Source organism: Crassostrea angulata, chromosome 2 (genome assembly GCF_025612915.1).
Source record: "Crassostrea angulata isolate pt1a10 chromosome 2, ASM2561291v2, whole genome shotgun sequence".
NCBI lineage: Eukaryota > Metazoa > Mollusca > Bivalvia > Ostreida > Ostreidae > Magallana > Magallana angulata.
Genome location: NC_069112.1, coordinates 62922534 through 62981213, shown reverse-complemented (window position 1 = coordinate 62981213; position 58680 = coordinate 62922534). Strand labels below are relative to the sequence as shown.

The window sequence follows — 58680 nt, the reverse complement described above, 5'->3', positions numbered from 1 at the left end:
AATTAATCATGTATTCATTTCTTAAAATTGTTAAATTACAGATCACAACAAATACATAAATATCTTATTTAAATAGTCCATTGTTTAATTTTTCTTTTGTCTATCGTCTTAAAGACTCTCCGTCTGTTACCATTTTGGCATAGATGCAGTTTTTCGACTATCGTAAGTGCTCGTTGTAGGCACTGTCTAAAAGCTCCCAGTTTTTCAGGGTCATGCCACAGGAAAGACAGGTGACTTTATCTCCAATTCGGGTGTAGATAAAACCCGCTCGAGCCAACTCTTGTGTCGACGGTCCTTTCAAAATCTGGGCCACTCGCTAAAAGTTGCATATCTTTCCTTAAAGTTTACGTATTCCGGATATTTCCAAGAACAGGGATTGCTCAGCGTTGGAGGGGGGGATGTTTTTTACAGGTAGGGTGACATGTCTCGTCTTCAATTTTTCTTCTTTTCGCCCTTGGTACCAGTCCGAACAATTCCACGAGAAATTCGCATTATAATCCATTTCCCATGATGCTGAAGGTAAGCAGTCTAAGGAACTTGCATCGACAGTACTCCGGGAAAAATTAGGACAACCATCCGTTTCCACCAGGTTCACTCCAGAGTCTATGGTCGACATCGTGATTCTTTAGAGATCAAAGAATGCAATGAGCTTATTCTCAAAGTTCATCTAACTAATGGTTACCAATTAATTCATTTGAAAACATGACACAAATTGTTTGTTTTGCTTCAATGATTACCAATCAAATGATAAAACTTTAACTGACCAATCTCGTTTCACTATTTCATAAGAAGGCGTAACCTCATTATTAACGTAACATATGATAGAACATATTCATTTTGTTTGACTTAAGGATCACTCTGCAATAAACATTTGCAAAATCATCATGTCGTCCTTTCCAGACCCATCCGATGAACACCAAATGTGGTTATTAAGATTTCTGCAACGGGGAACTTGTGTCAAGAAATATTTTGACAACAACATCCTTTGTCATCCCAGCCAAAATTCGTGTCTGTTTTGTAAAAAACAGTATGCTTTACGCAATACTTGCGTTCACGAAACCGATTGCCTCGTTCGACTAGCCTTGGAATCTAAACAAGATGATAGAAAATTACGTCGTTTCGTGTTAAAGGCCCAAGATTTTTTCTTTGACCAAGACATGAGAAAAGGTGAGGCACCATCTGTAGACGAAGTCTTGCAAATCACGAGATTCGGGCTCATTTCGGAAGATGATTGGACAAGTACTTATCATGACCATTTGTGGTACGAGTGGAATAGAGCCATGCATTTTGATCTCGACGAGAAGCCATACACTGAATATCCAGACACGACTGAGGGATTCATTAATCCTCTTGCCTAAGAGCTGTCTTAAGAAGAACTAAAACGGCTGACATTATTTCTTATTTTTCGCGGGAAAAATATAGTTTAATAGGTTACTTGACATGGAAATATTCTACCAGAACTTGTTTTTTAAGCTTCATTGGTTTTCAATAACTTTATTAAATTGTTCAGTAACCAATCAGCTTATTTTTTAAAAACATTTTTCTGTGACGTTGATTACGGTTCTATGCGTGAACCACATTAACAATCTCGTCACTGTAACCCTTACATTCGACGAAAGAAGAACGATGGCTGAACGACTTTTCAAACCTCTGTCAAACGGACGATATGTTAAGGTCTCGGAATGGCAAAAGGAACCTCGAGTCGATCTTAGACAACATGAAGTCTGCAACGATAAGGAAATACCAACAAAAAAAGGCATTAGTCTAAAGCTGGTACAATTCAAGACTTTGCTTGCTGCAATGGACTCCGTTCAAGACGTCATCCGACAGAATAAAGAGCAAAGTTGCCACCTGGGATACAACGTCTACATCCACGTAAAAGAAAACAACCCTTGCGTGGATATTCGTCAGTACTGGAAACCAGACAAAGAATCGGACATTGTGCCTACCAGAAAAGGACTCTGTTTAAGACCGTTTGAATTTTCCGCTTTCGAAGCCTTACTAGTTGACGAAAATTGCATTCCGGAACTGAAGGACGTGCAGTGCTGCTCTGAGCGTGATGACCACCAGAATCAAATGGGGATTTTGCAGTGTAACATTTGCAATCCTAACGAAAGTAATAACTGGTGAAAAAACAGTTCTGAACTTTAATGCTTAAATTTTTTCTCTGACTTTAAAACATTAATGTTTTGCATTTGACATTTATTTTATGTTCACTCGAGTACCATTTGTTTTCAAATATATATATATATATATATATATATATATATATATATATATATATATATATATAATTGTGTGAACTGCTGTGTTAATAAATTGTTGAAACTTCAAAAAATATCTTTTTTTCCCTAGATATTTAGTTTTATCGAAAAAGGTAAAATATGTCAGCATAACAAGGAGCGAACTTTATACAGCAATCTTAGAGCAACTGTTTGTCAACATTTAAAAAGGTATACTTTAAACGCCAAACTTTAAACGCAAATCTTATATGACCTTTTAAAAATCCGTCGTTAAAACTAAAACTAAAAAAATGTCTTCAAAACACAGTCAAAGCGATTTATCTAAACACAAAAGGATTAAATAAAACCACATTTTAAAATAAAAAGAATTCTAAACTAAATCGAAAAAATTTAACGTCGCTATAGACTAGATTTCGTCTATGAGATTGTACCCTTCATTTTGTGTTTACATTTTACGTATGAGTAACTCTACACTTTATTTCGTCTACGAAATTGTACCCTTCATTTTGTATTTACATTTTACGTATGAGTAACCTCCTTGGGACACCCAGGTTACCTTTAAACTTTTCAAAACACATCTCCCCTTCCGTATTGTTACTACGCTTAGGTATAATTTTTAAACGTCAGTGATTGCTGACGTATGTCTCCATTGTATTATTTAGACGAAAGGGGGGGGGGGAGTCTTTTCTCGGTCGGGGCCCCGTCATGTTACCACACTCGTGTACTATTTTTATACAGGGTAACCCCTTATCAAAGGTCATCAACCCCATTGTCCCCCCCATTTCAATACCCTATTGTTTGTCTTTTGTCTTCCCCAAACAATAGGCTCCCCATTGTTTTTACCCCCCATACGTACGTATATACTACTTATAGTCAATAAACAAAGTGATTTACAGATCACTGGAATTTACTATGTTTCCACATTTCATTCATATTCATGGTGTTTTACCATCATTGGTTGAGTTTGGGGTGTGAAAGGTCACAGTTGTTTTGGTCATATGACAGTTGTATGATTGGTTGATATTTAAGAAATAGTGAATAAGTGGTTTTACAAGCTTTACATTTAAGTGCGCATGCTTGGCGCCAAATCCTAAATCTAACACACTTCACCCCAAGACAGCAGAGAGAATGGAAGAGTTTATCTCCTTCCCCGTATTATATTACGTATTTCATAATAGGATGCCTCCCCTAATGGCAGCCGTGAACATTGTATTTTTCCGACATTTACAGTTACCTGAGCATTTTTTTCCCTAGCATAGTTCACGCGGTGGATGAAATGTGCAAGGTTAGTGAAATTGACATGGTAGAACTGCCAAGGCTTGACCGCGGAAGTTTCGGTAGAGAATGAAACGCGGAATGTGAAATTTACGCTACCGTGTGATGAATTCTGCAATATTTTGGTTACAATGCCTGAGCAGTATTTAAAGTGAAAGGATATTTATTCCCTTTGGCTCTTTTAACATAATTTCTTCGGCGACATTGAAGTGGAAAAAAAAGGGGGGGGGGGGGTTAGTCATGCCAGGCATGCGCTAACTTAAACTGCAGAAATAAAGAGTAATTGAAAAAAATGAATAAAAAAAGAACACCAGCACATTCAATACCATGAAATAGAATAAATTGAACACTTACACAAAATGAAATAAGAAAAAATTAACTAATACAAGTTTCAACTGACTTTAATGAGTAAAATAATCAGGGATGCTGAAATCATTCCTTTAGTTTCAACTATAGTCTGTATAACCCAATATTCATAAGGGAAATTCAAGTTAGTTGTCTAAGTTAGTCTAACTAAGGGCAATCTTCTTGAAAGCCCCAATTCCAAGAATTAAAATAATTCCAAATTCAAAAAATACTCTGTTTTAATAACTTTATTTGTTTTATTTAATTTTTTATTACTAAAATAAACGCTCAAAGTTTTAAATTTGCAATCTTTCAATAACTATATTTAGTGTTAATTAAAGATTCAATGCTGAAATATTGTTTATCAGACAGTAGTGTTTAAAAGGACGAGTCAATAATCGGGAAGTTATTATATACATTTAAAGTTGATTGTAATTATATACATTTAAAGTTGATTGTGTAAAAATATCTACCATATCAACTTTTCAGCAGTTGTATATATAAAGTTCGAAGTCTGACAATAGCATAAGATTTTTAACAACCTATGAACTCTACCTTGCTTAGTCCAAGCAAAATAAGAAAATGGTTCACGTTTACATAATATTTAATCAAAGAAAAAGAGGCAAAGGTTACAAACAACAGGGTAATTGGCAATACACATCCTTACATATGTTGAGTATACAAAATCAAAAGTCATCAAATTTGCATCTTGTTCAATTTGGCATATTATTGTGTTTATTTTTAAAAATTCTGCATACCTTTGTAAATGATGTCTAATAAAATATTGCTTTACAGAGACTACAGTAAAGCTATTGTCAACAGCAGAACATTCAAAATGCCCACCAAAACAGCCATTCAAATATTTGGAGGAAAGAAGTTTACGGACAGCATAACAATTAAGGGAATGTCGAAAGGGATTACAATCACTTGTGTAAGTACTGAAAATGGCATTGTGGAATCATTGTTGTTCGCAGAGAACTAATCTTCGTTGCTTTTTTATTTATTAAAATTATACTTATTACACTACCAACACAATTGCACTCCAACAAACCAGTGAAGTTTTTCCTACATTTGAACATTGACCCCACAAATATAATGATTTAACAGTTTACAGGTAACTTTTAAAACGATGAAGTCGATGGAGCTTATACGATACTGAGAACTTTAAGAAGCTTTTGACTTGGTGTCACACTCAATAGTTGCAAGTTCTTGCATCCCTTAAAATAAAATACACTGGCAATGTATTTCTCTGAATTACAAATTAAGCAAATATATTCAGGGATAGACATCAACGGTTGCCCGATTTCCCGAGTCAAGTGAAACTTTAAACTTACTTGTCGGATCGGGCAAGCGAAAATTTTAATTTAAAAACAAGTAGTCAGCTGTCCGTAACGCAGCCTTAATGGATTCAAACAAACGCGCAAGAACTATGATAAAGCACCATTACAAAAACATCATATTAGGTACCGCGTTTTGATATCACATCTGCATAACAGCCATAACAAACGCTTTTAACATCGCAATAGGCAACATGTCGAACTTACAGGCTATGGTTTCCAGGTAACCATCAAAGCATGTTGGCATCTTTTTCAAATTGAGCTTTTTTCAAATATTTTTATTTTTTAGTTTTGAAGGTAATATATGTTTACCAGCAGGCTTGGAACCAACTCTCCCTAAAGCAGATTACCTCTGGGTTTTCAAGGCCTTGATTTGTTTCAGTCCAGAAAGGGTAGAGTTTGACATAAACAAAATAGATAGAGTATGGTTTTATCAACCACAGCCATCATTGTCCTGCACCATAAAACCCATGTACATAGATACTTTTCTCGCCCCTATTCCTCTTGATGCCACGAAGATTATGGCTAGTCAAACTATATTGCCCTTGAGTTAACTTCTGTTGAGATAAACAATACAGTCAGACAGGTCCTTGATGTAAACCGTTACTATACCATTGCCGGAAGGACTCTGATACATGTATTTCCTGTTTGCAAAAATAGGATGATTAACTGGAACCAGATGATTATCCGCCATTGGAATTGGGACATGACCTGCAGTTTCCCTGCATTTTTACTTTCCGTTATGCTTGTGACCTTAAAATTATTCGCCTTCTTAGACAGCGTGGGATCGGCAATAGTGCCAGCAAGATAAGAGCCAAAATTCAGGAGCAGCACAGTGAAGTCTGGTAAAAGAAATGCATCCAGTACATGACAGACAGCCAATGATTTTCACCAAGGCATTAAGAACCACACACTTTTGCTTCTGTACCACAGTATCACTGGCTGATGCATGTACATGCCCAGGCTGTAATGCAGCGGATTGAAAAAGTAAAATCAAACATCACCTCTCTGATTGGATGCATTCTGAAAATTGATTCCACCAAAAAGGTCGCTAAGAAACTGGCAGGCGAAAGTTTAAAACAGCTATGTGGGCCACTAATGTTGGGAATGATTATGGACAAGAAAAAATGTCTGTACTTACAACTGGAGAAGGCTATTGACTAAGTCCAACGATTCATGGGTTGATCAGACGTTATAAAGAAGCAGAAGTTCCACCCCTCATCTCCTCTATAATGACGGACTGCTGTGGGATTATCAACTTAGAAGAATGTTTTAGAACTGTCAATACGGTTGGACATCTGGCACTCATGAGACGTCTGTCTGTTGGCTGCATAACAGATGCCCATGCATTGTATGCCACTTTTATGTCTCGGCTCAGCCAGTATATATACTTTTGGGATCCCGAAGATATAGAAGCTTTGATAGCGGTTGGAAGCAATGCATGTCGAAAACCAGACGGATGATTATGCCTTTCGCACATCAAGAGCAAGTTAATTGGCTATGCACTGTAGGAGAACGACTCCTTAATGCGAAAACGGCCATGGAAGATTATGAAAATAACAAAGTAAAAGTAAAATATAAGACTTGCAGAAGAGTAACACGAATAGAAGGAGTAATGCGAGAAAGAAATAAAAATCCTTAAAGGACAAACAGTCAGATACCACCAATTGAATATAACACACCAACAAATCAGAAGAATACTCAAAGATATAGAAACATACTTAGGGAGGAATGTCATTCTATCATACGAAGGAAGTGCCTACCCAGGTTACGTTAAGATGTACCGTATCATGACATCTTCGTTACATGCATAAATAATGTTGGTCGCAACGAGGATAATCGCTTTTTCTGACCAATAATGATAGATTATTGTGGTTACATATTAGAAAATGACATTCAAATGTTGATACTTGGTGTATCAGTCCAAAAGTAGATATTACATAAACAATAACTCTTTGGCATGCCTTCCTGTTGTAGATCTTTAACATCCTACCGTAAAATCCTTTTTAAATTTCAGAATGGAATTTTAAAAGTGTAAATTGATAGAAAATAATTGAATTCTATTTTTAGGAATAACATATTTTGACAGTACTGTTTTTCTAAATAATATGGATACTATATGGAACTAAGAATAACCTTTCTGTAACATTTAAATTGAATTAAACTTATACATTATATAAATACAATTTAAATTTCATACTTATATTCAACATAATAATTTTGCTTAAAAATACAGCAGTTATAACACTGTTTAACACACAGGGTATTCCACGGTATAAATCGCGAGTTTTATTATAGTTTTGTTTTTGGTATTGCCATACACCACCAATAATATTGTTTATGCCAAAATTCTATGTTATAGTTTGTAGACAGTTTACAAATGTGTATAATGTATGGTGTCCGGATAGGGCCATTTGCGTTAGCGCGACATCGCGTTCAGATAAACGAGACATCGCGCTAACACACAACACGCCGTCGCGCTAACGCAACTTTGCACAACACGCCGTCGCGCTAACACACAACACGCCGTCGCGCTAACGCAACTTTGCACAACACGCCGTCGCGCTAACACACAACACGCCGTCGCGCTAACACAACTTTGCATAACACGCCGTCGCGCTAACACACAACACGCCGTCGCGCTAACACAACTTTGCACAACACGCCGTCGCGCTAACACAACTTTGCACAACACGCCGTCGCGCTAACGCAACTTTGCAAGTTTCACAGTCTATTAGGAAGTCGTGTCCGGAAATATAAGACTGCGCATGCTGATTGCAATTAACGTGTTCATCACTTTTAAAATGCAGAATGAACCCAATGGGATATTCGTCTTTGACAGAAGGCAATCACAGGGAAGACGTTACTCGTAAATATAAACTTTTGATATTTATCTTTTTAAAAAGGTTTCATTAATCAAATGAAAAAATTTTAGAGACCGAATTTTCTCTCAATATGCCCTATATAATAAATTTTCTTCTGTCATATTTGTAATTTTTACAAACTATTAATTTTTTTGTTGATAAAGGAGAAGACCTCATTCGAGACTATTTCTACGGTGGGTACACAAATCTAGAGATTTGTGGTATCCTGCTTTTACGACATGAAATAGTTATCAGGGTGCCGTTTCACAAAAGCATCGTAAATTAGGTACTACTTAACGAGTTACGACACACTTAAGTACTACGTACGCACTTAGTTAAGACCGTTTCACGAAAGGTACGTAGTTCCGACGTAACTTTTTCGTATTTACGTCCGTCTTAAATTACCGGAAGTTGATTTCAATATGGCAGACGAACTCGTAAATAAAATTAAAAAGGAGAGGAAAAAGAATTTTTCTGCCAAGGAGATTGAAATTTTGGTGGAAGAAGTTGAGAAGAATCGAGCGATCTTGTTTGCCTCTCACAAAGATGTCAACACAAATCAAAAGAAAAACAAATGTTGGAAAGACATTTGTTCCTTGTATGTACTATCTCACAGTAAATGTTTCACGATTTATATTATATTGTAATTGTTTATCAATATGGATAATGTTTAATTGATTTCAGAGATTTCATCTCATATACAAATAGCCTATTTGCGTTTTTATGTTATAAAAGAGGGTATATCGTCAAAGGAATCTCGGATTTATTGTTAGATCAACATGAACATGTGAAAGTTCGTAACATGGGCTGACAAATGTGCTAAATCAGTGGTACAAAATCAATATATGTCAATATGTAATCTATATGAAACTTTGTTTGCACCTAACCTTTAGTTTCAGTGATTAAAACACTTACATTTTTTTATTGCTAGACATTCATGATCAAAAGCCGTTTCAGCGTCTGCATGTTTACAAAAACTGTATGAAATATCCTTGACCTTTAATGTTTACCCATTGCGTCATTAAAATAATCTCTAAGAAAGGACTGAATCTAAATTCTGATGCATTAAATACTATGTGTATCGGTCTTTTCCATTTAAAAAAATGTTTTAGAACAACAAAAAGGGATCTTTTATTTGTAAAGTTTACTTTTGGAACCGACATAGATTTTTTTGGGGGGAGGGGGGGGGGGGGGTTAGATATATCAATATTTTCGGACAAAATTTACTTGTAAATTATTTTCGGTTCAATATTAATGTTTTAACAACATTGGAAAGAATCAACAGTGTCTCTGTCCAGGAGAGGTCGCCTGCTGAAATATGCAAGAAGTGGAGGGATTTGTCTTCACAAACCAAGAAAAAGGAGGCGGAGTTTCGGCGAGATATGTCCAAGACGGGAGGTGGACCAGCCCCCACCCCAGTCAACACAAGTGATCTCAGTCAGAAGGTTCGCGAATGATGTCTAGTTGATTTTTGTTAAAGACTTGCAAAAAAGTTATTACCATCAATTAAACAAAATTAAAATTTGAAACAAATCGATAATATTGGATTAATAAAACAATCTTCATAAAAAGTTTGTCAATGTATATAGCATGCAGCTATGCACAGACACATGTGACTGTATGATATTTAAAGTATGTGTCGAAAACAATCTAGTATACACTTTGATACAGGCAGAGTATATTTATAAGAAATGGAAGAGAAAATAAGGAAATTAAGACTGAAATTGAAGGGAAAGGAATATTAAGTACCCCCTCCCCCCGGATTAGGATTTTCAAGATTTTGGGATTCGAAAATTTTCCCTTTTTTTTTTTACCTGTCAAGATTTTTGGGATTAGGTTGCCCCCCCCCCCCCCCCCCCCCGTTTTAAAAAACGATGCTGCGTGCCTGTGATAAACATGTCTTAATTAAAAATCTTATCATTCCAATTTGTCCATGAGCAGACCAAGAAATTATTCCCTGACGGGTTCTTATTTAAAATGGTCTTAAGTTGAAAAAATTTTTCAGTATAATTCTAAAATCGATGAGAGCATTATGTATAACGTTACGTTTAAAGAAAATCGAATTCTGTTACTTGAATTTTTTAATTGGCTCAGCTTAAGGGAAAATAACATACTCGATACTGCAACCCTTCTTCCTTAAACAAAAGATTAAATAAATTTTATTTCAGAAAGCAGAAAATATCCTGCGTTTCTCACTGGCTCGTATATACATATAATCATTATTGCTAAATTAAATTGTAAGGTTACGCCATTTTAGGAATTTATTATTGAAGTGTCGATAATTATTTCAGGTTGTCGCAATAATAGGAAAAACTTCCATTGAAGGGATTGACGGTGGTTTTGACACTGACCTGGAAAATTTGGGTACATTAACTCTCTCTCTCTCTCCTCTCTCTCTCTCTCTCTCCTCATAAGCTGACAATCAATAATATTGCCTTAACACGTTTGTAAGCACCAATGAATGTGATTCCAGCGAATATATCCAATTTACAATGGATTAATTTCAGACGTAGATTTATTCAAAGTTGAAGACGTATGGCTGTCAACACCGAGCACAACCACTTCAGAGAAAGCCGCTGTCCCCTCCCCAATGCTGTCTCAGTCTCCTGGGCCATCCCAGGCTAGCTGCGAGAAGGAAGAAACATCGCGTGGGGGAGAAGCAGAAATGAAAATAAAGGCATCGGGGTAACTCTAAACATAGGAACTTTTACATCGATAAAATTTATTAACCAAACAGTATTTTTTCGTTTTGAATTTAATTAAGACTTGTTTTTTTTTAATCAAGTCAGTAAACCGAATTTCATGTATCGTTCTATAGGAAGAATAAACTGAAAAGGAAGCGAAATGTGGATGATGTTCACGAGTTACAGTGCCAAGTGCTCGAGCAGGAACTTCAGAAGAACAAGTTACAAATTGAACTTCTGAAAAAGCTGAATGAAAAATTAGGAAAAGGCAGCGATTCTGTGACTGAATTATTTGCATCATTTACATAAAATAGATATTAAATCGTTATGCATCAAATACAAAAAAATCAATTTAATTATCTTTCTTTCGTTCTCTCTCAAGAAAATGAAAATAGTCTGTGCACGTTGTAAACATCTTCCTGAATCGTGAACGGATTAACCATGGAACCCGCTTTCAATATACTTTCAGCTACCGGTACTTTCACTTTCAATCAAAGTGGCGGATCATGTTGCTCATAAAAATTGAGAGAGAGAGAGAGAGAGAGGGGGGGGGGGGGTTGTAGGTTTGTAATTTTAAGGTGTCGTTGTAATCGCAGAATAAACAGCATCGGAATTCAAGAGCGGACTTCCGCGGAGATAATAAAAAAATGGAGAGACATATCCTCCCAAATTAAAAAAGAAGGAGGCTCAGTATAGAAGGGAGCTAGGGAAAACCGGTGGCGGAACTGCTCCTTCCTCTGTGAACACTTCTGATATCGGTCAAAAGGTGCGTCTTCACTTTTACATTAATAATGCAAGTTGTTATTTATATTGAACATGAATCAATAACATTAGTTAATATGTTAACCGAAAGGGGCACTGATTGTTTGAGACAAAATATGTATCATAATTAATATCATAATTAATGATAAATAAATATATTGACATTTATGAATTTCAGGTTGTTGCTATAATAGGTAAAACCTCAGTCGAAGGAATCGATGGTGTTTTAGACACAGGCGATGTGAATGGTATGGTCACCTTTCTTCTATCATCATTCACCAGATAAATTAAAGCGAAGATATAAGTAAAGTTAAAAATATCAAATTTTATTGCAGGGGTGGATCTGTTCAAGGTAGCTCTCTCCTCCAATGACTTCCGAGTCCGAGCGAGCTGTTGTTCCCAGCCATGTGCCTTCACAATCTCCTGGCCCATCCCATGCTTTGCCTGATAGTCCTGCTGTCACCCCTACTCCGCCCAAGTCTCCAAGTCACGGAGAGCATCTACAAATGAAAAAGTATGTGTCTTATTAAACATACATGTAAATTATGCAACTGGAGTCGATTTATTTTTTTGAATACATAGAACGTACATGTATATTAAGTGGAGTTTATACAATTTGAATAATAGCTAGTGATACCAATTTCCAGAACTTTAGGCCACAAACAAGTTAAAAATTATACGTTAGAAGAAATTCAAATTAAAAAAAAGTTTTAAATATTTTTTTTTTTACAGGAAAAAATGTCCTGTGAAGCGGAAGAGGTCAATGGAGGGTGTTTATGACATGCAATGCCAAGTTTTAGAACAGGAGATGGAGAAGAACAAACTGGAGATGGAGAAAACTCAGCTCCAGATTGATCTACTTGTCCAATGGTGCGGTGTTTTTTCTTTGATGTTTCTCGACTGATATATCGCATACAATTTTGTTATTTGAATATCACATATGTGATATTTTTGCATACTAATTAGATACGCCCCCTCATGGCGATTGGCTAAAGAAAACACACAATACTGGCAACAAACTTTATTCAACAAATTGTAAACATGAAAAAAAAAATGAAAATTTAAAATTGAAATGTTCTGTTTCTTTAACAGTTTGAAACAAAAACTGAACAGTTCTTTAAAATGTTACGTGATCAATATACACATTAGGCCTACTTGTTTCCTGCATCAAAAATATGGACATTACAATTTGTAATGTTGATCATTGGGGTGCGCATTGGATCAACCATTAACTTTGGAAGTTTGCTATTATTGGCTTCGAATGCCGCGCATTCGTTTTCTTCCGAGCCAAATTTCGGTGGATTTAGCGCCATGCTTACTGCACTAAGTTGTTCCTGGCTTGGTCGTTTGTAGTTCCGAACTGCAGTGCTTCTGTGTCCTGTTCTGGACATTACAAGCTGTTCCTCTATTCCTGACAAATAAAAATTTATGAATACAAAAGAAAATTAAAAAACTACACCAGAGAGAGAGAGAGAGAGAGAGAGAGAGAGAGAGAGAGAGAGAGAGAGATAAATATTACCTGATTGAAATAGATTTGTAGCACATGTTCGTTTGCCCGAATGGTTGGAGAAATTCCCATGGAAGCCAGCCCCACTACACATATCCTTGATGATTTTCCCGAGTTTGTTTACTCCCATGACCTGCTTGGAATACTTCAGTCCCTCACCTGCTAATGAACGACGGTACATGCTTCCCGGTCCAACCATGTCAATGTAAGTTTGGTACACATGAAATAAATTCCGAGGTCCGTCGGGTCCACAGTCGTGTTTTACTTCCTTGGCAGTTAGGTTTCGCTGATTTAATCCCCCCGCAAAGTTCTTGGAAGTACGACCGTAAAATGTAATAAACATTTTGTCACTAATCTTGTCGAGCTTTAACTGCTCCGTCACTAATGAACGATGTTCATCAAGACCTCTGAGCCCAAATAATTTACAGTTGTAGAAGAATATTGTGTTGGTAAGTGCAACTGAAGTTTTCATACCCAGATGTCCGCCTTCCCATAACGCGTTCTCCATTTCGGGGGAAATTGGATCCGCCTGTCGAATTGTCACACCTATTCCCTCCGTGGCGAGTTGTTTCATTCGGGCATCTAATGTTTTGCGGAAATTCCGAAAACGCATATCTTTACCGTCAAGAAAATTTAAGTCGATTTCATTATCTCGCATAAATCTTAAAATAGCAGCACACAACTGGTACAAGGTTTTAGGTGGATATGGACTACCATCAGCCCTGCGGCACTCGATCACAAAGCAGGACAAAATATGGTCTAAATCCTGTGAGCTGCACGATAGTAAATCAGGAAGTTGCATTTCTAAACCTGAATTAGCGTTTCTCGATTTTCGCCAGTCGTCAAAAACTTTAACTCCCCAAGATGTATTGCGTCGTGTATTGGTACTTTCCTGACTTTTGTGAAGCTCCTTTATTTCTGTAGAATTCACTGGTTTGCCGAAACGTTCCGGAGGGTCGGTTCTGACGTCATATTGTTCAGTTTTAATGTTATCCTGTTTTTCTAACTCCTTTAAAAATTCATCAACGTCGAAAGTAAAGTTTGCAAATTCAACATCTTTTTCGTCCAATTCATCAAAGTTTTCAAAAGATTCAAGCGCTTGGCTTAAAATCAAGTCATCGGAGTCGCCGAGTACGTCCATCTTCCTCCACCGAATTTCTGAAACTGCGCATTTAATTTGTACCAGAGAGCGGGAAAAAGTGAAAATATCACCGGATGGCGGGAAAATGTGCCAAAACCATTGGACAAATCAGTTACATGATTGACAGCTCGAGCATGTACGGAATATATCGCCTCACCTTTTGACACTCGGGGGCTCCGCCCCCTCTTGCCAAAAAGTGAGGCGATATATTCCGTACATGCTCTCGTGTCATCATGTAACTATAACTTAGATCACTGAATGCGGGGGTTGCACCTGGCGGACGGAGTGTCCTAATCTAATTAATGGTTTACCTAAGAGAACCGTTGCCTGATTAGTTGGTCTCTGGTTGATTTACCGTCATTGGCCGGACCCTGGTACACAACATCATTTTCGTCTTCGGGCAGTTCTTCTGGAATATCACTAACTGGAAGATGCTTGTCGATACAGATATTGTGTAGCTGGCAACAGACAAAGATAATCTTGCAACACTTTGTAGGTTGATGATCCAAAACCCCTCCTGTTTTATGCAGACATCTGAAAAGGATGTTATATATGTGTCTTAGTGTTTAGAACGTATGGTTCTTTATAACTTTTATCGCTGTTGACATTTTGTCGTTGTTTACTCCTCAAAAAAGTTCATTTACGAATTGATTATTTGTTTTTTTAATTATATCATGAGGAAGACAAAACAACTTTAAAGAGGTATAGCGCACTTAGTATACGATTTCCTCCACGAAATTGCGCTTTTGCAAACGGCAGACATTTTCAATATAATACGATATTTATGTAGTTTAAATATATTCAAAGAAACGCAAGCTACTCAACAAGATAAAAGAGTCTTAGTTGTCTTACACAACATCGTTGACCACTTTATATGCAAGACACACACATGAGTGATGAATAGAGTATACTCTTGACATAATAGATATTTAATTAAAAGGATTACTCAGGATTACTAATTATTTTCATAACAGGTGGCACCTTAATGTCCGATGGCAAAAAATTGCTTTTAAAATATTTGGACGGTAAAAATTTTAAAAGCCCGATCGAGCGGGATTCGAACTCATGACTTACAGATTCGTAGTACACCCTCTAAATCAGTGCACTACGCTGTTAGGTGACAATATTGGGAAAGAAACTACTTATATAATAACACTTCATTTTATTGTCTATTTCGATATATAAAACGTCACAACATGGAAGTGTCCCATACCACCTTAAACCAAAGAAATCCGATTAAAATGATATTTTTTCATGAACATGTATTATATGTTTACATTGAATTAATTTAGGTTTGTACTGTAAATTGTACTTGTTTCAATCAGTGACTTTTCTTAAACATTCATGAATAGAGCCACATATATTGAAAGGACATTCTATAATTGTGTTGTAAGCGCGGCCAAATGGTAACGCATTGTTCTTTTTTTTTAATTTTATCGTCGCTGAATCGATTCCCCCAAGTTATATATTTTTTTCTTTTCATTAAATTAAAGCATGATAAAAATAGAAAGTATAAATTATATGTGTCTGATATGCATGATGTTTCTTTTCAACACATCTTTTATAATTCGCCGAGTCTGAACTCATCCTAAATGATCATTATATCTCTTCAAACTTTTTACACTTACATTCATTTCATTTTGCTGGAAGTAATGTTAACTAACTTTACACACAGAGTTCCATATATTCATTTTTGATGCAGGTTTATACCACGTAGTTAAAAACCTTTAAAAAATAGCGAGAGGTACCTGAATCTATTTTTAGTAAAAGGTACTTTCCGTTCAAACACGGGTGTAGGTGAATTTAGCGAGAATTGGGCGGACTATTAAGTGGGATACCTGAAGCGGGATTTTAAAACGCCAAAGGCTTGCTCCACGACAACCCTTGATCTTCTGTGTGACCGGTTATATCGATCTTCTCCCCGGCAACTTGGACGATTGACTGGTGTTAAAAGCCACGGTCGAAGAGGATAACCGGAATCGCCCAGAAGCCACCCATCAACCTGACCACTCTCGAAACGTCGGGCTATGGAGGAATTGGCCCAGACAAAAGCATCATGTGTGGAGCCTGGCCATTTACTGACAATGCTCAGAAATCTGAATAAAGATTAATGTTATAAATTACAACTGGTGTCTCACGAAGACAAACCCCTTTACAAAGCCGCTGGGGGTTAAGCGATGTAATCTGTACATTTTTAAAATCAGATAAGTCGAAGAATAACCTTCCATTTTCTTTATATTATTCTTTTATGGAAGTTATTGCTATATAAATACTGAAATTTAAACAATTTTTAGTATTATTCTGCCCCTCGTATCAATTAGTTCTAAATTATTGTAATGTATAAGGAAATTATTGATTTTTTCTTATGCTAAAAAAAATTCATAGTAATATAAATATGATTTATATGTATTCAATACAGCTTCTCCATACTTTTTCATAATTAAATGATTACATGCAGCTACATTTTTCAGTTTATACTTTGACCTTGGATTCGTAGCTCATCAAATATGTCATGAATAGGAAATATTTTTATTTAACACGGCGACATTTAAGTCCGGAATTCAAGTTACATACCCTTTCTGTAATATATAAACTAAGTTTTGAAATACTTAATGAAAATAATCACATTTATATACTATAGTAATTAACATTTACTTCATGTCAGCATCAACTATTGCCTGGACATTGATTGAATGATAGCCCTTCCGACATATGTAAAGGTGCTCGTCGGTAGAAGGTGCAGTTATTGCGATGTGGGTCCCGTCGATGGCTCCTAGCACATTGGGAAATCCGGCGATGGAGTGGAAACCCACCTTCGTCCTGGTAACGTCAATGTCACTGGTTGGAAACTTGATGTTTTGCAGTGATGCACTCAAGGCATTTGATACATCTTCGATGGACCTGAACAAAATTTTACATCGCACTGAAGAACTATTACAGAATTTTATAGTGAATATATGTGCACCCTTCTGCAATTAAAATGTCGATTTTTGCGAATATAGAATATATCAAACTATGTGCTATTTTTTTAAATCACAAAATTACTTTCTCATATTTCATGCTACATGTATATATCGATTATTTTTATTAAAATTATGTAATAATTAAATAAGTGTAGTTGTTAAATTAGACAGACCCGTGAACTTTCACTCGCAGCGTAAAAACACTGTATTCATAGTAAATTTCTGAATGGAAATTTCATAACCTGCAAACGGAGGACTTAGAAATTCCTAGCGTGTCCCCAATCAGTCTCTGCTGGGTGCCAGAACCAAGGAAGCGCAAAGTTGCGAAGACTTGTAGAGATACAGGAAGGCTGACCGATCGCTGGGTGGGCCTTTCTAAGCGGTCTTTAATCAAATCGATGATCGAGATGATGGATTGCCTGTCTAACCGATATCGCTGAATGATTTCAAGGTCGTCGTAGGCGTCAAGGGGATTCTGTCTGTCCCTAAAAATGCGCTGCCGCCTCAAATCCCGTCGCACTTGCTCATCAACAACCCTCATGAACGCCGCCATTACGATAAACTAACGCTGAGAAGTAATTTTACGTCACCTCCGAGATGACGTAGAGTAACGACGTAACTTACGACGCAACGTGAATTAAGACGCTTTCGTGAAACGCCGAAATTTTGCTACGAACTACTTACGTCGCAGTTACGTACTACGTAAGATTTACGATGCTTTTGTGAAACGGTTCCCAGGTAAATATATAGATTGATCAGTATAATTATGTTGAACATTGTTTCATGGCATTTCCCGTATTTACTATAAATTGATTATGAAAGTCCCAACCAAAATATCATTGTTAGAGCCAAGTAACAAATATTGCTGCAGGTGATATGCACATGTATTCTCTTTTGAAAAGTGCACAGGCATCAATAAGCCTACATCCACTGGATGTAAGATATAATTTATTGCTGCACAGCAAATAACAGCCATAGGTACTGATAGCTATAGTGTTTTCAATAGCTTGCTTAATGATTTTTATAATGTGTATAAGCACAATTAATTAATATCATAGTAGAAACAAAATATATCCCAGATTTTTTTGGCACCCAGTATAAGACATCTGAAAAGAATATTGGCGATGATGGGACTAAGAAGACGAATGCTGCAAAACACTGTTGAGGCATCTTATGCTATCATGGTAAAACGTTATTTCAAATAATCCAAAATAAAATATATAAATCTTAAAGGTCCTTTTTATATATTTTCCTTTCTTTCATTACCATAATTTGAACTACTACATGGAGCTCATGTAAATTATATCTTTAATAACTGTTCTGTTATTAGTTATAATAACAAAAGTGCTAATTATTTTGTTGTGAATAAAATTAAAACAAGATCAAATTTAAGGTCAAATTATTCATTCACAAAAATATACACTACTTATTAAAACATGTTACAAATTCATGTCAGGTGCTTTGTATATTACCAAAACAAAGAAATTTTAAAATGTACAATTGCATTTATTAAATTACATGAATAAATAATTGTTGAATTTATGAATTATTTAAATATTTAAGGTAAAGTAATCAATTGGTATATTTATTAATGTGTTACATGCATGTTAGCATATATCCTTATACAATGACATAACTATATTTTATTCATATGTATTGATAATAAAATATATATTTCAAACTACATTTATTTTTAAATTAGGAGGAATTAAATGGAAGTGGTTCTTCTCTTGGATGTCGTGGACTACAGCGTCGTCTTTTGTCACATGGACTCGTGGTTTCAAGGTTGGGTATTTGTACATCATGCCAGAAAAGGGTAGTAGGCAATAAGGAACAAAATATACTGTATGAAAACAATAATACATATAACTGAGTAATGCAATTTATTGAAAAACTTTAATAGATATTAACATACTTGTGAATTGTGAAATACTAGTATGTTTTGATCAATGGCATTATATATTGAATCATTAAGAGAACAGGTTTTGGCCATTCAAAAGGAACTGGACCCTATTGGTGTTTTGGAAAGAAAACAGAGGCGTCTAAAGAGAAGAGTATATCATAACAAAGGCCCTAATTATCTATTGCATGTCGATGGATATGATAAGCTTAAAAGATTCGGTTTCGCAATTCATGGATGTGTTTGCGGGTATATACATGTATGTGTTGCTGTGTCAGTTATGTAATATATATACGTAGTCAAATGATAATTTAATATATGTAAATGAAACAGTTTTATGCCCAGAAATTATGTCTTTAAACTTCTTCACAACTGAAACATGTCTTGCAGTCTATGTATAATTTTTTTTAAAAGTTAGATTAGGGTCACATGTATTATGGGTTCATTGTCAAGGTCAAAGATCGCTTTTGCCCAAATATGATTTGGCTACATATTAAACCAGTTAATTGGAGAGTATTTCTCAAACACACATTGTTTATACTTTAAGGAAAAACCCTCTCTCTGACAAAATCTGATATATTCATAATGGTTTGATTATTTGAAATAATTCAGTTTCATAAAAAGATTAATTTAAACATGAACTAATTATAATGTCATATTTAATTTTAGTCTAAAATCTTTCCTGGCATGAATACATGATTGTGCTTTTTTTTTTGAAAAGATTTTCTCGACGTGTGTTGTGGCTAAGAGTAGGCAGATCAAACAATGATCCCAAGGTGATCGCCTCATATTTTTTGGATTTCTTAAGAGAATTGAGAGGTAAAGTCTTCCATAATCTTAGAACTGATTTGATCAGTTCTTGAAACATTTTTAATTAAGTTTATATAAAATTAGAGCTCTACAACAAATCAAATTGTTGGTTATAAATTTTATTTATCATTTGAGTTAAAAAAAACTGGATTAGCTTTTTAAATTGCTTTTGGATAACTAGTAACTGTAGCTGAACTTAAATTTGAATATGTGATCTCAGTTGAGAACTAAGGTTTAAGGGCAAAATAATCATGATGATGAATTCTTAATGAATTCTTCTTCTCAGTGAAGTTTTTCAAAGCTATACGAAATCCAATACATTATCATATGTGCATAGTATTAAATATTTCAAGTCTATTATTTTTAATGCCATGACTTCCTCCTAGTAGAAAGACATCTGTAAATGCAATGGTCCGGCTTCATCTGAATTAAATTGTAAAATTATATGTAACTTATAGGTGATTATTTTGTCTAATCCTTTGGATGAATTACAGGAGTTCCAAGGTGTATAAGATCTGATGAAGGAACAGAAAACTGCATCATCGCTGATATTCAAAGGGCTTTTTGGTGGTATCATGATGATGATATGGCTGGAGAGAAAAGTTTTCTTACAGGATCATCACCTTCAAATCAAGTATAACAAATAATGTCCAAATAAATTTTACATACATTACAATTGCAGTATTATGAATTAAAACTAGAAATAAAAATTAATGTTTTGCTACAGTTTATTATTCCTGACTGTTTCCCTTCAGAGAATCGAACGATGGTGGTTGTCCAACAAACAAGGTGGTGGACAATTCTGGATTGAATTTTTCAGCAATTTGGAGCACATGGGAAAGTTTTCTACCTCGGACCATGTTCAGCTGTAAGTTATTGCACAAAGTAATAGATGTAGATCTAGCTGATACACTGGTACATACATTTTTACACTAGGAGCTGTGTCATTTAATACTACCAACACATTTTGATGGATGAAATGTAGACTGCCTGTGGCAGTATCATTAAACATTTTGTGATAAAGAGAATGAGGCTACTAGCTCAAATTCAATGTCTCTGGATTAATTACTGAATTATTGTATTGTTTTTGTCCAATAAATGTAAATTGGTTAGGATCTACATACTTCTTTTAAGATTAGGTTAATGTCACATGCAGTTTTGCCCAATTTATACTTCTTTTCATTCTTCTTTTAACAAGACATATTATGGTACATGTATAAGCTTTCCTGTCTCTTTTCTAGCTTTTTTATGTCTCAGTCACACATGAGCATTGCAAGGTTTAGAAACTCATCAGTTTAAGAATTAACTTTTTTTTAAAATGTAGCTTCAATAATGTAGCCTTTCCTCTCCCAATTATTTTTTTGGTGGAAAGAAATTTAAGATATAAAAAATTGGAGAGGGTTACATTATTGCAGCTAATAAAATTGGGAATTAACTTTTAAACAAACATGAAATAATTCTTATTCATTTTGGGTGTGTTGCCTAAATGGCCCTATCCATAAATTGAAGGGATAGAAGGATGCCTCAAATCAATGTTGAGCATCTTCGGTAGGGAAACAATTTTTTAAAACTGCTGAATAAAAAAAACCCACTGCTTTTTCTCTTTCGCAACAAATACAGGGAATGTCTACGATTTTGCTTCACAAAACTTGTGCAGGATGATCTTAATAGGTGTGCTCAGGAGTGGAATCAACACAGAATTCGACACACAAAGTCTGCTGAATTGCCTGGTGGAAAACCAGACTTGATGTATTATCTTCCAGAGTTATACGGCAAGTAAAGAAACTATTATTATTAGTTATATTTTGGTTGGGGAGAAGTATCAATTTTGAACCAAGGATAAGTCTTTTAAAAACACTATTCTTGCCCGTTATAACACTGATTTCACTTTTTTAAAAATTTGAACTAAAAAATCAAAGCAGGCATTTAAAAATGTTTTTGTAAGGTAGATTCTATATCTAAACATCATTATCAAGCATATAAAAGTGTTTATTTCCAAGCTTAATCCCCAGAGCTTTTTATATACAACTTATCCTAAGTTTAATTGCACATTAAATAAATGTGCCTCAGAGCTTTATAAGTACCAAAAACTGGCAAAATCTACAGACCAATGATAAAACTCATTTGGGAAGAGGGGATCTACAATCACAATGAAGTTTTTAATTTTTCAGGTACACATGATTTCAAAATGGAGATAGATATGGCTGATGTGGATGCAGCTGAAGAATTTTGCATTTATCAAAGTGCTTTTGGGTGTTTGCCAGAATTTGAAGAGGAATGTAAAAACATTATGTTTGAAAATTCGCTGTTGTTGCCAACAAATCATAGTGAAGCACTTGCATTGTATGAATGGCTCGTATCTTACTTTAATGCATGAACAAGATTGCTGATGAACACCATGTACAAATACATGTAATGATATGAAAAAGAGTTATACAATATCATTCTTTGTAAATTGAGCATACAAGTATGTTTTCAGAAAGTTGCATTCATTTAAATAAAATTATCAAAATAAACTTATTGGAATAAAGTTAACAAATTAAGGAAACTTATTTTTAATGTAGATGATGGAAGGTCAGTACAGGATGATTTAAATTTCCAAAATCAACTTAAAATTATTTACAATTGCTCTTGGCCTTTAAGTTTCCAGTTATGTACCAACTTATCTCCCCTGCATCTTTAGTCTAGTGTTCAACCACGTACATGTACTAATTAATTTGACAGCGAAGCCTACATGTACTTGACTGTCGTATCTTTCTCATTGCAAGTCTATATACAACCCCAAAGAAATCTTAACCCAGTCTGGGTCATGTACATATTAACCCTGAAGAGTATTAACTGTTTTATGTACATATCATGATCTAGTAAACAGTATAAATAAAGAAGAAGGTACAGTTTCCTTCAATATTTGCCCTAAAATTGAAAAGTTGTTTAAATCTTATAAAAATACACATATGCCATCTTGAACATGTGTGTATGTAAAATATCAAATTATACACTTTTATCTTGTTTCAAACAATAATTATGACTTCAACACTTTGGCATATTTCTAAGATTTGGTCAAAAATGATTAAAAACTGCACATTTTCTCAGAGTTATTTGAAGACGAAAATGTGTCCGCAGCCATCGCTCACAGCGAAATTAGTATATATTATGATATCACATGATAAATTTATTATGCGAGTTTCATCGTGGGCAACAGCTGCGGACTTTTAAAAACAGGGCCAAATACTGTGGTTTTATTAATATTCGTTGAATACCAATTTTCGTGGATTTCATTGTTAAATTGATCCACGAAGTTAAATGTTCATTGAAGTGCAATTTCTATTAACATTTTGTATTGATAGGGTCATTGGCCATGAATATCTATAGGTATACTTGAAACTGTGATTCTCGCTTTATCCACGAAAATTGATACCCTTGAATATCAATGAAACCACAGTATGACTGAAACTGTACCTAGTTCTTTGAAAGGAAGGGGAATATTGTGGAATTAAACCCTGGCATGAACCATGCATTTCAAGTCATTCTACAGGCCATCTTAGTTTAAGACCACACACACCGACTTTGTCAGATGACAATTTCCAATTAAGTTATTAAGATTTGAAAACAATTCAAAGACAGGTTGTCATAACAATGTCTCCTACTCTGAGATGTTCAGCAATTTATTTGGAATATTTGTTTACATTAGAAATAAGGCTTTCATCTTGGAAAACATGTTGTAATGTAAATAACTAAAGCCTAATTTTAAATTTCCTCTAAGTAGCCACTCACCTAGCCCCTAGGTAGTAGATATCTATGTCAATTGAACAATAAGCTAGCCTAGGTCCCTGCTTTGAAGTTGAAATATTTACATTTTACAGTGTCTTTGCCTGTGATAACACTACGTATCAGTTTTGTACCATACAGTCCTATAAAATCAAATGATCTAAACTTGTGGCGCAATGGGGTTTGCTTATTTATATTCAAATATTTAATCTACATTTGCTGAAAACTATTTAAGTATAAGTAATAAGGAATCATTCTTTCAATATTATGAGGTGATAATTTCGATCATGGCACGATCAAATCTATTGATTTGAGAACTGCAACTCATTCTTATGAAATGGTAAAGGTTGAAAATGGAATATTTCTAAAATTGCATTATATGTTCATCAATACAATTTTTTCAAAGAAGAAATATTTGGGCTAAAAAGTTTTAAAATTTTATTGTTCAATGCAATATTATTGGCACCCATTAATGTAAAAATGCTCCTGTTTCTCAGTACATATGAATCTTAAAAATTGTAACAAAATAAATCATATTGAAAATTATACATGCAATTTAAAATGTTTGCTACATCATTCAACTGAGTAAGAATTTTGCTCCCCTCTCTAAGTGCAAATTAACATTTGCAAAAATACAAACAAACAAAAAAAATGATCACAAACTAAAAATAAAATTACAGCCCATTGACATTCCCTAGCTTTTATCAAAACAAATTAACTTTATCATTTTAGTGACTGTCAATTAAAGGCCCAGCAAATACCATAAAATCACAAGTACAAAGGTGCCATTAAAATTTCCATGTAACAATTCATGCAAATAGTAAGCTTCCTTATGTAAATAAGTAAATTTTTTTACTTATATTTATACACTGCTTTCTCTTTATAAATCTACCGGTAAATACAAATTCAATTATACTTGCATGCATGCATGCACTAGCGTGCTCTTATATTGTTAGTATCTTAACTCTAATCTGTGAATTATACATGGGAATATATATCACCCAACATCTCTTAATGATCTGTAAATAAACATCCCAAATCTAGTGCATTGTCCATGACTTCTTTGAATGCATTGTATGTTTCGGTGACAGGAATGCTCAAAGTGTTGAAGCATGTGTTTGCGTAAGGGGTAGCAAAAACACTGAAGTTTTCATCTGCTTCTGGATGACGAAACTTCAATTTCAGTGGTGGAGAAAACCCTAAAGGGGGGACCGAATCCAAACCAGTTACAAATACCAAGATGGATTTGAATTTGTCAGGTGTATCTACAAAATAAAAAAAATACATGCAGCTACACAGACAGAAATCATAACTTTTTTTTTTTTTTTTAAATTTTCATACCTATAATGGTACATATAAGCAATGGGAGATTTATATTTACTGATATAATTTACGTCATGTCTAATTTCAAAGCTCTGTTGATTTGGCATTGAGACTACTGACTCACAGATTTAGAGTTTGTTTATACATGTATGAACTGATAAATGCTTTTGAAAGTCATGTTTGTAATTTAATACATGTTTATATGTTGCATTATTTTCAGTAATTTTTCAATTTCATACATACATGTATATGCATATCTTAAAAGATAAAATAAGTTCATGACAATTTGAAAATATTTTCACAAAGGTGTTGATCGAGGACCCTTAATTATTAATTAATAATTCACATTTATGCATACAATCTCGCACAAAAAGTCTGAATTGTAAGATAATAGATACAGTCATTTCATGCATATCTTTTACAATTGTATGCTATGCAATGGTATGCGATTTTAATGATATGCTATGAGATTTGTATGGTATGATATGAGATTTGTATGCTATGCTATGAGAAATTGAAATGAAGGGCTTAATGATATGGTATGCTATGCTATGCTATGGTATGCTATGAGATTTGAACAAAAATGCCTCCATACACAGAAGAGTTCCACACATTTCGAAGTGAAATAATAAGAAGCCAAAATTTACCACAAATCTATCATGTAAACATTTATTTTTTCAAATAAAAACATTTAAAACCGAGTTAAAATAATGTTGTATGCTATGCTATGGTATGCTATGGTATGATATGACGAATGCGATTCTATGAGATTGTATGCTATGGTATGAGATCCCAATGCTATGCTATGAGATTCCAATGCTATGCTATGAGATATGAATGCTATGCTATGCTATGATGTATGTTGTAAAAGATATGCTTGAACTGACTGTACCAGATACCTTCTATTTCAAGTAAATAATCTCTCCAGTAAGTCTGTATTCTTAATTCATTAATATATTTGTTACTGCCTTCCTCAGAAAATTCAACAACAAACATGTTGTCCATTTCCACCGCATCAACAACAAGATCACTTTTATGGACAAAGAGCCCTCTCATGGCATCAGGATAATTTCTGATCCTGTCAAGTACACCAAGGCATTTTAGACCTTTAGTGAACCTGTAAAACAAGTTTTTGTGGACATTATAAGTTTATGTTTCATTTCTGAAAAATTTTCTGTAATTGACGAAAGATACGATACAACTTATCCTTGGTTTATCAAGACCATTAATTTTACATTGATTATTGGTGAGAAAAAATTATGCAAAAACTACTAGTATACAGTCATATATTTTAAATATCTTTTTAATCTATAGTATGCAGTGGGACTTTTTTGGAGACCTACAATTACACTTTGCACACATAATAAAGTTAAATTTTTAATTGGTTAAAATAAGAATGGAGTGTAGTAGCACTAACATATGCTCTTAATTAAGAGTTGTCTACAAGTAATCATTTACTTGAGTTATCACATCGGCAGTACCAGAAAGGTAAATTGGTATGTTTTTTCCAATCTATTTAACACAATCTCATTATTTATCCTAATAATGTAAACAACTAAAACCTAATTTTCCTATATAAAATTTACTTCACAAATCTAATAAAATTCACATTCCCACTCCATTCAAAACTATTCAATTTGTCATTTACAACTACATGTATCAATGATTCTTGTTAAGGTCAGACACGTTCCTCGAGCATCTTTTTGTATATTCTCCTCTTAATAAAGAATTCCAACAAAATTATTATTATTATTTATAATCATTTTTATAATGATTAAAATTTTATTTTTTGATATGTACATGCCTAAGATGGCCGAGTGGTTAGAGCGGTGGCCACTCACTGCTAGGAGAGTAGATTCCATAGGTCTTTAGTTCAAGCCCCGGCCGAGGTGGAGCTCCAACATAGTGAATTTTCCCTATATGCCAAATATTTTTGTATCAGCAATTCAAGTGTATTTTCAAGAAGATTGTATAGGAAATTGCATACTCTAGCATCTTGCAGAAATGCCTTATTCAGGTAAGGTATACTTTTTGTAAGAAAAGTTGTCAAAGTAGTAGTAAATCAATTACATATTCCTGGAAAAAATATAAAATTGAGGAACGTGTCGTCTGACCTTAAAGCACTGCTTTTATGAGATTCAATAACTTGAGTATTCTATTTTTGATATTTCCTGATTTTCACCTTGCACAGGTGAGTTACAAAGCTATTCAACATTATGTCAACTCACTGTTTAAGTGACTTCTCAATCCTTGTGACAGCAATGTGTCTACATAAAGCATGCACAAGCTCATTTTTCTTTTTTGGTACTGCCAATGGAAGAGCACCAATATAATCCAAAAGGGGTCTCATTGGATCCACAGCATCAAAAAAAGACGAAATATCTGTAGATATTTCAATCTGAAACAAAGAAAAAATCTGTAAGAAACATATATACTCCCCCTACTCCTAATTAGTAATATTGAAGTTAAAAGGGTCAATATTTTCACAAGCTATTGAACAGACATGCTATAAAGGGTTTTTTTCTACAGAAAATTAGCAGACAATATCTTAAAATTCCTTATAATGTCCAGAATATAGTATGAACATTGACATTGTGACCTCAAATTAAGTAGGAATCTCCTACTCCTCTGGGGATACATGTACCTTAGTACCAAGATTGATGGCTGTCCAGCAAATGGTTTTTAAGACAGGATATTAATTGATAAATTAACCAATCAACCTGCATATATATACTGACCAAAAGACCAACAGGTGCAAAATATTATACACCTTTTTATCAAATGGGGCATAAAATATAATAATATTATACATGTAATCATTTGGCTTTCATCTATTAAAAATACCTTCTGAACTTGTTGTTTATATTCATCATCAACAATGTCGTCAATGGTAGGGTCTGCTGAATCAGGACCATAGGCTAAAAGCCCAAACAAAAACTCTGACATAAAGGTGGGTGCTGGTCCACCATGAACCAAGCAATAGGCTATTATTTTCCCATATGTTTCATAATCACCATTCTCTTCAGCTTAAATAAGAAAAATGGTTACAATTGAAACAAAACACTCAGTTGCCTCAGCAAGTCATTTTTAACAAGAGGCCAAGAGGCCATGCTCACCTGAGCAACAATTTCCAACTACCTGTACTCTTGAAATCTTTGGGAAAATCTTTAAAAATCTTCTAATTAAAAACCAATGATACCTGGTATTTGGCCAAGAAAGTTAGAACTTATGTGGAAGCATTCTTATGTAGTGTAGATTCTAAACTGTTGAAATCAAACTTGAATCTACACTCCCTGAAGATGATTACACATAAGTAATGATAAGTTTCAACATTCCTGGCCAAATGGTCTTCAGAAGATTTTATAAAATTTCAAAGAAAATATCATTTACTAATTATCTCCCCATATAAGAGGACATGGTCCTTATTTTAAAAAATTGAACCCCCTTCACAAGGATGCTTTGTGTTAGGTTTGGTTAAAATTGGTCATGGTTTTTGAAAGGAAGTAAAAAAAATTTAAAAATTTATACAGACAAACAACAGATAAAATATGACTATAATCAAAAGCTCACTTGAGCTTTCAGCGCAGGTGAGCTAAAAATGAAATATCAAAATTAAATTACCTAGCAGGTTTTGCAAAAGCATCTTTCTTCTGGACTCGCCTTCGAAAATAGAAGACTCTGACACTGCTTGTATTATAATTCTCATAAATTCCCTTGATGGACCCCCATCATCAATTCCCTTTTCCCCTGCGAATCGTACAAATAATGGATGTTCAGCCATGAATTTTTCTCTTTTAAATGATTCTTTTGTGCCCAATACATTGTTTCTATCTACGTTAATCACATTTTTTTCCCATCAGTTTTTATATTCTCTCTGAGTTGTCTAAGAATTTCTTCAGCTGTTACATTCCTGAAATAGAATACAGAAAAATAGACCAGTTTTTCAATGTCACAAATACCTGTCATGTGTGAATATTAATTAACATGTATCCAAATAAAGTACATGTGCACTGCTAAAGATCATAAAATAAATTTTTATGATATTTATTAGTTAAAGCTGCTTGGTCCGATTTTATATCAAATTTAATGCACGCTTTTAAACGATGGCTATGCTTAGTATATGTATAATAATAGACATTGCAGTAGTTTTCCCAGTCAATTAAGCCAAATTTCAATGAAGAAAAATACGTACAAAATCTGCTAACAAAACAAACGACATTAAAAGGTACCGCGTTATTTCGCCTCATGTTAAATTTCACCCCTGACGACGAGACGGGTATGGTTGTATTACGAATTGACATCGCTTTAAATAAAGGTCGAAATGATCAGACAAATGATCAGACAAATTACAAATAAACATGTGAACGTTTGTTTGCCAATATTTCTAAAGTCTGCTTTCTTTACAATCGACGCATAGCATGCGGGTTGAATAACCCCAATCATTCAAGGGACGAAACCATGCGGTTTCCTTCTCTAAACATTCCCGTGATGCATTTTGGTTTGTTTTTTCGTTTGCCCAAAGAGAAATTATTTTTATTTACTTTGAATATTTCTAACTTTGAAAGGAGATTGATTCTGCTGGTGTAAATAGGAGAAAGTCCATAACTTTTTAAGATAAATGATTTGTATGAACAAATTTGATACTGTAATTACGAAAAAATCGGACCAAACAGCTTTAAAGGGTTATCTTATGTTGAAATGGTATGGAATATGTTAAAGCCCCTAATGATAAACAAGTATTCTAAGAGTATTGCTACATGTACATAGGTAGAACCATTACTTAGGCAGCCAATTATTAATATTCAGTGGTGTTGGAAGTAAATTGAAAGTGGGGGGGGGGGGGGGCGCTAAACTTATCAGCAATCTTGACAAGCAACAAAAAAAAAACCCACAGGATTATGGTTATGTATATATATAAAAAGAATTAAAAAAAACCCCTGATATTTTGAAAATGCTACATTTTTCAGGTCTATGCTGAGATGGAACCTGAAAATGACAATATTAAGTTAGTATTTACCGGTATGACAGGTTTACTTACGTATTACTCTGGGGTAAAACATTATCAGTGGCATCTCTTTTGAAAATGACCTAAAAAAAACCAAAAACCAATGTAATACTCATTATTAAAAAAATTATTAATTAATGATTGGTTTAGTGCATATATATAAATGTAGCAATTCAGCTATAGTATCTTGAAATTATTATTTCATTTATAAATTAATTACTGTTGGGGTTCCTGAATCAGATGGTACATGTATTTCTGGTAAACTTTTGCAATCCAGTTCTTCTGTCTGTAAAAATTGAACACATATCAAATAATGTAATAAACTCATAATTTGATAATAATAATGAGCAAACGGTGACATATCAAACTGGAAAGATCAATATATTAATATGGATATAGTAGATGCAAAATTAAAATCAACAATGAAAAATTAATAAGCTACAATATACTAAGAACTGGGTACGATAAACAGCAAAATCGGCCCTGTTTTCAAAGTTAATGAAATTTTAAGTGAAATATTTGGGGAATTAACCAGTTTCAAAACAGTTTGATTTTTGAAAATATCTTCTACGGTTTTCATATAAAAGTTATCTAAACATATCATTGTTTATAGCTATTCAGTTAACCAATAATGTCATGACATCATGAAATGTATTGAAAACGTTCTTCAAATAATAATTACTGAAAGGATGTGCTGGTATAATGTAAAAAAGACATAATTTATCCATTACTTCTTTGCCTTTTGCAGTAAGAAATTAATTTTGTTTCATGTTATATAATTTTATACATTATCATTATAATAGTTTGCATTCTCTCACCAGGTCGTGTTACGCAAGTTTCGGTTGCACCCCTGTCAACGCTCAATGTACAAGATTAACGTACAGAGACGATGGGCAAACTGTATTTAAAATCAATGTACCGGGTAGTTGATTTTTTTTTTATCTAAAAGCATGATAATAAACAAATCAATTTAAATGTTTGATGCATATGAACATCTTGCTTTCAAAGTTACTGTAAGAGCTTTTTAGTTGAGGTAAAAATTAAAAACTGCACGATTACATTATCTATAGTTTGACGGATTTTTGAAATATTGAAAGGGTATTTTTTCCCGCTCCAGATTTATCGGTGATTATATAGAAATCAGCAACAGTGTCAACTCCTATAATCTTATATAAACTTGCCCACAATGCACATAGCAATATGATCACTATTATTTTTTCTTGTGAAAATAGTTTTTTTAGTTGATTTAATTACTTCAACAGGATTGCAAACATTCAATGTCTGATTTACTACTATAAATATCTGATAACGTTGTACCAAATATAAAGATGACTACACAAATATCGTGTCTTAAATCTGACTTCTGATTTGATAATAAAGCGGTTTTGAAATTTTAAATGTGTCTGTACAAACTCTCTCTCTCAGCTACTTTATGACGTCATTTGTTTACACTTGTTACGTCATTTATGTAGAGTACATGTTCATTAAATAGCAATTAAATTATAAGAAATGTTGAGGTTTTTTAAATAATATTTCTTCTTGTATCCATCATGACATCAATATAATTGTATATTTGTTTTTACTACAAAACAATGTTGACCATTTTATCTGCAATACACGGTATGTAATTGTCAGTAATTTAAATACATTGTTTCTAAGGACTAATAAACTAATAAAAATACTCCAATTTCTTCATGGAACAGTTTTATTTTTCTTAAATTTAAATCATTTGTCAACTTAAGTCGATTTTTACTTTTAAGTATTTATTTATGCGTTGTCATATTAAAGAAACTCATCTTACGTTTTAGCTGATCAATGAAAACATCTATTTTTGTTCATCTTGAAAATAGAAAATAACAAAAAACGAAAGTGGCCGCAATCTTGTACATAATTTTTTCCGTTTTTATGTTAATAAGCAGTCTAAAATTGTCCTATTCTGAAATTTTGGTACATGTACTCAGATGCAGCCTTATAGAAATATCAAATCAAACATTACAAAAACCCATATATGTTACAAAATCCGTAAACAAGGTCCGGTTTCGGATTTTACAATTACCAAACGCACGTGAATTTTAGCAAACAAAAGTTATTTTCATACATTAGATGTCCTAAATGAATTATTCCGGCGAACATATTAAAGATATCAATGGCATGTGTTTGATTTTTCACATTTCAACAGGGCCGATATGTTATACTTAGCGTACCCAGTTCTTTCAGAAAATGTTCTTTATCAATTAGCTAGTAGCTGAAAATATTTACCGTATGTTAATTGTGTCTGTAAAATATTCTTTTAATAAATATTTCTTACCGTTGGGGTTCTTAAATCTGCCTCATGAGAACATTGGGGCTGATCCAATTCTTCAACCTGTAAGTTAATACACAAATTAAAATTTTAGTGACGACCTAATAAAATATAATACATGTGAGATGATTCAAATGTAACAAATGCTCAGATATTAATTGTGGGAGGTGCATTCATGTATAAAAGCATGTAATTATATATGTGATGAGGAATGATTGACTAAATGACTCTGATTAGTGATGCTTCTTTTTAACACATTTATTTTGCATTATTTGCATGACATTTCAAAATATTTGTAATAAAATAACTAATTTTCACCACATACATACAAGTTGCATAGGTATATAAATCTTAAAGCTGCTTGCTTTGATTTATGTCAAATTTTGTGCACGCTTTTAAACGATGTTTATGCTAAGTATGTGTACAATAATAGGCATTACAGTAGTTTTCCTGGCCAAATTTCAATAAAAAAGAAAATATGTACAAAATGTGTTAACATAAAAGGGTATCACATTATTTCGCCTCATGTTTCAATTCGCCCCTGACGTCGAGACGTACGGGTATGGTTGTATTACGACTTTGACATCGCTATAAGTAAAGGTTGTAATGTTCCGGCAAATTAAAATTATTTTTAACCTGTTTATTTTGTTTGCTAATATTTCTGAAGTTTGCTTTGTTTACAAGTTTCTGAAGTTTGCTTTGTTTACAAGTTTGCATACCATGCAGGTTGAATAATTACCCAATCATTCGGATGACGTAACCAAACAGTTCCCTTTTCTAAACATTCCCATGATGCATTTTGGTTTGTTTATTCGTTTGCCCAAACAGAATTTATTTCATTTACACTGTACTTTGAATATTTTTAACTTTTAAAGGAGACCGATTCTGCTGGTTTAAATAGGAGAAAGTCTATAACTTTCTAAGATAATTGCTTTGTATGGAAAATTATTTGATACTGTGATAACCAAAACATCGGACCAATCAGCTTTAAGTGCCATGTAAGCATATGTTCAGGACATATCTTTATAAAATTTAAGTTTTACCCCAAGTGCTTTAGGTTTGTACTCTAGCTTGCTCCATAAGTTTAATCTATTCCAAAATGGTTAACCTGATTATTTATTAAGAAAATATTGGATAAAAATGGCTCATTATCTAAATCATGATTGACTTATTCTATGAAACTTAAGATGCATCAGCGTCTATAATCTAGCTCTGATCTATGTATGGCGTACTAAGGTATGGAAATAGTCTAGCTCCAAAAAATTAAACTGTGCTGATACCAAATGCCCAGTGTACTTCGCATCATCACGTTATCCGCCCCTCAGCTATGTTCGATAACTCTAAAATATCTGGAAATTGTTTGTTCATACAATAAATTTTGTTTTTATATGGAAAAACTTGCATGTTTTATATACCTACACAGTTAACAAAGCCATGGCTCAGTGGTATCGCAGAGGACATGACTCACTAAATATCCACAATATAAAGATTGTGCATGGGTAAATCAAGCCTTCTATGCATCATGTAAACTTTTAACCTTTATTCTCTGCCAATGAACCTTTTGTATTTTTAATGGTATATCCAACCTAGAAAATTTGTTATATTAAGTTTGTAAAATGTCTGGATACAACAAATACATTTCTTTCTATTTTATCATACATAACATATGAAGGATAAATAACAGTTTTATTAAAGATGATCAACATACTTTAATTAGGGCTGAGGAGCGGACAACCTTAAGCTCCCCAAAATTAATTAAGTTGAGCTACAAGAGTTATTTAAACAAAATTACCGGCATTTACATCTAAGGAGGTTGGATGGTCAAATAATTCAAACAATTTGATCAATTGAAACATTTTGATTGTGATTTTTCTATTAAATTAACTTGCTATTAAAATTTAGTAAAGAATTATTATAAGCTTTAAATTTGAATATTTTCCTGTATTTTTGTATTATACATAAAAAGTGTTTCTTTTCCTGGAGGTTAGAATTCTGAATATATGGTTTTAAAATGGCGATGTCCATCCAACTCTTTAGAAGTATATACCGGTTTTGTCAATGATAATGTTCTTCAGTAAAACACACCTTTTTGTCTCGAACGTCACCAGATGGTTTCCTTTTCTTGGACTTTTTCAGAACAAGTTTTGGCAGTGGTTCAAAGTCATCATCACTTGCATCCTATATTAATATTAGTTAATTTATAACTTTTCATTCAATATTTAAATTAAATAATTAAGATCAATTAAGTCTTGTGGTGAATTTTTGTTCAGACCTAGGAATTTATGCATATGCATAAAATTAAACACTTTTCTAGATGTAAAAGTACTTATATTTATAGGAGTGACTTTCAAATGACATTGGTAGAAAATCAAGGCTGATTACACCAAACTTTTTTATGCCAAAATATTATACATTGTCTTAAGGTTCCTCCACACCCTGTGACCAGTACTTTTTTGCAAGTACATCACAACATAGCAAATTCAAAGTATTGTTCTGGCTAAAATATTGATCAATTTGAGTGTCTTACTTTGTAGCTCAGTATGTAAGTCATCTGACTGCCAATCTGCAGGTACTAGGTTCAAGTCCAGCAGGAGTTTTTTAATAAATATTTTAGCTTTTTTTTAGTTGACTTGCACTAAGTTTTTCAATTTCACATTTTTCACAACAAAAAAAAAAATAAATGATTTTTTTCTTTTATTTTCAAGTTGTATGCATAAAGGAATATTATATCTTTCCATTTTACAAACCGGTATATTTGTTTTGATAACATTTATCAAGTTGTGTGAAGGAACCTTAATTTATGACCTGCATTTAAAAAATCAAAAATCTGGCAACAAAAAATGGTGAACGCAAGAAATATATGACAAGAATCCATTCTTAAGGAATAAAGGTAAAAACAAGAGGCCCAGGGGCCACATCGCTCACCTGAGCAACAATATAGCCTTAACTCTGATCAAATTAGCATTACAGTATCAAAATCAAAATATCTTAACAACTAAGTAGAGTAGATCTTGCTCAATTTTTTTTTAAAATCTGCCAATTTTTATCCACATATTTATGTGGTAAATACCAAGCCCCTTTTGTAGTTGTACATGTAAGAAGATTTTTCTCTATTCCTATATAATCCCCCCTCCACTTGTGGTCCAACTTTTCTCTAGGGAATCATGGTTTGGTCAAACTTTAATCTGCACAACCTGTGCTTACAAACAAGTTACTGCTTTTTGGACTGAAAACTTTCCCAGAATATTTTTTTTAAAGATTTTCTCCATAAATTCCTATGTAAAAATTTATCCCACCGTACCATTATGGCCTCGTCCTACCCCTGCGGACCATGATTTAAACAAACTTGAATCTACACTATTTGAGGATGCCTCCACACAAATTTGAGCTTTTCTGGCCTTATAGGTTTTTTTTAATGAAGATTTTTAAAGATTTTCTCTATATATTCCTATTTAAAAATTAAGCCCTCCCCCCTTGTGACCCCACCATACCTTTGGTGACCATGATTTGAACAAACTTGAATCTACACTACCTGAGGATGCTTCCATACAAGTTACAGCTTTTCTGGCCTAATAGTTTTTGAGAAGAAGATTTTTGAAAAATGCCAACAAATTTTCAATCATTTTAAATTATCTCCCCTTTAAAGAGGATGTGGCCCTTCATTTCAATGAATCCCCTTCACCCAGTAATGTTTTGTGCCTAGTTTGGTTGAAATTTGCCTGGTGGTTCTGGAGAAGAAGATGAAAATGTGAAAAGCTTAGAACAACAATGCCAACACCAACGACAGACAATTGACAAATTTTGATCAGAAAAGCTCACTTGAGCTTTCAGCGCAGGTCAAACAAACTGCACAACACATTTGCATGGCTAGAGAATCAATTTGCACATGTTGCATTAAAATTAAATAGCTGAACAAATTATATGCTACCTGAACTTTTTCATCATTTTCTTTACTGAATTTGATTTTCTTCTGAGGTTCTCCCTGAATAAGAAATAACTTAAATGGTAGAAAAAATTGAAAAACTTGTCATTGGGATTTGACCTTAGCTGCAGGTATGTGGCTCCTGGTCTAAAAAAGATTTGGATTGACGACCTAGGAGCTACGGTGCCTCCCATAGTAAAAAACTGCAATTTACGGCGCACGAAAAAACAGACCTGCAGCTAGATTTGACCTATCAAAAAGTTAATTTCATAAGGACATGTTCGCCCACTTTCATCATTTTATATTTAAAAATCATAAATAACTAAATGCGTCTCTAAATTCACTTACTGTTGATTTTTCACTGATGATAGGATCTTCATCCCCTATTGATTTACATGAAGTATATAGGTACAATCTTATTGGGTATGTTCGGATTTCACTGTAATAGCCTTCTAAGGTGAAGGGGTCTCCATTACTCAAAACGTCTTTTATCTTTGCACCAGCATAATTTCCAATGTAATACATGTAATCTGTTAAAGGCCCTTGATTCTTATTTTCCCCATCAGGAAAATACAGCTCCAAAAATTTTTCGAGCATTTCTGGTAACGTTGTGTTTTTCTCTATGTCAATTACTTCCTTTCCTCCAGTAACCCTTGAATATACTGAATTTTTTCGTTTTTTATTCATCCAGCCTACATGTACCCGTCTGCTGGTTGAAACCCTTGACCTTGCCGATTGTCTCTTTTGGAAAGTTCTACGAGAACTCAATTCTCGTAATTTAATTAGTGTAGGAGAGTCTGGCACTACAATAACAATTCAAAATAGTTACAATAACTTAATACAGCATTGATCTAAGCAAATAACAAGAATAAAGTACAAGGTTCATTTCTAATTATATTAATTCCCACACACTCACACGTAGTCACACATACACACACACATATATATTTATATATCACATCTTCTCATTATACAAGAGTGAGTTATAGTTCTGCAAAAATAAAGATTTAAGTTTTAAATGCTTGAGTATAATATCTAACATCTATATATATACGTACATTTCATAACTGTTCGGCAACGGTTTCTAAGGCGCGCCCTATCCCCAAAATTTACAACTCCAAGCTTTTCAAACTCGGCATCAGTCAGGTTTACTACTTCCTTAGGCCCAACCTGAAAATCCAAAACAATTTCATGAAATTTCCACATTAATTTTTGTCTGAACAGACACATAAAAATAAGAGCATCTTCCACGTTACTTTACTTCATCTTTGAAAAAAGAGTTATTTACACTGACATACATTAATTAATATCAAATTGTCTGCATTTTATAAAATTTGTCAAAAAGTTTAATAACATCCACAAGTATCCAGAATATTTAAATGTACAATATTTTATTCACTTTCTAGTCTTCTTGTGTCATTTACTTCAAAAAAGATATATTTATGTTAAATTATGACTTATCAACTCAATATAATACTAACAGTGTATGAACATTTACTTGCAATTGACAATTTCAAGAGAAATGTAAAATGTTTATCATTATTAATATAGGAACAGATCTGAATCACATGATCACCTTTTTAAATAATTACTTTTGATAACTGTGTCACCTTAAAATTTGATCACTTTGTTGTATATTACTGCAATTCCTATAAAAAGCATTCTGAGAGCATTACATTAATTAAAGCAAATGTCTCCTAGTGCACTCCGAACCCGAATCATAAAAAATTCTGTACACATGTTTTAAATTACCATAATTATTAATGATCAAATGAAACTAAAGCATAAACTTATATGCATTACAAAGATTTTTCTATAAATTCTTTTGATTATACCTTTTAACTTGAAGATCAATTACAAGGTCATGAATGATTGAAGAAGAAAGATTGGAAATATACAGCCTAGGTCATTTCTATATCTTTTACAGTAAAAACAGTTAATATGCCTTAAGGGACATTTAATTGGATTGAAATTACAGATAGGATTCTAAGGAAGTTAACTTTCAACCCACTTCGATCAGCTTTTTGAATTGATTATTATTTAGTAAAATTTTAATTAATGTGATTGAGAAATATATCAATGACATATATATCAGTTAAGTTAAATAGAATATATGCAAAAATTACAGTTATTGCAATATAGGCCTATAAAGTTCAAAATCATCCGATTTTAGGTTGCAATGTTGAGTTAAATCTTTTTCCTTGCCATGAAGGCACATAGGGCCATGCAGTGATTATCCCGTGGTGCTAAGCAGATGAGAGTAATTGACTCCCCCCTGCATGGGACACCAGTCCATCGCAGGTACATGTAAATTACCCCCAGAGTAATTCAATACCTAATTTCAGCTGGGTGGACGAGACAGTGTAGATAAAGTGCCTTGTCTAAGTGCACAACATCAAGTGACCACAGTGGGGTTTGAACCAGCAACCTTTCGATTACTGGACTAATGCCCATGACCTGGTGACTGAGCCATATGCTCTTGAGATTGCCATACAATCTACCAATTTCAATAAATTTTATCAAAACTTTGGTCATTTATCTAATGATATCAAATTAATTTTCTTGTAAGTTGCTCTGTAAAGATTTGATTGTACATATTATCTATATACAGAACTATAATATTTATATTGATATGCTGTCGAAAAAAGCTATAAAGTTGAGTGAAATTAAATCCATAACTATATATAATTTCATTTACACAAATGGGTATATTTATTCTTATTTATTATATTACGTTGCAAAGTAAAGTATTAAATCTGAAATCTAATTATTTATCTTCCCGATAAAACAATTCTGTCTGCATTAGCTATACTGATTTGCAGCTATGTCTATGAGAATAACAATCAACTTATAACAACCGGAACCAAAATGAATTTCAATTAGTTAATCCAATATATGTAAAAAAAAAATTCTCACACATCCGTTTCATATTGTACTGTTCAGCTGCCCATTTCATTGCCACGCAATCTCAATGTGTTTTGACTGTAACATATGGAAATGATGTGAGCTATATACCAATCTTGCCAGTTAATGTTTAACTAAAGTCTACCCTGTTTAATGATTGATGACATGTATTCGCATATGACAGGGGAAATTCGGATTGAAAGTTGGCTTATTTACTATTTACAGTTGTTTTTAGAGTGATTTTAAACAAATAAAGTATGGATAATATACTATTTCATATTTTTTTTATTTTTCCAAGAAAATTATACCGTGAAATGGAGGGGGGGATGCCTAACGTACGGTTAGGCCTAGTCGTTATTGTTACTAAACTGAGGCTGTCTGAGCACTAAAGTCTGTCCAATGTTATTGCTTCCATCACTTTTTGATGATTTTTGATAAAAATACACACACCTGTTAAAGAAATACAGTTGAAATCGATAAAAGGGAAAATATCTAAGATATCTTCATTGACACATAATCATTTTTCACTCATAAAAGTTAACAGGAACTGTACTGTCAGTGAGGCTGTCTGAGCAGTATAATTTAAGCAAATGGGAATGGGGCAAACTTTTGGCCCCAGCGAAGGCTTATAAATTATGTTTCATTATGTTAGAGATTTGATCGGAAAGCGATATAAAATTTCAATTAACGTTAGGCCTATATAAAGTTTTAGCTTTCTTACACATGTAAGCATCCCCCTTATGAGCGGACCACGCTCCCTCATCAAATACAAATAGTTCAATGACTGGACAGACTTAAAAATTGTCAGTAAAATTTGCACACATTTTGCCTATAACAATTATACATTTAACCGGCTTTATTACCTTGTGGTCCTCGAATAGCCCTTTAAGATTCCCAAGACCAATCTCATCCAGAATTTCATCCATTATATGGTTAAGCATGCGCAGTCTTATATTTCCGGACACGACTTCCTACTAGACTGTGAAACTTGCAAAGTTGCGTTAGCGCGACGGCGTGTTGTGCAAAGTTGTGTTAGCGCGACGGCGTGTTGTGCAAAGTTGTGTTAGCGCGACGGCGTGTTGTGTGTTAGCGCAACGGCGTGTTATGCAAAGTTGTGTTAGCGCGACGGCGTGTTGTGTGTTAGCGCGACGGCGTGTTGTGCAAAGTTGCGTTAGCGCGACGGCGTGTTGTGTGTTAGCGCGACGGCGTGTTGTGCAAAGTTGCGTTAGCGCGACGGCGTGTTGTGTGTTAGCGCGATGTCTCGTTTATCTGAACGCGATGTCGCGCTAACGCAAATGGCCCTATCCGGATACCATAATAATGAACGTTACATAACTTTAAATATACACTATTTTGTTCATTTATATATCATGTTTATGTAGGACTGAGGATCAAATGTAACTGTCCTCATATCATCCAAAGCTAGAAGTTGTCTCCATGTTGTAGATCAGCTGAAGTAGAGAACCAGTCAGTTCACAACTCTCTGACTCTTACACACGATACTGTGTTTCTATAAATCGATTTTTTGAATTGTATAAATCCCCGTCGATTCAATTATGTTAGAGGAAGCAACATTGCGGGTCATATCGCATAAAAATCGCAAAAGCATTTGCATTTCTTACCCAAACTTTTACGTTCATGTTTATTAAACCATTACTGTTATACGTTTTCAGCACAGGCAGATGAATCAGCACTGAACAACAAAAGCCCCTGCGAGATTCGAACTCAGGATGTACGGATCACTAGCCCGACACTTTTATTCACTCGGCTAGAAATTGTGTTTAATCAAACGATTATATTTAATTATGATGTGGTATTCAACCTTAAAACGCCACTTTGTTATAAGTAAATAAGGGTAGAAATAATAGAAAGAACGAGTTAACAAAAAGACGCGTGGCTAAAAGTTGATATGTTGTACGTCATGTATACGTGGTGACAGGGATAAGAAGTTTCCGGTTGGGTTGAACTGTTTGCTAACCTGCTTAAATTTAAATATTCTACAATCTTTGATATATACGACTCCTTATAGACATTCAATCGATGTTCAAATTCGAGAATTATCTCAATGTGGATTGCAGTCAAACCTTCGTTGAATTTAACCTTTGGCGTTGATTAATGGCATATATCGTTAACCCGTACCATTCTTGCGTGATGCAGACTCGACAGCCAGGTTTATCTACCTCATCTCTATTAGGTTGATAGCCTTTGTTACTTTAATATATATGTATTTACTTCAATAAAGATAGAAAAATCACGTTGCTAATGGTATTCAATATTTGTATAACTCTCGACCCCAAGTTTTGTGTTTCTGACGTTCCTCTGTAGATTCTTTACCTTATGAATAAAGCACTTGTTCTTTTTTCAGTGCCAATCACTGCTGAATTGTCTCTGAGCGTCTTATCTAGTTGCGCAGAGGAGTAGTTGGTCAGACATTGAGAATGCTATTGCGCACGCAATTTTAGTTTCTCCTCGCCAGGGTTGCCTCACTTGGTGCAATGGTTTCATCATTTATATACTTTTCTCTTGCAGTTTTGGCGGTCACAGGATCTTTTACTACAGAGTTTGTTGGCATTCTGTAGCACCACCAGCACTAGCTTCTTGGGGAGTACTGTTCTCTACAAGAGGTAAAAGCTCCCAGCTTCCAAGCCGGCCTCTGGTCTGTTGTTATCCGACGTGTTGGTCTCCAAGTACAGACTGCACATCCGTCTCCGCCTTTCGACCAAGCGGCTCACTCTTCTCACGTAACGTCGTTGTCTCGCATGCTCTCTGAATTATTTCTTCCACTCGGCCGCAGAGGGAGTTTAGTTATTGCTACATTCCCCTTGTGAGAGGCGCCTTTAACTTATGGCAGCTGAGAGTGAAGCTCGTGTCACCAACCGTTGTTTCAGGCAGACGAGTAGCAGGGCCTTGTTGAGGGTTCAAGTCTCCGGTACTCTAGATTTCCTGTGTGTTTGACAGCTGAACACTTCATGAGCTGGAACCTACACGTAAGACACTTGAAATGGCCTTTTAGGCAAATTTTTTTCTCTCCTAGAACTGGAAGAGTTATTTTTAGGGCTATTGCAGTAATGGACTGCTGTTTCTTGCAGTTGAGTAGTCAGCGATTGTACATTGACTATACGGTTTTTTCCGTCTGACTATACGGTTTTCTCCGTCAGACCGATTCTCATGTGCATTCTGGACTGTTGTAGGCTTAACAGGACTGAGTCTGTATGACAGAACTACAACGAACAGATCGCATGAAAAGGTCATAGATGAAATGGCACGTCGATAGGATACTGTAGTGGACACATCCACTGGTCACTGTCACAAGCATCTCCTACATGTATATCATCATCATAGCAACCGTCAACAGGTACAACTCTAGAACTGAAATAGGGATGGAGTTACATTTCCGTGTTCCATGGTTATTCTGTATTAGGTTATCGTGGAGCGGGACATGTTTGAATGTGGTCTGACTTTGGATACCTGCGACATATAGAAGCAGCACTTGGTGTAATCCCATCCTTTTATCACTAATGTGTTTATTGTCTGACGTCAGGCATATCTAAGGTTTGAAAGTTGATATCTCTAAAACAGTGCAGTCAATGGGGGCAAATAATACTAGTATTTAGAAAAATTAAACAATGCATATTAAATGTGTCAGCATTTACATTCACAATTACTGAACATGTGAAATGGAATGTATTAAGCGATAGTTGGAGTTGGATTAACATCGTTGACCACGAATCATCAGTTTCGATTGTTACGAAAAGAAATTGACAACAACTTTAAATATTGATGAAATCGGATCCTAATCATTTGTGACATATATAATCTAGAACACAGGGCGAAAACCCATCTTTAAGCAAGTCCTTAAAGGTGGCTTAAAGGTGACTTAACGGAGCTTAAAGGCTATTCAACCTTTAAGCTGCCTTTAAGTCACCTTTAAGCAAGTGCTTATAGGTCCTTAATGTCCAAACTTCTTTAAGCCACCTTTAAGCCATCTTTAAGCATCTTTAAGTGGCATTTACGCTCTCTTTACACTGCCTTTACACTGTCTTTAAGTGGCCTTTAAGTCAATATTGATCAAGCTGAACAATAAAAACATATGTTATATGCAAAAGCTCTTTTATAGAGAAGGGAGGGGGTCATCCGAGTGATAATATAATTTCCAAGGAAGGGGGGGGGGGGGTGTTCCAGGCGGTTTTAATCGTCGCTCCATTAAACACAGATCGCTATCATCAGCACCGCTCCGATGGACACAGATTGCCGTTATAAAATTCTTTATAATTTTTTGGGGGTTTCAAAATTATTGTAGGGATGAGCGCAGTCTCTGTATCTTAATATGTGCATAAAACTAATTAACGTATGTTTGTTTCCTATTATAAATTAATCGGTGAAAATCTCTCTCTCTCTCTCTCTCTCTCTCTGTTCCTCCGGTTATTAAACAAAATAAAGATAATGAACCAAAAATGCATGATTTAATTTGATAATCGGTTTAAGGTTTGTATTTTTTTTTCAATTTTCATTATTTCTAATTCTAGATCTGCTAGATACATGTTAAAGATGAAAAGACTCTCAACTGCCTTTGTTATATCGGGCAGGATATTACTGCTTTGCTTGTCTAGACATAGTTTTGTTCGTTTGTGTATATCTAATTAGAGTCATACTTAAGAAAACCCCTGGAACTAACACAGAATATATAAGATATACACAACAGTTGTGTCGTGTGCCCAGGTGCATGTTTGTGTATATCTAATTAAAGTCTATTGTTTGTCCAACTTAAGAAAACCCCTGGAACTAACACAGAATATACAAGATATACACAACAGGTGTGTCGTGTGCCCAGGTGCACGTCAGGGTTTCTAAAGGCGTTGAATCTTAGTATGTACGAGTATACGATAAGTCTAGTGAATAAAAGTTAATTTACATTTGTAATTCATTTTCAAAGTATTATATCTTAGCTCTGGGTTTCAAAGATGTTACGTCTACAAATTAACGATACATGTATGTAAGAGTAAAATCTTGAGGCTAATTAATTAATGTACCGGTGGTCATAAATAGGGGTTGATTATTTAAATATATGTATAAGGGTAAATATGTCAAATATACCCGGCCTGGCACATCATACAATTGTATATACAAGTCATTTGCAATTGCCACATGCAGTAAATACGTCACCGGTAATTCGTAATTTTGTTTGTAATAGAATTGATAGTTTAAAAATCATGTACATACAATTACATGTAAATATTTAAACATATTGGAACGGCGCCGCGATCATGAAAACCGGGAAATTGCGGGAAATTGAACAAATACCCTAATAGTATCAATGCATTTCATAAAAGAAATGATTTCATTTTCTTTCTTACATTTTTATAGCTATAAATTAGATGAACGTATATCTACTCAGTTTAAATTTATTAACTAAGAAAGCCTACTATAGTGAACCTAACGGTTTCCATTTAGGTATAATATATTTCTGTTCACTGAAGACCAAGCTCCGTATTTCATTCTAAATACACGCATGCATGTAATTTATAAATTAGATATAATTGATTGTTACAAACTGAATGGTTTGTCCAAATCTTTTCAAGTAAACACATTCAATACAGTGATTCAATATCCACTGATATATACGATATAAAAACGCTCATATATATATGTAAGTTGCCGTGGCGCAGAGGAAGTGTGGTGATGCTAGTAAACTAAGGGTCCCGGGTTCAATTCTCGCAGTGGCCGGGTTTTTTTGGTGTTTTTTTTTCATTTTTCTTTCTAGAACAAAAACCGTTTTAATACCTGTTCTTTCATAAAGTTAATACATTTTGTTGGAAATTAAGCACAATATTCAAAAAAAATTTTTTTAATGGCTTAAAGGTGGCTTAAAGGTAGCTTAAAGGTGGCTTAAAGAAGTTTGGACATTAAGGACCTATAAGTTGTCCTTAAAGGTGGCTTAAAGGTGGCTTAAAGATAGTCTTTAAGCTGCCTTTAAACCATCTTTACGCTTTCTTTAAGCCATCTTTAAGCAACACATATAGCTTAAAGGTAGCTTAAAGGTGGCTTAAAGATCGTCTTTAAGCTACCTTTAAGCATCTTTAAGCTATCTTTAAGGAGAACTTAAAGATGGTCATTCATCCTGTGGAATTTTAAGTATTATCTGAAATAACAGTTATTATTAAATAGCTGTCTGCTTAGCTATAGTAAAGCATCATATACATTCCAGACATCACTGGTATCCTCTTGATAACTATATCATCTGCCAGTTCCTATTGTGTCGTGAGTATTTATGGTTTTTATATAAACATTTCATTCATGAATTAACCATAGTTATGTACATCGCAGTGTTTTTCGTTAAATGCAAGTTCAATGTCTACTCAAAACGCGTGAAAGTTTTCTTCATTCCGGGTACTGTCACAGTTCTGGGAAATGTCATTAAGTGTTACAAAAATCGTCCGTTTTCTTTTACGTGTTTGTTAATTAGTTTCCTTTTCTTGTCAAAAATATCTCTCGTCAGCCCTGGTGTTTTTTAATTTGTCATTTCGTCATAATTTCGCTCTAAGCGCCATTGTCAGTCAGGATGATCACTACTTTGACGATATCCTCGAAAGTCTGTTCTAGACTGGAGTTAACACTGATGTCGTTTCCATCAAGACGCACAAACACTGCTTCTTGATGAAATTCAATCAATTCACTTAAACCCTCTGATTCACACTACCTGCTCTCATTCTTCCAACACCATAGAACGATTTTCACCCCCCCCCAATAAAAAAAGTCACAAAATACACCGAGTCCTTTAACTTGGCTATCTCCGATAACGTTGTATTTGACAAACTTATGGTTTTGATGTAGATTGCAAAATAACATCCTTTAAATAAGAAGATCGCAGCACTGCTAAGGCTTGCTATGAAAATAAGCGAATTTAAACGTTCATAAAACGATGCATCTATTATAACAAACTATATATGTAGAGTTATTTTATGATGTGGTAGCTGTCCCTTTCTTGGAAAGATGGTACATCAGATAGGTAGTCGGGGGATGGATTCCCATCTTAATCATATTACTGTCATCGCAGTACGATACTTTTGTAATTCTCTGTTTAGTGCATTAGTGATTTGTCAATTGGTATGGTACACTAAGTTATCCAATCTAGGGGTGGCCAGAGATATTATCGTAGTGGTGTTTACCCATTTGTCTTTAACTGTTTTGATTGGTTCTTCTAATGCATCAACACAAGATTGTGGTTCTTTCTTTGTCAGGTCCTTTGTAAGCTTGTGAAAAATTACGAAATCTGGACACAGTTCGCAAGTTTGGATGTATTCGGTTGTTTCATCTATTGTGTATTTGATGATTTTGGTTGTTGTTGCAGCTGGTGTAAGTTTGTATTCCTTGATACCTTTAATGTTTGAGGTTCCAATCAGTAAGACACTGGGTCCTGTAGTGGCTGCACGAGGAATCGGCAGATGTTCTTCTCTACATGTGATTGATGGTTTTTTTTATTAATAATAAAATTATATAGCGCTTATCATTGTTTTTATTCAGTTGAATCATTTATGAATTTATATACTGGTTTCATTAATGTTCGTGGGTATCAATTTTCGTGGATTTTCTAAAAATTAGTTTCAAGGATACGTAAATTCGTAGGCAATGACCTATCAATAAAAAAATTTGGTTGAAATTGAACTTCAATAAACATTTAATTTTGTGGATCAACTTTACAACAAAATCCACGAAAATTGGTATACAACGAATATTGATAAAACCACAGTAAGGTTCTTAAATAAACACAGTAAACAAGAGCCAAAGTAATGACATTTCATTTATGTTTTATAAAAGGGAGCTAAAAAGTCAGGGAGCAGAATCATTTGATACCGCCTAGTGGCGTATTTTAAAAGATTTAAAAATATGTACATGGATTCGAAGAAAAGTCACACTTAGTAGAGGCAGCGTGTACGCCGGTTGGGAACACGACGAATCAACGAGCAAGATTCGCAATGTGCCTCGCAATGGTCCGGATACATATCCCTGCTGAAATTCGAGAAATGTCTAGTGAATCTCCAACTAGAAGATGCATTGCACCGGTGGCGAAGTAACGTAAACCAAAAAGGAATTGGAGGAGGGGTGGCAATGGCTGATTTCGATTTGTGGCACGGGACAAGTCTGGGAGGAGTCCAACGATGTAAACGATCGTAAGTGGCCGAAACCCATACCGCTCGAAGACCTCGTCTTCGTCTTAATCTTCTAGATGATTTGAACGGTCCTTAAACAATCTAGGACGCCTGTGTTGCTGTTGAAGCAACCTTTGATGATATTGTCGTCTGTGAGCAGCCATGTTTGTTTATGTTTGAGTATGACTCAGAGGATGCTACGAAGCATACTTAAATAATCTGCATTATGTACTCTGTTGGAGTCTGAGTATGAGTTTAATAAAGTTTTATAACCTCAACATTGGAGTACGAGTATGATTTTGGAGTACAGAGTACGAATTGAAGTTTGTACTCAAAAACGTTTTATATCCTCGGGGCCAGGTAACAAATCAAAATAATCGCGAAAGAGAATCTCTTACAGATAAGAACCTAACCCGCTTTTTCAACCAAACACCAGTAGTAAATATTCTATGGAGTTAATTATTCATAGTCCCCTTTTACGACCACATGATATTAAGATTGAAAGACAAATATGACGTAAAAAGTATCGAGAAATTTTTTTTTAGGAAATGTACAGATTTTAATAAACAATATTTTATAGAGTTTAATTTTTGACCTATTGGTATCCGTTGTCGTCGTCCATCGTGCGTTAACAATTTTACATTTTTAACTTCTTCTTAAAAACTTCAAGTCCAATGTTTACCATTTTTGATTTGAGACATCTCTATGGTAAGAGGATTCTTAATAGTGAAATTCATGGCTGTACCACCCACGGGGCACCACATATGGGGCCAAATATGCAAAAAAGGCCAAATTTTAAAAAAAATCTTATCTACTCCCACACGTGAGGAAAAAAACTGGTTGCATGGTTATGATATCCATGAAGCCCTCTACCAAAATTGTGAAATTCTTGGTCTGGGGTGGGGCCTATATGGCCATATAGTTAAAATGTATCGAGTCTTAGAAAATCTTCTCTACTCCCATATGTATATTTGTTAAAAGCCAAATTGCATGATTATGATGAAGCCCTCAACCAAAATTGTGAAATTCATGGTCCCTGGGCCAGGGGTTCAGGCTCTAGGGTGGTGCCAATAAGGCCATTTAGGTAAATGTATTGAATCTTAGAAAATCTTCTTCTCTACTCCCATATATATATTTGTTAAAAACTAAATGCATGAATATAATGTCCATGAAATCCCCAATCAAAATTGTGAAAATCATGGTCCCTGTGGAAGGCTCTAGGGTATGGCCATATAGTTAAATGTATTGAATCTCAGAAAAGCTTCTCTACTTCCATTTATAATTGTAAAAAAACTAAATGCATTATTATGATGTCCATAAAGCCCTCAACCAAAATTGAGAAGTAGTCATGACCCCTGTGTCCGGCTCTAGGGTAAGGCCAATATGGCCATATAGTAAAAATGTTTTAAATCTTAGAAATTCTCTACTCCCACACATGTGGGCAAAAAACTTATTACATGGTTATGATGTCCACTATCTCCTCTACCAAAATTGTGAAAATTATGGCCATTGGTCAGGGATTCAGGACAAGGAGGGGGGGGGGGGGGTTATAGTGTAAATGCATATACTGTTTAAAATCTTCTCTATTCTCACACATCTATATGAAAAACTGACTTCATAATTATGTTATCCAGGAAGTCTTAATTTATTATTATTTTTTTTATTTCATGTCCTCTTCAGTATGGGTTTTGACTCTAGGGCAGGAACAAAATGGATGTATAGGTGTTAATGCATATAATGTATTCTCTTGATAAGTTTATCATCTGCCAGTTCCTATTGTGGCGTGAGTGTTTGGGGTTTTATAGTATTTTAAAAGAAATTCTCAGTTAAAAAATATCACAATTAACTGTAATTTGTGAGTTGTTTGCATAATGATAATATAAACATAAATGTATCATATTTATGTACATCGCAGTGATTGTCATCAAAATAATGCTAGTTCAATGACTACTTAAAACGCGTGAGAGTCTACACGAAAATTTCTTCATCCTGGGTACTTTCAAAGTTCATGGAAATAAATGTTATTAAATGTTACAAAATTCGTCCGTATTCCTTTTTCACGAGTTTGTTGATAACCTGGGTTGGAGCAATTAACGCCTTTTTTTATAATTCGCAGATTATACAGCGTAAATTGCCCAAACCCAGCTTATACTCGTTTAATTTGGGTAGACATTGAGTTCATTTCTTAAATAATTACAAGGCGAATAATTATAAATAATTGTACGACGTTATAACATCAAAGTAAGATGGACGAAGCTTTATTAGTGTATCTTGTACAATCTTTTTCAATAAATTGATCGTTAGATAATATATTATTCTCTTAATAACTGATAATTTCCATACGTTTTATCCTGTAAAACACATTTATAAATTAGGTGTGAATGTATTTCCATATCACTTATATTCCATTTTGTGCCCAGTGACTCTCTGCACTTACATTAGAAAATGCAGGGAACGAAAATAGCTTTCTAATCCACTGTTCTTCAGCCTTTTTTAGACATGGTTACAAAGCACTTGATTGACTCTTCCTCTCCACATGCCCTCCCTCACCATGTTGATAATATGGGGTCCCACCTTGCTAGCAGTGTAATGCAAGCCTGTGTATGACGGGCGGGACAGTTTAGGACCATGCAGATTTCTTGTAGTGCGGTTCCCATTATTCACCCCTGCGAATGTGTTCGGAATGTTTTCTTTATCGTTGCTAAGTATATAATAAATCCAGAGGTGCTCGAATGAAAGTTCACGAGACTTCACCGAGAATTGTTCAGTTCCTGTGAAATTTCGAGCGGAAGTAAATATGTTCGGATAATATTCTCAAAATACGTAAGGACTGGTCTTTTTCATATCATATCCTGCTTTGATTTATGTTAAAACATGAAAATCGTCTAAGATGTATGTTTCATTTCACTACCTAGCGTTTATTTAAATTAAACGATGATATTCAGAACAGAGTTATCGTTCGTGTTCAACCACGTAAAGAGTGGTTACAATATAAACATTGGGTGGCCTAATAAAATCAACGCCATGCTTGATGCTTGTTGTGTGCAATACCATGTTTTTAAAAAAAATAATGAGTGTCTGTTTTGCATAAAAACTTAGTATATCGAGCCATTTTCATGAAACATTCTGCATAAAATAAAATAGTCTGTTTCACTATTGATGCTATTACTAGGTCAGGCGCGGATCGAAAATAAACCCTTAGGGGTGTCTCTTCTAATCATGTTAGTTGTTGCAACAGCAGAAAAAAATCTATTTTCTTCTATTGTCACATTTATTTCTAGAACACATTTTATCCACCAATTAATGAAGATAAAGTTTAAAATCAATAAACCTCTAGGTTTGATATTTGACTACAAGTACCTAGATTCTATGAAAAAGACTACAAACACGAGGCACGATTTTAACTGCGAAACTGAAAGGGTCAAATAATACCACGTGGTCCAAAATTTAAATGACAATAACATTCGCAGGGGTGTTATTGAGTTGTCCACAAGTGCAACCCACAGTCCGATGTTTAGTTTTGCTGTCTTAGCCCCACGGGTCTCTGACTCTGTCTCCTCGTATAGTTCGGTGCTCTCCGAGTGGAGGTTGCAGTATATGCATTTTAGGGTCTCTTTCCAGAGTCAAATTGTAGGTTTGTTTGGCAGTTTGGGCTCTGCAGCTTGTGCATATGGTATGCTGTATAAAACATGTCGCATGTTTTTCCAGCATGAAGCAGTGTATATGTTTCTCTTTCCGCCTCGGTGGTAGGGCTAGTCTGAGGCATGTTGCACTGTGTCTTGGTGCGGAGTGGCATTATGTTCTCTTTCGGCTCTGTATGCTGAATGTTGTCTCTTAAAATACATTCCCCTGTCTTTCTCCATATATTTATACTAAATGCTTATCGGAGATTCGCCCTCTCAGAAGGCTGCACCCAATCATAAGGATATTCTATTTATTATACAAAATTTTTGTAATAGTCACACCCATCTGTCAATTTAACATTTAAAATCATGGAACCATGACTGTGACGACATGCATAAATTAGCTCCTGGGACCATTCTATATAAATGGCAAGTGAACCTACTCCTCCGTAAAAACAAGATGATAAATGCTCTGTGTTGTTGAAATCTGAATGGTTTAACAAGAAATCTTACAAGTAGTAGTACATTCAATACTATATAGAGTATAAATAAATCATGTTACACAATGGATTTTTTTCTATATAGAGTATTAAAACTTAAGAAACACAATATATGTAATGTCATACGATTTTAATAATAATGATGATGTCAGACTCAAAGTCTTGCAGGAGACAATTTGGCTGTTTCTTTAAGCTAAAGTACTTATGACATCAACAGTGATTTAGAGAATTAACTACCTTTTCATAATCAATTTATTAATAAGTTGAAAGATGGTAATATAAACAATAAAATTCTTTTTTGATGATTCATGTGGGTTATGAAGGTAGCAATCATTGCAGGAAAAAATTACATAACCCGCTAACGTTGGTTATGTATTTCTTGTGCAATGTTGCCACCTTCATATCCCGTATGAATCACCAAACAAAGCATTTTATTGTTAAAATATTAAAACTTCACATCGGGTTATCACTAGTAAGCATTGGCTTACAGATTTATTGTTCTTGTAAAGCCGATGTTGTTTTCCATGTGGAGTCTTGTTTCAAAACATTGAATAAGAAATTGGAAAATAATATAAATTATTTATCAATGTATCTTAAAGAAATAGGATGTCATAGCTATACTCTAATACATATACTTACAATTGAATCTGTTTTTAGCTCGTATCCGTACTGATTATATATTGTTGACAGCAGTTTATAGCTGGATCCGGGCAGCAGTCTTTTCTTCAAGTCCTCCTTAAAGGTGCTTGTGATGTGGGGTTCGGTATCCTCGTCGACCAGGCCTGAGAACTAAAACTTTGTCGTCTTTCCTGTTGCGGAGTACCTTGAAGTTATTGCCCTCGTCTCTGGTCCTTCTCGGATGAAGCAGTTCACATTCTGGTATAAGAAATATTTGAAGAAATTATGAAATTGTTGTCTTTGTATCAATTATTTTCAAAAAAAAAATTTAAAAAAATTAAATCTCAGTCTCATTATTTTATTTTCCAATTTTTTTAAAATAAAAATTTAATGTATGGTCATGATGTTAATGAAACCCTCTACCAAAATTTTGAAATTTTGGGACACTGGATAGATTATCTGACATTTCTCCAACTGTAGGTCCCCCCCTTGCCAACATCAAAACATTGATATGGGAGTTAACAATTAGAGTAGTCCTAGATTAGGGTTTAGACCAAAAAAATGAAGCTTAAATAAATTGCAAACTCCGAGCTCCCTGACAAGTGTATTTAAGGGCTATGGTACTCGGGTGTTTGTCAAGGCTTGTTGGCCTATTATTTTGCTTTCTTTATTAATTGTAAAGTAACTGGCTTAAAGGGAAAGGTCAGGTAAAAAAAAATTCTAGTGAAATAGATATACTAAAGTTTGTATTTAACACCCACCATATACCTTATCCCAATATCTCATCTTAAGCCGTAAATCTTGGTTTAATTATCTGGTGAGTGTTAAATCTCCCGCAAGGGCATGGAGGCTGCCATGATAGCATCTCTGTGACGTCAGCATACCACTTCGATAACTTGACCCACACATTGTATAACAAAATTCTGGAAGAATGGCGCAAGAAAATGTATTTGGGATAGAACCATATGCATTTGAACCTGAATATACGGAAGAACTTGAAAATCTTGCTAATGATAATAACCCATCAAGTCCAATTATTCCAATATTAGAGGAATGGTGTTCCTGTGGACAATGCGAGGTGATGTCCACTGTGGAGGAATGCATGTGTTAAAAACAGTGCGATTATACAGTTGGGAATATGGGAGATATAGGTTGCATAACTGACCAATTTTTTTACATCGTGGAAAAAAATTAAGAGATTCTGCCACATGATTTCTCTCAAAACAATCTGGGGTGAAATGATCTTCACAGACAAGCTTTTTAGTATTGAAAACATAAGTTTCAAAACACAACTTTCCATTCTTTAAATTTATTTAGTAATCCATTGTTTGCATCTTTGTTTTGATGCAGCATCTTTGGCAAGGTTTGGTATCACAAAAAAACTTTTTTTGCATTCTCCTTGCTTATTTGTGCAATTAAAGGCTTGACAAGCAGGCATATTTACACACACATAACTGTTAAACTTTCCTAGGCACTGACCACATGGGTGAACTGATAAGAACTCTGAATGGGGTATGCTGACATCACTGGGCATTTGGAAGTTATCGGGATGCTGCGATAAAACCCGAAGATAAGCCACACAATATTTAACTCTAAACAGTGAAGAGCATCAAAATGGCAGCTCCCATGATTTTGTCAAACTTTGATATTTAATCAGTGATTATTGCTTAATTGGGATTATGTTAAGTGAAATATAATTGTTGACATCATTTTTATGGTAAATATAATTATTTCAACTCTTCTTTATTTTTGCCTGACCTTTCCCTTTAATGTTTCACATGTTTGCCATTTAGAAGAGAAATATTGCGGCGTCTAAAGAAGCTATAACATAAAATAGGAGCTCAAATGCCAGAAGGATATGCAAATTGATACCTTTTTACCGTAAATCAAAGTATAGGCTCTTTAAGTGTTAAACTTTTTTAAAAACAAAATGTCATTTTTAATGAAAGATTGCAAAGGCAAAGGAGAATAACTCAAGTTTTAAATTTCTGATAATCAAAAAATCAATAAAATTAAAAGCCATAAACTATATGTAAAGAGAATTCGAAGATTTAAGCTTTTATTTGTTTTTAAATCTCATATATCTTTGTAGAGTTGTGGATCTAAAGGAGATACATATAGTCTTAAAATATTACGACTATAGAGCCCTCTTAATGTTAACCAAAAGTAGTATAGGTGTCTGTGTGGGGGGTAAAAACAATAGAGATACTGTTCTCGAGAACAATGGAAGTCAACCTTGACCTACTTAATGGGGGTATTTCTATTGTTATGTTAATTAAGGGATCGAAGATCAAAGGTAATAATATTCAATGGATCGAAGATCAAAGCAGACAAGGTCATTCATCGAATCATTTCAGAGTCAATCAAGCAATGACAATTGAAAAGGTGTATAAAAATAACCTATGTTCAAACCCCCTCAAAACTTTTGACATCGAAATGTGTATCGAATATCATATTCAATAGATCGAAGATCAAAGCAGACAAGGTCATTCATCGAAGCATTTCAGAGTCAATTAAGCAATGACTATTGAAAAGGTGTATAAAAATAACTATGTTGTTATCATCACCGTTGAATCAAAATTATTATGGGCGTTAGATCCACTCAGATACAATGTTACCTATTCATTGATAGTAGATTCGAATTCAAAACGGTCAGTTAAACAATTTAGAATAAAAGGTATACAATATCACACAAAATTGTTTACGCCGTCTGCACCGGATTCCATATAGTCCCGTGAATCCATTAATGGCTTTTTAAAGAAGGTCCAATATGACCCCCCCCAAAAAAAAAAATAAATTGAAAAAAATACCCAAACAAAACTAACTTAGACACTAAATTATAAGTTGTAATATTAATGGTTTAAAGTACTTGCTTTATGATGACTTGGAGCGCGTGTTTGTGCTAGGGGGAGTTGTCCTTTTCCTCTGCGTCGCTTGTTTGGCCACTAGTTTCATGAGTAGTCATTTCCACCTCTTCGATCTAAAACAATATTCTATCATGTATTCTGTGTTTTATAACCATAAATATTACATGTACCATTTCTACTGATATTGACATAATGTATGATCAAATAAGATATATAACTATCTAACGAATTTTATTAAAAATAACATTTACCTTTAGAGCTCTTCCGCTGATGGTGGGTTGTGGAGAAATCCAGGACCGGGACCCCTCCTCCAGTCTACACTCTTCCTTGGGGCGCGGACGCCTCCGCACTGGGGCCCGGCACTGTACGTTGTAGCGCTTGAGGAGTGCGCACCCCAAAACCATCACCACTACAAGGGTGAGCGCCGCCACTCCCATGTTATAAGCTTCAGTTACTAAAATAATATCAAATAAAACAATGTTTAGAGAGGGAAAATGTTGGGGTTTTTCTGCGATTTAATAAAATGATATTGTAAATGTCTTCTTTTTATTTTTTAATTTAAGAGTTAATTTATTATTTAAATGCTATTTTTGTTTGACATGGCTATTTCTTTAAAAATAAATCGCTATATATTCTGTGTTTTCTAATATTGCCATTTCTCTGAATAATCAACCCCCCCCCCTTTTTTTTTTTACAAGAATATCTCACACATTTACTTACATGGATATGAACTACCGGATCATGCAACTTCACCTCATGCAATGCATATGTAGTAATGATATTGAAAAAAAATAAACAGTTTATAAATCATGCACTGTACGAAAAGAAAACATGCAATCAAACAATATAACGTTTCCTTGTTGTAAAAAGTGTAATCTAAGAAATCGTTGCGAAAATTTTGAAACCAATTTATTTCATGGTATTAATACAGAATAACTTTTTCGTCAGAGATAAATTTCTTTATGAGAATTCCTCCAAGCTGACGTCATCAGACATATGCATTAGGTTTTCTCTAGCTTTCTTTTGATTTCGCTTGATTTTATAAAACCACACGCATGCTGATACAAAAGGAAATAATGTCAACAACCACAAGAAGTAAAGTTTGTCAAATTGTGTACTTTTTTACGGATTGTGTCGCTGCCTCTTTTCCGATGGGTCGTTGTACCTGGCTGGGTGGTATATGTTACGTCCTCTGTCGACTGAGCATGTTCTATGTTTCTATCAGTATTGATGTTGACGGAATGTGATGTATTAAAAATGTTAGTAATTAAAGTAGAAATGATGATAGTCTGCGTGTAATGTGCACTGTATAGCCGGAGAATGGTGGGTCGAGTAGACAGTGTACTGCTGTCTGCGGTGCGTGAATGATGTGATGTAGTGATGTCTGATGTCAAAGTATGCGGGGTACTGATATGGATTGTAAGTGTGGAATCAATGCTGGTAAATGGGGTTAGTTTATGGAACACAATTCAACTCAAGCAGGCTTTTAACCTTTCCAAAATACACATAACATTCAAACCAATCTTCCCACATTTCACATTCTTTCCTTTAAATAAACCTCTATCAGATGACAATCACAAAACTTCTCCACAAAACAAAAAAAACAAAATAAAAATGTTCATGTTTCTTTTAAGTAAGGAGAAGAATTTGCAAATTAAGACAGACCAAAAAATCAAACAATACGACATTTACCTCTCTTAACGATTTCATCATCAAAAACACAAAGTAATATAGAACCCCTACTTACATGTAACACAAACTTTCTCAAACAAGGGACCAGTCAAATAAGATGAATATGAGTTCAATCTTGAACACTGCACAAACAGATCATTGTTTTTAAAAAAATTTAAATTTTAACAAACAAAAATGAAAAAAACATCTCATTAAGCCTTACATACACAAACTAAAACTTCAGTTTATTGATTTACAAAATTTAATCCAACATGAGATCGCAGAAAAAGTAAATCTTTAAATACTAACAAACAAAAAAATATCATCTCATGAAGCCTTACGTACCAAAATAAAAACTTTAGATGTACAAAAAACGATCCAACATGCAATTGCAGTAAAAAAATAAGTTCCGGTGTCAACACCATGGAAGAGCTTGTATATTAAAGATTACAACTTCATATTTTAAATCAACATTCAAAGGAGACCAACATCTCAAAAATTAACCCTGAATAAACACATTAAAATAAAGCTCAAATCAAAACAGAAGAGACTCCTAAATCCATTTAAAGGATAACAGATTTGACATGTTCTCAAAAGCATTTAATTCAAACAAGTGTGAGTAGTCAATAGCAGACCCATAGAAGCAATGTTTACTTGAGAAGTAAATTATCAATGTCCTCTGTAACCACCTCTGTTCATTATCAACTTCCTTACCTGCCTTGTTCCCAGCAAGTAACTCATCATCAGCTTTGTCCTCACCAACTACAGCTACAATCTTATCCACTTCTTCAACGACCATGGCTGCGACATCTTCCTCCCTAAAATTATAAACAAAATAAATACAACTTTAATGCAAAAGTTTTCACGCGTCATATTCTCCCATGGTAAAACCAATGAAAAATCATTAAAACAATTATAATATATATTTTTATCTTAATTTTTCATAAATGATGCTGCTTCTGCTTCAAAACTTTAAAGATGAAAAACTAGGTAATACATGTGAACCACAATCATCAACTAAATATTCCTTTAACAAAAAACAAAAGATTAACCATGCATGTATGAACTCCTGTTAAAAAAAATCCTTAAAGCTGCTTGGACTTGGATTCACTGCAGCAAATCGATGAAATCCACAGATTGTCAGTTCAGATAAGATTTTCAGACTGCATCTTTTTATGAAACTGGTCATAATATTCATCCGATTGAACTCAATGCACGGGCTGGTGAGCTAACACTCACAGTAGCCATCATAAAAACAAAAATTCAGATTTCAAACCCATTACATTAAATATCCCAAACAATTAATAATTTTCATGAGTGCAAAAAATTTAAGTTGTGATGATTTTGTCATAACAGAATGATAAATCTGTTTGTGCTTTACAACAAAACAGATAAATCTGAACAACTGTGTTTATATCATTCCTGTATAAACTGTAATTTCAATTTTGACGTGAGAAAAAGATGATGCACAAGAAACAATGGCTCTGTTTTATAGCTATTGTCGGTTTTTTTTCAACCAAGCTAGAACAACATATATGAAGCTGTTTTCCAAACTTGACAGAAAGGGCCAGGAAGGTTGTTCATAATAAAAATAGCGATTTTAATTTTAGAAATTACTGACATCACTCAAAGATATACGCTATACTGTTAAATTTTTGCATTCAAGTACAGGTTGAACTAAAAATGACCACAAAACTTCAGCTCATGTGTAGATGATAAAATGAAGTTGACACAATACACTCTATCTACAGAAGTAAACCAAGAACGCCCTACTGTGAAGTAAAGCATATATAGCCCAGTAAAAAGACTAATGCACTTGCTAGCAATCCAGAAAATTGGCAAAAAAGGAAAAATCATGAGGCTCACCACTGAATAAACACATTTGTAATATAACATTCTTTCAAAACTACTGTAGAAAACTATATTACGACAATGATTCTCTTATTCCCCATCTATTAAATGAAGTTTTTGCATCATTGACAACAACAACAACAGCAGGCTGCTTCTTCCCATCATGCTCAGCAATTAACAAATGTTATCACTTACACACATAAATGCTCAAGAAATCAGAACCACGATATATTCATAAAACATAAAACAAAATAGAACTTATTCTTACAGAACTGTAACAACACTCCTCCTCTTTCTTCCCTTCACAGGTTTGCTTCTGAAAAAAACTCCACCTGGGAAATGTCCCTC

The 58680-nt window shown here is 34.2% G+C and overlaps 6 protein-coding genes across 6 annotated transcripts; 3 read left to right on the top strand and 3 right to left on the bottom strand.

Moving 5' to 3' along the window:
- Window positions 1–8315: 8315 nt before the first annotated feature.
- Window positions 8316–11101, top strand: LOC128172706 (nuclear apoptosis-inducing factor 1-like). The gene is made up of 5 exons (XM_052838469.1): window positions 8316–8662; window positions 9341–9509; window positions 10356–10428; window positions 10572–10749; window positions 10883–11101. Exons 1-5 carry the CDS (start codon window positions 8487–8489, stop codon window positions 11055–11057), a joined length of 771 nt encoding a protein of 256 aa, XP_052694429.1. The 5' UTR covers window positions 8316–8486; the 3' UTR covers window positions 11058–11101.
- A 777-nt stretch (window positions 11102–11878) lies between these two features.
- Window positions 11879–12414, top strand: LOC128174649 (uncharacterized). Its single transcript, XM_052840150.1, has 2 exons — window positions 11879–12024; window positions 12243–12414. The coding sequence occupies exons 1-2, from the start codon at window positions 11879–11881 to the stop codon at window positions 12412–12414; spliced, it is 318 nt and encodes a 105-aa protein (XP_052696110.1).
- On the bottom strand, window positions 11879–17674 carry LOC128174647 (putative nuclease HARBI1). Its single transcript, XM_052840148.1, has 5 exons — window positions 17364–17674; window positions 16814–17131; window positions 15997–16254; window positions 14470–14692; window positions 11879–12010 (listed from the first exon to the last, which is right to left on the bottom strand). The coding sequence occupies exons 1-4, from the start codon at window positions 17672–17674 to the stop codon at window positions 14470–14472; spliced, it is 1110 nt and encodes a 369-aa protein (XP_052696108.1). The 3' UTR covers window positions 11879–12010.
- Window positions 12662–14320, bottom strand: LOC128174648 (zinc finger MYM-type protein 3-like). Its single transcript, XM_052840149.1, has 2 exons — window positions 13030–14320; window positions 12662–12921 (listed from the first exon to the last, which is right to left on the bottom strand). Exons 1-2 carry the CDS (start codon window positions 14156–14158, stop codon window positions 12662–12664), a joined length of 1389 nt encoding a protein of 462 aa, XP_052696109.1. The 5' UTR covers window positions 14159–14320.
- A 345-nt stretch (window positions 17675–18019) lies between the features above and the next one.
- On the top strand, window positions 18020–22736 carry LOC128172677 (uncharacterized). The gene is made up of 8 exons (XM_052838450.1): window positions 18020–18305; window positions 18824–18906; window positions 19097–19270; window positions 19743–19840; window positions 20326–20465; window positions 20587–20699; window positions 21452–21603; window positions 22003–22736. The coding sequence occupies exons 1-8, from the start codon at window positions 18246–18248 to the stop codon at window positions 22206–22208; spliced, it is 1026 nt and encodes a 341-aa protein (XP_052694410.1). The 5' UTR covers window positions 18020–18245; the 3' UTR covers window positions 22209–22736.
- Window positions 22737–27146: 4410 nt separating this feature from the next.
- Window positions 27147–40133, bottom strand: LOC128172809 (G2/M phase-specific E3 ubiquitin-protein ligase-like). The gene is made up of 11 exons (XM_052838554.1): window positions 39919–40133; window positions 36158–36211; window positions 34315–34407; window positions 32236–32292; window positions 30148–30213; window positions 29961–30010; window positions 29858–29908; window positions 29111–29119; window positions 28544–28713; window positions 27767–27948; window positions 27147–27320 (listed from the first exon to the last, which is right to left on the bottom strand). Exons 1-11 carry the CDS (start codon window positions 39994–39996, stop codon window positions 27147–27149), a joined length of 984 nt encoding a protein of 327 aa, XP_052694514.1. The 5' UTR covers window positions 39997–40133.
- Between the last annotated feature and the right edge of the window lie 18547 nt (window positions 40134–58680).

Bases quoted from the DNA above. Each gene is read 5' to 3' on its own strand.
- LOC128172706 (XM_052838469.1), top strand. From the start codon at position 8,487: ATGGCAGACGAACTCGTAAATAAAATTAAAAAGGAGAGGAAAAAGAAT. The intron at 8,663-9,340 runs GTATGTACTATC...AACATTGGAAAG, and splicing joins TGGAAAGACATTTGTTCCTT to AATCAACAGTGTCTCTGTCC. The intron at 10,429-10,571 runs GTACATTAACTC...GATTAATTTCAG, and splicing joins CACTGACCTGGAAAATTTGG to ACGTAGATTTATTCAAAGTT.
- LOC128174649 (XM_052840150.1), top strand. From the start codon at position 11,879: ATGACTTCCGAGTCCGAGCGAGCTGTTGTTCCCAGCCATGTGCCTTCA. The intron at 12,025-12,242 runs GTATGTGTCTTA...TTTTTTTTACAG, and splicing joins GAGCATCTACAAATGAAAAA to GAAAAAATGTCCTGTGAAGC.
- LOC128174648 (XM_052840149.1), bottom strand. From the start codon at position 14,158: ATGGACGTACTCGGCGACTCCGATGACTTGATTTTAAGCCAAGCGCTT. The intron at 12,922-13,029 runs GTAATATTTATC...TTTATTTGTCAG, and splicing joins TACAAATCTATTTCAATCAG to GAATAGAGGAACAGCTTGTA.
- LOC128174647 (XM_052840148.1), bottom strand. From the start codon at position 17,674: ATGGCGGCGTTCATGAGGGTTGTTGATGAGCAAGTGCGACGGGATTTG. The intron at 17,132-17,363 runs GTTATGAAATTT...GACATTTTAATT, and splicing joins TCTAAGTCCTCCGTTTGCAG to GCAGAAGGGTGCACATATAT. The intron at 14,693-15,996 runs GTATCCCACTTA...CATCCTTTTCAG, and splicing joins GTTTTAAAATCCCGCTTCAG to ATGTCTGCATAAAACAGGAG.
- LOC128172677 (XM_052838450.1), top strand. From the start codon at position 18,246: ATGATGGGACTAAGAAGACGAATGCTGCAAAACACTGTTGAGGCATCT. The intron at 18,306-18,823 runs GTAAAACGTTAT...TTTTTAAATTAG, and splicing joins AGGCATCTTATGCTATCATG to GAGGAATTAAATGGAAGTGG. The intron at 20,466-20,586 runs GTATAACAAATA...GTTTCCCTTCAG, and splicing joins GATCATCACCTTCAAATCAA to AGAATCGAACGATGGTGGTT.
- LOC128172809 (XM_052838554.1), bottom strand. From the start codon at position 39,996: ATGCTTAACCATATAATGGATGAAATTCTGGATGAGATTGGTCTTGGG. The intron at 27,949-28,543 runs GTAATTTAATTT...TTCTTATTTAAG, and splicing joins GCTTTTGCAAAACCTGCTAG to CTGAAGAGAATGGTGATTAT. The intron at 27,321-27,766 runs GTATTTTTAATA...TCTTTGTTTCAG, and splicing joins ATAAACAACAAGTTCAGAAG to ATTGAAATATCTACAGATAT.